The sequence below is a fragment of the Adiantum capillus-veneris genome, chromosome 1 (genome assembly GCF_014529385.1).
Source record: "Adiantum capillus-veneris isolate H3 chromosome 1, ASM1452938v2, whole genome shotgun sequence".
In the NCBI taxonomy this organism is placed as follows: Eukaryota; Viridiplantae; Streptophyta; class Polypodiopsida; order Polypodiales; family Pteridaceae; genus Adiantum; species Adiantum capillus-veneris.
The window spans coordinates 12,394,939-12,467,027 of record NC_140931.1 but is presented as its reverse complement, the minus strand read 5'-3'; the positions used below and the strand labels follow the sequence as shown (position 1 = coordinate 12,467,027).

General features: G+C 40.7%; 2 protein-coding genes across 3 annotated transcripts; one reads left to right on the top strand and one right to left on the bottom strand.

Moving 5' to 3' along the window:
• The first annotated feature begins 51,616 nt into the window (after positions 1-51,616).
• Positions 51,617-56,652, top strand: LOC147464336 (pentatricopeptide repeat-containing protein At5g27110-like). 2 transcript variants are annotated; one of them, XM_086514188.1, is made up of 2 exons: positions 51,617-51,963; positions 52,051-56,652. In XM_086514188.1, the coding sequence occupies exon 2, from the start codon at positions 52,129-52,131 to the stop codon at positions 54,934-54,936; it is 2,808 nt and encodes a 935-aa protein (XP_086370314.1). In that variant the 5' UTR covers positions 51,617-51,963; positions 52,051-52,128; the 3' UTR covers positions 54,937-56,652. The 2 variants fall into 2 exon arrangements, with proteins under 2 accessions (XP_086370314.1, XP_086370324.1); XM_086514198.1 differs by lacking the exon at positions 51,617-51,963 and having other exon boundaries at positions 52,345-52,482; positions 52,634-56,652.
• Positions 56,653-58,497: 1,845 nt separating this feature from the next.
• On the bottom strand, positions 58,498-61,979 carry LOC147464335 (uncharacterized protein YML079W-like). The gene is made up of 3 exons (XM_086514179.1): positions 61,792-61,979; positions 61,567-61,688; positions 58,498-59,039 (listed from the first exon to the last, which is right to left on the bottom strand). Exons 1-3 carry the CDS (start codon positions 61,910-61,912, stop codon positions 58,707-58,709), a joined length of 576 nt encoding a protein of 191 aa, XP_086370305.1. The 5' UTR covers positions 61,913-61,979; the 3' UTR covers positions 58,498-58,706.
• Between the last annotated feature and the right edge of the window lie 10,110 nt (positions 61,980-72,089).

The following is a 72,089-nucleotide window of genomic DNA, read 5'->3' as shown; positions in this document are numbered from 1 at the left end:
TCAACACACAACAAGTAACTCTTAATTTAACTATTTAACTAAAGTTACTTCTAAGTGTGAACATAGTTCAACACAAAGCAAATAACCGCTAACTTTAACTACCTTGAATCACCTCCAAGTGTGAGTTTCCTCTACACAAGGCAAGTAATCATTAACAATCTTACTTAACTTACCTCTCAGTGTAAGATATACTTCACACAAAGCAGGTAACACAAACTCCAAAGCCTATAAAAATAAATATATACAAGCTCTAAATTTTCATTAGGAAAAATATGGATATTTAAACTAACATTTATAGATTTTTCTTCGTTTTGTAAGGCTCACCTATAGGTGAGATGTGAGAAGAGAGATCAATGGAATAACAAAACAGTCCGTTTTAGCGTATATAAACAAATTTATTTCGATCTAATTAATATTTCGATCGAAGTAATATTTCAATCGTAATAATATTTTGATCGAATTGCTGAGAAATTATACGATACGATGTTTTTGTTGATGTGGCACCGTATAATACGATCGAATAAAAATGGGTGTCGTATAATATGCCCGTTTAAGGCGTATTATACGTACACCGTATAATGTACGGTGCAACTTAGGGTGCCACAACTCATTGCACTGCTTTGTAATCTCATTGTTTACTAGTAGTGTCAAATGGCCAGGAGCATCAACAAAACAAATGAATGAACCCTTTGGCTCAAAGTACCCCTCTGTCAAGAATGCTTCTGTGAGAGGCTGCAATCTCTTGGGATCCCAACTAACCTGCCTTGCCTTCTCCAATTTCAAGAGACGACAAAGTGGCACCCAAGGCAACTACTGTTCTCGCTCATCCTTCTCAAGATTATATAAGGATAAAGGTTAGAATAAATTTTTAAAAAGATAATCCAGTTGTAGATTTGAAGAATAATTTACTATTAATTTTGTGAGATTCTTTGGTAGCATGTCTTGACGAAGAGTAACGTCCTTATTTATGGGAAATTCTCCCCTAGCATTAGCTCCCTCTTCAATATATGCTTCAATCTCTTTATCATGAAGCTCTTCTTCAGATTCTTCTCTCTTGACTGTGTATGTTATTGATTCATCTTGGATGTGTTCTTTAGCAGGCTTTTCTTTCTTACTCTTTCGCTTTCAATCATATGTACTAACAGATCCAACTCTAGTACCCGGAACTGTAGTCTCACTCTCTGTGCCTAGATGTAATTGGGGTGGCATATCCATCGGAGTCTTTGTCGATTCAACCTCTTGTCCAATATCATTGAAATTTTTTTTAAATGAATGGAAAGAGAGGACCTTATCAAAGTGTAAAATACATTGGAGATTTTAAACTAGCTAAAATTCAAGCTCTCACCAATTTTTCTTTGGGTCAGGTAACAATGGTATTCACAGCACAGTGCAAAGTTTTTGTATCCTCATCCATTGGATTGAGATGACGCAAAGGTGCATCCTTTTCGGCATAAACTTGAACCACAAATACATCATAACATCCACTAGGCATTCTTGAGCCATGCAGAACGTCCAAATTTGATACCTTTGTAATCTTCCCTCTCCCAATAGCTTCTCCACTGTTGAGAATTTCAACAAGAGTCCACTATTTTTTTACCTCTCGCCAAGGGAGAAACTTTTTTCGCTTTTGTGGGAGACATGTCTTTTGGAGTACTGCAAAAATGTGAAAGTACTTTGAATATAGTTTTCAAACAGATATAGACAAACATGGCATATAGACAATTTAATGTGTATAGTAATATGATGATACCAAGGATAGTATTACTACGCATACGAACAAGAAAATAAGAAAAACCTAATGATGTTCACAAAGAAAAGTACTCTTCAATCAAACCCTCTTGCAAACAATCATCTTGGAATCTACATTTTTTGAGATCCTAACGTGTTGTAGAGGAAAAGTAAGCAATCATTATGAAATCTAGATGAATCCCCATTACTTTGATGAATCCTACTCACATTCCATCCTGGTACCCTAAGGTCTCTCCAAAAAAGGACCTCAATTTTTACTTGAAGTTGGGGAGCCTAGAGCCCTAGGATACTAGCTTAATCTAAAAGCTTGTTCAAAATGTCTAGAGAAAATAGAGGAATGGACCGGTTCAATTTTTTAGCTTATCTCCTATACAAGTGTCAAATGGTGATCTTTAGTAACGCAATAACCATTTGGATTTAATTGAACACAGCAGTAAAATTCACAAATAAGCTGGGATGCATAGCGTTGCGGAAAACCTTCATGTTTTTGGGGCACACCATCATCCTTACATTCCATCCTGCCACCGTAAGGTCTCATGAAAAGAAGCCTTAAATTTTACTTGAAGCTGGGGAGCCTAGCGCCCCAAGATAGCAGCTTTATCTAAAAGTTTGTTTAGAACGTAGCCCAATGAAATTTCAGCCTATATTGAATGTAGCCTAATGAGATTTATGGAAGTTAACCTCTGGGTGCAAGGAAGTTAAGCTCTGTGCATCCTTTATCTTTTTATCAACATAATGCAGTTTTCAACAGAGAGCTTTTTAAGAGAGCAATTGAACCAAACAAAATCCCCCATTGAATTCATCAATTCTCTGGGGCACATAGCGCTCTGGAAAACATTTCGCAAGGACGCTACAAGAGTTAGATAATAACTCTTAGGAATATGCAAGGAGTTGGATTAAGAGATGCTAATTGATCCATCAGTACTCTGGGGTGTATAGCGCTCTGGAAGAACTTCAACAGAACAATAAAATACGGTGCAAGGGATCAAAAAGAGCCGGAGTATGATAAATTTAACAAATCAAATTAACATCTGGGGCACATCAGAAAGCTTGAGGAAGCTAAGCTTGATGGTCAGCTTCAGTCTGGGGTGCATAGCGCCTTGGGGATCCTTTAACACTAGTTTGGTACCAAAATAGGACACTTTAAGTGTCCTTTTTTAACAAATTTAAATTAAATGCTACTTGCATTAGACGGTTTATTTTAAGAAAACCCTCTTGATATGCTTAAATATGTTAGCTAGAGAGTCTTTTAAAAATATAGCCTTGCATTTTAGAATCTATCATGATCAAGAACTATACTCATCAAGTTGACCCTCGTAAGACTGTGATTGACGCTTCGAAGAAATTTCCTTTATAAGCTCAAGAAAAAATGAAGCGACCTTGTAGAAAATTTTAGATGACTCTTCCACAATTTTGCTATAAATAATTGAAAGTTTCATGTGCAAAAAAATTGCCTTTGAAGTATATAAAATGATGGAAATTTCCATGTGTTTGATATGGTCATTTCAAGCATATCGTTGTATACAAAGAAAAATATGTTTTTGATGTATTTGTGAGTTTTAGAAAGTGATAAATTGCTTGCCCTTTCCATTGAGCACTCAAGGTGGCAAGTAGAAGGGCTTTGGTATGCAACAAGTATTGGATCATTTTAAATATTCAAAACTGCATAAGAGAAAACTTTCATATTTTCATTCTTGAGACATAAGCATTCAAAACCACAAATAATATCAAACTTTCCATGTAGATCAACTATATGTATCAAAGTATGTGGTACATACACAATTGGGGTGCCTAAAACCTTGGTTTCAATGTTATTATGGAGAACTCAAGATTTTTAAGAGTTTTTGCACGATAAAAAATTCAAGATAGAATTCAAGCAACGAGATTTACTTGAGTTAGGGAGCCCAAAAACTATTTAGTTTCTTGGTTTAAACATATAAAGTCATTTGTAGTTGTCAAATTGTACTAGAATAGTACCAATTTCATGAGGGGACCTTTGGAAGACCAAAATTATGCTCTTATTCAGCACGTGCTCAAGTATGAAATTATGTCTATAGCTTACATGTGACTTGAAAACTTATCTTTGAAGTGCATTCCATTTTTTTGTAACACTAAATGCTAACACTTGGATTTTATAAACATTAAAAAGGCCATCTCTAAAAAAAGATATAATAATTTTATGATTTTTTTGGTAAAACAACTTGAAATTTTACTAAAATTTATGTCTTAGAACTTACGAGAATTCTCTCCATACAGATTGTATTTTGATATGGATAAAAATCTAGTGTTTTCTTTCCCTCATAGCAAGTCTATGGTAGAAGCACGGTGTAAGAAACTTCTTTCTAGCTTGACAAACAAATTGCCAAAACATGGTAGAAAAACATGACACTTTAGTGTCTCAGGACACTTTAGTGTCCAATTACAGAACTAGTGTTAATACTTTATCAACACAATGCAATTTTCAGCAAAGAGATGGTTTAGGAGAGAATTTTCTCAAGGACGCTACAAGAGTTAAATGATAACTCACACGAATATGCAGCAAGGAGCTAGATTAAGAGACGCCAATTGAACCCGCCAGTATTCCGGGGCGCCTAGCGCTTTGGAAGACCTTCAACGGAACAATAATCGTTTGGATTTAATTAGATGCACCATCAAAATTCACCTATAATATGGGACGCATTGCTCTCTAGAAAACCTTTAGAATGTCAAATACGAAATTGAATTTCTATACTACACTACTATGGGTGCATAACGCTCTGGAAAACCCACAACTCATAGCAAGGTGATAAACAATTGTAGAAAATATTAAATACAATTGTTATACACCTTGCTCTATAGGTAATTCCAAAAAAAATTTGTTGATTTTATTCAATTAGGTTTAATAAAATGTCAAATACCAAATTGAATTTTTATAATAGACTACTCTGAAGCATATCGCTCTGAAAAACCATACAACTCGTAGCAAAGTGATAAACAATTGTAATTTTATTAAATACAATTGTTTATCACCTTGCTCTTTTGGTAAAATCTTGATTTTATTAAACCTATAGGATAAAATCTAGTGCAAGGGGTCAAAAAGAGCTGGAGTATGATAAATTTTTCCAATACAATTTATGAAAAATGAATTTTCTACAACACTTTGGGGTGCAAAGCACCCTAGTGTGCCTTGAACTGGTGTGGCACGGATGTGGAGAATGAGAAAAACCACCATTCAAGAAAATACAAGAAAATTTAAAAACATTGCAAGTTATTTGGATTCTTTTATGTTTATGAAATTGATTTTTCTTGAGCAACGATGAAACACACCTGTAAAAGAACACTCTTTGGTGTCTTGCACCTTATTATGGTTAGAGATTCAAATGCGATAATATGGCTAACCCATCGCCCTGATATGCTTAGAGATTCAAATCCTTAGAGTTTTAACGTTAAATAAGAATCAAATTCTTATATACTTACGAGAATTCAAGATGCATTATTAGTAAGCTCACATAGATGCAAATACACTGACCATATGGAGAAACTTATATGCACATAAATGCAAATACGCTCACCTAAGTTTAGTGCATAGAAAGCACTAAGAAGATAGTGCTCTATAGGTAATTCCAAAGAAAAAGGTCATATCATTCTACGTTTTTTGAGGTTTTAACATAGAAGGCTAGCCAAAACGTCCCATGTTTAGCATGTTAAAGCCTAGGTATTCAAACCTGGCAAGAATATTTTGAGGGAGCCTATTAGATACATAGCATGAAAGTCAAGTTGTTTTGGTATGAAAGCACCACTAGGAGAGACACTATATTCTTCATCAATTTTGAAATAGAAACAAGAGTCCAATAAGTAAAAAAAGTGCTTATTATCTCCCACGTATAAGAAAAGTTTAAGAATGAATAGCTTTAACCGGCTTCAAAAGAACATTTCTAGTTTATATAGTAAATAGACAACATTTCTAGTTACTCTCAAGAGGGGACAAGATTATAGAGTTCACCGCCACCTCATTGGACAAGGTCTTCCCTCTTGCTCTATCACTCTCACCGGCATGGATTTTTTTATGCTCTATCTCAATCTCTCGCTCTATCATTCTATCTCTCTCTCTCTCTCTGGAATATATTTTTCCACGCTCTTGAACCCATGTTCTTCAATTGAATAATCCTGGTTCGAAACATTCATTTGCCAGTATGACATAAAACGCATAGCACATAGATTGTCTTTAGCACCATACTAAGATGGTTGATAGAAAGCCTTGTGTTGTCTGTTAATAGGCAACCTATTCATCTATAAATATAGCATTAATCTAACAAAAAAATCACTAGGTTATCAACAAGCCTCGTCTCATGGATTCTCTCAAATGGTGAGTTTGTTTTTGGGTTCTGCTACATCGCAACCTATTGCTATTGATTATCCACAGAGATATTGTATGCTCAATCCAAAAGATCATGGAGGATCAAGCAACTTTGAGGTGTTTTCTCTTGTGCCTACTCCGGAGGGTGAGATTCAAACTCGTGTGAGGGAGGTGTCATGATAGGGGGTGAATTCCACTTCATTTTGGATTTGACTTTTGCAAAGAAGTTCTTGATCATTCAAAATGAAGGATCCTCAACTAATATGACTTTTTCTATGTTTCAGAACAAGAACAAAGAGCCTATGATCGATATATCATCAAGTTCTTCGGATGCGCTTGTTGAAAAACCTATGCCCCCATTCTTTGAATATGAGGTGCTTAGTGAGACAGTTGCAATGAAGAGGCTAAAAATGACTTTGGATTTCTTGGTGGCCTTGAAAACCATGACATAGATAAGAAAATGGAGAATTTTAAGAGTATTACACCTGCTTTTGTTGGTGCAAAAATCACTTTGAAGTGAATTATTTTATCTATGCACAAGTATCACAGATTAAGTATAATTATTTAAGCTGTGAAATTATTGAACAAGTTGATGAGATTTTACAGCACTACAATGGCAATTGTGTATACAAATTGCACCCTGTTCGTTATGGTGGCTCAACTATGGTGGGGATGGAACAGAAATATGATGGTCATTGTTGGGTGAAGCCGGTGCAAACTAGGATGAAGTTTCCTTATGTGGTGAGGAGAAGCAAATATGGCGGACATCTAATGTGCAATAACCTTATGTGTCCCATTAGGTCACATAGTGGTGTACCAAATGAGACAGCATGGACTGTAAAACTTTTACATGTTATCCCATCAGCTGGTATGAAAAGCAATGAAAATGGTTCTCTCACTTGCTTCCATTGCGGTGAAGCACCGATGTTACCATATACATGTGGTAGTGATGTGTGTGAACACACTTAGGATTGCCAAGGCATATTTTCCCTCACTAGGAGGTTTTATCCCCCGTGCATTGTATATACGCCCATGATACTAGGGCTATCTATCTTTCTATTGCACGCCAAGTAATACACTCTCTCTTGTGTGCCTTGAGCTTCCTTCGTCTTCTCCAAGCTATGTGTGTTTTCTTGCAACCCTAATTCCAACAATTGGTATCAGAGCAGATTACGTCCTCCCGGGCTTAGTCGCCAGCAGCTCTAGCACACGCCTGCTCACTTTCTCGGATTGTAGTGAGCTTTGGCAAGCGTTTGTAGGTCGACAAAAATTTTGAGAAGACTCATAGAGCTTAGTCTACTCAGATTTTTGATTCGGGCTCATTTTGGCCGCTAATTCCACTACAAGCAATACTGCACAGGCTATTTTGTCATTTTGTGCAAAATTTTTGTCAGTGCTGTTTTTTGCATAAGAGGTCCCTTACAGTCTTCTACGGTTTATGCTATGTAGCACGTGTTGTTCCCACTTCGTATCTCCTCTTTTCGAGCAGTTTTCACATCAGGTGCAGCATTTACCATGGCTGACAACAACACAGATGTGTTGAAGATGTTTGCTGCTGAGGACACATTGGATGGGAACAATTACCCTATGTGGGCTTACAGGATGCAACATGTTCTTGTGTCAAAGGGCGTCTGGAATATTGTGCAGGGGATTCTAAGGATGTAGGCGATGTTGGATGTTGCAGGTCTTGGTTGTTGGAATTAGGGTTGCAGAGAAACACACACAGCTTGGAGAAGACGAAGGAAGCTCAAGGCACACAATAGAGAGTGTGTTACTTAGTGTGCAATGGAAAGATAGATAGCCCTAGAGTGATGGGCGTATATACAATGCACGGGGGGGAAAACCTCCTAGTGAGGAAAAAATGCCCCGACAATCCTAAGTGTGTTCACACACATCGCTACCACATGTATATGGTAACAAATCCCCCCTGGAGTGATGCGGTGAACGAGAGCTGGCACATGAGTAAAGGGAAGTGCCATGCCCTAAGGACATGATCAATCCACAAAGGGGAGTAAGCCCAAAGGTTTACGGACAGCTTCAAGCTTTTCACGAGACAATGCCTTTGTGAAAAGATCTGCAAGGTTGTCCTGTGTTGGCACATAACCCAAGCTGATCTCTCCTGCTGAGAGCCTCTCCCTGACATAGTGGTAATGCACCTCAATGTCCTGTCCAACACCCAAATCAGCCATAAGGCGTCTGAGCCATACACACTCAATCGTAGCTGTGAAGACTGCCCTGTACTCAGCCTCACAACTCGAAGTGGCCACAGTAGGTTGCTTCTTGCTCAACCATGATATACATGAACTGCCAAGCATGAAACAAAAACCACTTGTGGACACTCGCGTGTCAAAACAACCAGCCCAATCTGAGTCCGAAAAAGAATGTAAGTCTGGCGGCAATGATCCCCCCTTGGGATAAAACAAGCCAAGATGTAAAGTGCCACTAAGGTAGCGGAAAATCTTCTTGACAGCCTGCCAATGCTTAGACCCTGGGCTATGCATAAATCTGCTGAGATGTGAGACTGCAAACTGAATATCCGGCCTTGTGTTGCATACATAAATGAGGCAGCCAACAACAATTTGATAAAGAGTGACATCAACAGGATCGCCAGCATCATGTAGACTCAACTTCAAACCTGTTTCCATGGAGTGGCAATAGGTTTGCAATCCTCAAGTCCAAACTTACATAGCAATGTCTCTATGTAACTTTTCTGACACAAGGCAATACCACCATCACACTGCTTAAACTGTATACCCAAGTAATGATGCAACAACCCCAAATCTTTCATCTTGAAAGTAGCATTCAAATCAGCCTTAAATTCAGCAATATGTCTCTCATTTGGTCCAGTGATCAACAAATCATCAACATAAAGAACCACAATGAGAAGTACATCACCCTCACGCTGTACATACAATGTACTTTCTGTTAAACTATTACAAAAGCCTTGTTTGACCAAATGAGTGTCAGCTTTCTCATACCAAGCACGAGGAGATTGCTTCAACCCATACAAACCCTTGTTATATTTGCACACTTTGTCCTCTTGTCCTTTTATGACAAAACCGCGAGGCTGCGTTACATAAACTTCCTCAAATATGTCACCATTCAAGAAAGCAGTAACAATGTCTGATTGATGTACATCCCAACCCATTAGGAAAAATGTGGACTCTCCTTGGGCCATATAGGATTAAGGTTAATTAGGCTCCAACCAATAGGAAGAGAGCAATGTATATAAGTCTAGAGCCTAAGAAAGTAGAGAGAATAATAGGGTTGTCCACTCATTTATTGCTTTGTATCCTAGAGGGAGGTGGATAGGTAAAAGAGGGAGGGGGGAAAAGGGGGGGGGGGGGGGGGGGGGGGGGGGGGGGGGGGGGGTGTGGTGGGTCCACAGATACGTTTTTGCAAAAACCCTAAAATTTCAAAATTTTCAAAAAAAATAAATTCAAAATATTCCATCCAAAACTCCCCCTAAACCTGCCCTATGATCAAAAAGTCATTTTCTCACTCTAGAACCTTTTTCCCAATACTCCCTTCCTCCATAGCCCTTTTCCATAACACAAATCTCTCACTCTCTCTCTAAACTCTTACACCTTCCTCCTTCTTCAAGCTCTCCATTGCAACTTTAAGCTCCCACTCTCTCTCTCTCTAAACTCTGTCTCCCTCCTCCTTCCTCAAGCTCTCCATTGCAACTTTAAGCTCCCACTCTCTCTCTAAACTCTGTCTCCCTCCTCCTTTCCCAAGCTCTCCATTGCAATTTCAGGCTCCAACTTAAGCATCCATGGCAAACAATGGTCAAAATAGACGCCCCAAACCCATCATTCAAAGTATGGTTCTCCACAACTCGAAGAATGAGGAGCAGCAATGGGAACCTCAGGTTTTTCAAGAAGGTGTGTGGGTCTACATGCAGCCTTCCGCAATCGGTCCCCATCGTGTTCGTGAAAGAACAAACGTTGATATCCATTGGAAGGGAAGACTAATAGGCTTCAAGCAAGTAAGAGACAAGGGTACGGTGGCAATCGTTCAACATGTCTTCATGTTTAGACACATGCGTCTACGAGGGATCACCAACCCAAGGGATTTTCTTTATAATTGTATGTCCCTTGCAATTCAATGGTTTTGGTGGTAACAAAAAAATGGACTTTTTACATCTCACGGACTGTTTTGTTTCTATGTAGATGTTTTCCCTTCTAGCCTTGTGGAGGAGCAACCACTCTCGTGCCTTTCAGGCACATTTACGGCCATGCATGCAAGTCTTGGGGATATGCTCTTCTCCAACACAACTTCATCAAACCTTGCACGACAAAGGGTGTTCTTCTACACCCACAAGTACATTGTACCTACAGATGAGGAAGGCTATAGAGAGTTACAACCTTTGGAGGCTACAACCTTGCGTAGCATGGAGTGGCCAAAGCTAGATGCATTCACTGTAATGTCTTTGAAAGCCAAGATTGTAGCTAATGTGAGAGCATCATTAAAATTTGGAAAAGCCTCGCGTTCCGTTGGGCTTGGATGGTGTTGTCCTGCTCATGTCTTCGCTAGCATCTTTGAATCTTTGCCTTTCCATCATACAAATACTATGTATGTTTGCAAAGATCTACAATACGATACATTGGAGGCCATCCTTGGCGAGAAGTGGGGGTATCTTGAAGGACTTCACAACGGAGATCACTTTCGGTGTCAGGTTGGAAGTTTCGGCATTGCTATCCGTTTCATCAAGGTGCGCTCCACCCTTTACGTGCGGTACTTCTATGAAAGATGGATGTGCAAGCTTGGTGAATGGATTCCATTGCAATCCATCGATGCTACAATTGAAGTATTTGATATTGCAATCAAATTGTCGAGTGGTGCCGTTGAGACCGTCCAAGTGAACAAGCATTGGACATTGGCCAATGTGCGGGAGCACTTAGTAATAATGGGTTTAGAGCATGGAGAAGATACAAAATTTTGCATCGGACGACATAAGGTAAATGATTTTTCTCTCTTAATTATGTTATATTTATGTTCTTTGGATTATTCCCTGCTCTAAGGTGGGTATGCTATTTTTATTTTTATTTTGGCTAGATTGGTAGCCGCATGGAGAGCACGATTCAAATTGAAAAGGCGTGGATGACAGAAGAGAATTTGATTTTATCATTAGAGTAGTTATGTTTTGTACTTAAATTTCTTATAATATCACAATTGTAAGTTCAAGCAGATGGTTGTATCAAATTTTGGCAATGCACATTATCTTAAAGTTGTAGTGATGTGTTTTTAGAGTTAAATGATTGTAATTTAATTTGAAAGTTTTTTATAACTTCTTGTTATTTGTGTTACTTTATGAAAATTGTTTAATATTTTAATTATTGCTATTAAATTTTTTTTGGGGGGGAGGGGCGCGCTCTATATAAAGCCTCCTAAACCCTACCATTTTCACAATTCACCTACATAACCTGTTCACACTCTCATTTGAGCTCTAGCACTCTTTGCATTCCTACCTTAAGAGCTAGCATTATGGCATCCTCCTCCACCCCTCCCGAAGCCACGGCGTTACAGAGCTTCCAAGTGTTTTTACAAACAACCGAGTGGCAAGATCGTGACGATCTTCACAATTTCTTCACCCAATTCCCTGATGTGAACGCAACTATTCACCTAAACAACCAATCTTTCCAGCCTATCTTGGAATTTTTTGAATTCTACATCGACAAGTATGCTGTACCAATTGTCGGACAAGGGGAATTGTGGATTCCATCCGATTTGCTTCGCTACATACACAAAGGCGATCGGCCTTTCACTCAATGGCTTCAACGATTTTGTGTAATTGTGGGTGAGGCAGGTCAGTACATTGAAGATTCACGTTTGAAAAGGAAGAAGGTCGGCACCCAGTTTCTAAGTCGCTTGGCGACTTTTGTGTTTCTTCTTGCGGAGGAGCCTGAAAGATCTGAGGTGAGTTTGCCTCATTTGCGCCTTAGGGGTGTCTTCAAGGACACAAAGGAACCCATTACAGCGCCCTGGGATGCAAGGAAAGAGGGCAATATTCTTGCCCTAACCTACCCAGGAGGTGTCATGGATGCCGCCAAATCCATGGGTGATGAGGGTGCAGAAGCATCCTTTAAGCCCGTTGCAGATGCGCCGGAGGAGACATTAACTCCGGAGGTTTTTTTTTAACACCTCTCCCCAATTGTCATAAATGGGGAGGAATATTTGTTTTTAAATGATCTTGAAAAGACTTTTGACATCCGCATGGATGAGTGTCTGTCCATCCTCTGTGCCACTGTAGAGTCCTCTGCCATTGACCCCTCCTCCGATCCTTTGGATAAAAGCCTCCTTCCCTTTGGAGAGAGTGTGGTAGATACAGTGGAGTTGGCAATGGTGGCGGTGACAGATGCACCGCACTCATCTGTGTCGGAGGATGAGTTTGTAGCTACACGCGCATTGCTTGAAGCCCAACGCACTCCTATGCCTGTTCATATAGATGAACTTGAGAGTGTGGCTATGGCTCCCAATTCATCTATTTCTCTTGACAGAAAAGGAATAAACGATGAGGATGACGAAAAACAAGAGGTATTAATTATTTTTTGTTTTGTGATTACGTTAATTTTCATTGTTGCATTTTGAAATCTTATTTACCTATTGATTTCTTTGTGGAATGTTGTGGATCTGGATGAGCATGCAGGTCGGGGAGGAGATGGTAGGCGCCAAGATTTTGGATGGCAGTTGTCTCTTGCGCATTACCTTGGCAAGCTCCCCCAGGACGGCTTTCGATAATCCACAAGGAGTATACTCCTTGTGGTCAATTTTGGGTGTCAATGATGAAAGCAATGAGCCGCATCCTATGCCTGTCAACCATATCTCAAGCCTCCCAAGTTATATATCTTGTAAATAAATCTCTGGCCAGTGCTGCATTTGCGACACACATTCGTGGTCGTGTGCTTTGTAACGTGGCCTTAAGCCAAGCTGTAGGTCTAAGCAATGTGGAACAAATTGCTTGGGATGTGTTGCACAAACAGCTTCCCTGCACCCAAGAGCGTTGAGAAAACATTGCTCGCCATATCTTAGATGGCTCAAGCACTCAATAGCTGCATAAATCTTGTAATTAACTCCTTCAAATTTGTAATAAAATATATCACATCTTTTTACTTTGTTATTTCAAATTTCGAATGGGAATTTATTTTAACTGGTACTTTACATCTTCTGTATTGAGTTTATGGTACGATAGACAGTACGTGATTGGTTCTATCTTATGATACGATTGTGCAATTCTCTGAATCAAAATAAAGAGTTTTTTTCATATAAATAACACCAAAAAAAACATAATATCATTATATTCTTGTAAACTTAACCTAAAGAAAGTTTAAAAAGGCCGTCTAGGGGCCTACCGCAGAGGCGTGCGAGAAGGAAAAAGTAACTTTTACTTTTGCCTTCTCGCGCGCCTCTGCGGCAGGCCCCTAGACAACCTTTTTAAACCTTCTTTAGGCTAAATTTATAAGAATACAATGATATTATGCCTTGTTTGGTTATTCAATCAACCACACTTGGTTGACAGCTCTTCTATCCACATCTCTCTCTCTCTCTCTCTCTCTCTCTCTCTCTCTCTCTCTCTCTCTCTCTCTCTCTCTCTCTCTCTCTCTCTCTCTCTCTCTCTCTCTCTCTACTTAGTTTTACTTATATCAATTAAAACACAAATGTACACGACTCGTTATATTTGAAAAAGCCACGACTCGTTATATTTCAAAAAGATATCTTTACATTGCCAAAATTTCATAAAAGTCAAATTCAATCTTTGTCTCCTCTGATTCGACGCGCAAGAGCTAAATCCTTGGGCATTATTGTTACCCGTTTTGCATGAATAGAACACAAGTTGGTGTCTTCAAAAAGAGAAATTAGATGATATTCTGCCGCTTCTTGCAGAGCTTCTACGGCGATACCTTGAACTCGAAACGCCGTTCGATAACTTTGCATGATCTCTTTCACCAAACGTGCGAATGGTGCCTTGCGGATGAGAAGGTCTGAAGTTTTTTGATAGTGACAAATCTCTTGCAACGCCTTTGGAATGCATCGCTTCACAGCAGGAGCCCGTTGTTGAGGGATGGTAGGATCTGGGACATGGGCCTTGCGAGGGCGAACCTTGAAAACCTTTTTCTTTCTACGAGAGGACTTGCGAGGAGGAGCTTGCGCATCTTCAAGGCCACCATGTGCTCCGACTGGCTCTTCAACTCCACCCTGCGCTCCAACTGGCTCGTCTTCTACATCCTCAAAATCCTCTTCATTTAGTAACCCATGATCACCTCTAGGCTGATGTGACGGCAGAGCGCCGAAGCCACGTGGCAATGTCTTCCCAGCCGAAACTCGATGATTGCTTGGGATCTCCTGTCCGCTCCATGGTGGGCTTTGTGCTTCGTTGTCCGTTTCGGTTTCTGTGTCTGATGTCACTACCCGTTTCTTCTTGCGTGAAGGTTGTCCATCTTGTTGCTCTTCACCTGACCATTCCCTCTCCATCTCTTCTAAGAGCTCTTGTTCATGTATCCAAGGTGGTTTTTGAGCATCTTGGACAGATGAGTGAGGGTGAGCAAAAAAAGGTTGATCTTTTCTTGCTGTTTGCTTTGTGTAAGAAGGGGCAAGATTGAAAATGAGACTCCCTCTTCTCTAAAAGCCCTCTATTTTTTTTTTTAAAGGTCTCTTCACACTTGACCAGGCCACTTAAAAAAACTCGTAATATCATCAAAATATAAAAAACAAAAAATGGATAAATGGAGAAGTATTATATGCAACTCAACAAAGACATCTACAAACATAAACATTACATTGCATAGCATCATTTGTTTTACATGTTGGGTAACCAACGTTTTCCCACTCTATGGAAATTTTCACGCCACCTAGCATGATTAAGGGGTCCGGTGGAGTTTCTCCATTTCTCTTTAGCAGTAAGTCAAGATTGTCTCCTAACCTCCTTGGCAAGACTTGACTTTCGCGCTCGCTCTATGGCATGACATCTCCCCAAAGAACAACGAAAGAACCAATCAAACATCTCCTTCATGTAGTTGGATCTCGTAGTTCCACCACCGTGACGTGTATTTTTAAAGTAAACACCTTTGGCTCGATAATGTGATTTTTCCATTCCTTGAGTGCTCCACATGTATAATGAACCATATTTTGACATAAAGAATGCTCCATACACATACAAAATATGATGCATCAAGAAAAAATGCTTAGATCAAATAAATATTTATGTATACCATCAAAATTTGAACTGAACAAAGTAACTTACCATGTCGTGTGTGATATTGCTCTCTCCCCATGCTTGCACAAATGCTTTAGTGAAATTTGAAATGTGATCTTTGAACAAATTTTATTGCTCGCTCGTGATTTGGGGTTTCCACATGATTTGAAGCACTAACTCCAAGTGGTGCCACACTTGCCTACGCAGATTTACAAGCACGGAATTTGAATCTTGATCGGTCGTACACTTGCAAAGCGCTTTCCATAGCTCCCATGGAGCATCCTCCTCACCCCTCTCCTTTCGCATCTTTGGTTTCTTAAAAAACCTACGTGATTTCACACCATTCATAGATACTTTTTGTGGCACTTCATGAATAGTTTCCACCTCATCGATGATAGAAACATTGCCACCATGACATCCAATCGAATTTAAAATTGCTTCAACTATTCCAATGGCTTCCACGGATCTGGAAAGTGGTTTCATTGTGAAAGCTTACTCTATGTGAAGCTTTAACAAGCGATCAAATATACGCATAAAGGCATGCAAAGTGCAAAAGTGTACATTTGTAAGTGGAAAATTGATAATGGGATGCCATGTTTTATCTTTTGTCGACCAATTGGGGACCTCCATGATAGGACACTTTAACACCGACCACACCCAATCCCTTGCATCATCATCCATTGACCCTGTTGCCTGACTTTCCTTGACATTTTTCTTTGAAGACGTGGAGCCACGAATACTCTCCTTGTATCCTCGTACACAATATGGACAAGGAAGAAGTGATGAAGCACCTTGTTTACACCCAAGTATACATTTGATTGTTTTTAGATCACCTCCTAAGTGCCACTCAACATCAAATGTACCTACTCCATCTACTTCTAGCTTTTCTCCCTCTAGTTGTGCCTTAATAACCTCTGTGATCCACGGGATCATAGAGAAGACCCATGCCAACACCTCATGAGTCTCTTTCGGAACTTCAAAAGCTCCTAACAACCATATTTTTTTTTTCGAATGTACACTAAATGATGGTTTCTGAGAATGATCACCGATAGCATCGACTTTTGCAAAAAACATTGCCTCATTCATGAGTGTCACACTCATACGTTCCAATCTTCGTCCTTTGACAATTTGACATTCATCTAGCTTAAGAATAAATATGAGCTTCTCTCCAAGTACTGAAACAACACAGGAATTGAATTGTTATACTAAATGATACTCAATACAAATAAAAAATGACATTACAATTTGTATTACCTTGTGGAGACAAAGCATAAAATTTAACCATAGCTCGTTGTAGTCGTTTCAAGTCAACAAAAATATTGTTGGATTGATGATAACTAAAAGACTTTGCCCCATTAGGAATAGTATTGCCTCCCTTTATATTACCACGTGACTTGGCACTCGTGGAAGAGTACACCATGGATCCTTCAATGTGTTTGTATTCGCCAAGGGATTCTCGAACGAGATCATTGTTTGCTTTTTGTGCAAGTCGGACCCTATGTGGAATAGGAAATAAATTCTCGGTGATGCCTTGCTCTCGTAATGCATCTTTCATCAATCCATGAAGTGCATGGTATGCATTTTTGTTGATCCCAACATCATCACAAGCTCTCTGGACATCATCCTCAGACACAAGGTTAGAGATCTTTTTTAGGATCTCCTTTGTGATGGCATCTTTCATGTGTTTGGCCTTTTCACAACCTATGATGTAAAGTATATCTTCCTTTGAGATGCATCCTAGGAGAAGATTGCAACGGTCCTCTTGTCTAAAACTTCCACACACATCTTGTATATATGTCCTATTTCAAAAGGTGAACCGAGTTACAAATTGATGGAAATTATTTGAGAGTTATGAACACTGTGAATTAAAAAAAATACCTGGTTGCCGTGATCCGCTTCTTACGTGCCCCTCCATTAAAGGCTAAGTTTTCAATGAAAAAGAACTCCCTCTTACATTCACGCATGCCAAATGGAGTGGCTTTTAGGTGCATCATTGCAATCTGTAGCTTAGTTACCTCTATTTCTGTAGATTTCATCTCCTCTTTAAGATCTTTGAGTTGTTTCTCTATGGAATGTAGTTGTTGTTGGAAATTTGTGGAATGAATGTGTAACACTTGTGGAAATTTGTGGAATGAATGTGTAACACTTGACATTGTTGTCGAAAATATGCCGACTCACCTGCGTGATTGGAGTCCAATCTCTTACAATACCCAAGAAGACCACGTTCTCCTTCTCCCACATATTTGATTAAGCTTGCGAGTGTACGGAATGTTGGATGACAGCCCACGAGCGGATCTTTTGGATACAACCCTCCATCAAGCCACAAGTCAACATTGGTTTCTCCTCGAAACCGTCGTACGGATGCCGGTTGAGATACTTTCTCGTCTTTTTTTTTTGTGGGAGCAAATTCGATCGGTAGACGCAGACTTACATTAGTTGACCTAGTAGATGACGGTGAAGAGGATCGGGGAGCACCACAGACAGAGAGTGAGAGAGAGAGAGAAGGAGACACACGAGACAGATATGGGTGGGGAGACTGTGAAGTGGCAGCTCCCCCTATACAGTATACTCACTATAAGTATAGGGTAACAGTGGGCGGGCGCCCATGACCTGGGCGACCGGTCAAGGCACATAGGCCTTAACCCCAACAACCTCCCACTTAAAGGCCAATGTGCCTTTAAGCAAGATCTACTAGTGTACAACTAATAGAAGGTGAGAGATTCTCTCAACCTATGCCCACTGACTCTCGATGAGCTAGTGCATCCGGCTCTACTGATAGACAAACATCCTGCTGCGGAAGCCACACAGAGCTAGCTCCAAGCTCTGCAAATAGTCTACAAGAGCTCATGCACTCCTGCAAGTATCGGTCCAATACCTGCAAACCTTCCCTATGCTCTATGCCGAGATCAGTCATCGAACAACTAATCAACCCTGCTACAAATGCTCCCACTGCAGCTGCTATGTCGGGCCTCGAGATCAGCATCTCGTACATGAGGACACCGAACGTTGATACAACCCTGGCAACCTCTGCCACCTCCAACTCAGAACTCAACTCATGGCAATCCTGTCCCCTATCATAGAGACCATGGCACTCTGACTCCGAGCTCTGGAGTGACTCCTCGTGCCCACCACATATCACATGTGTACCAAGAGTATCCATCTGTCCTGAATCTGCATCAAGCTCTGGCATAAGCATATCAAGAAATGGCTCCACAATAGCCGACATCTCAGCATCCATGTGAGTCATCTATGTCATCACCTCTGATGACTCATCCTGCTGTGACTCACTAGAGCTATGCCGCTCTACCTGTGCATCCGTAGCCGCAACCTGCACAACAAGGTCACTGCTCTGCACTCCATGCAAAGCATCCTGCAACCCACAAGCAAAAGAGACTCGCCTGCTCTCTCGCTCTCTACTTGGCTGCATGATCATAGAGACAACACCGTCTCTCTCGTGATCCACATACAATGGGTAACCTGTACCACTCCTGGCACCTCTCGCAATCACTAGCGAACCCAAATGCATCACAAAATCTCGCTCTCGTAGCGAAATCTGACATCCACAATCTCTAAGCTGACCAATCGAGATCAAACTCACTGTCAAATCTAGTACATAGCGCACATGTCGTAACAAGTAAGATGCACCACTCGGTAATGACAGTCTCACATCTCCTGCACCTGCTATCGCATGCACCGATCCATCGGTCAAACGTACACTGCCAAGCATCCTGCTAGAATAGCTACAAAACCATGCATGATGCGGCGTGACATGAAACATAGCATCTGCGTCTAGCAACCACTGCGAAGGGAGTGCACTATCCACATGTATAGCATCTCGTGCATAGGTCGAGATAAAAGTGACATCCCCGTCACTAGTATACTCCGACACTACATCTGCCTCAACTGTCAAAGCAACTGAGTCCATGGCATCACTACATACATCTCTGAGACTGCCATGTCTCCTACGATGTCGCATACGATGAAAACAACGCCGTCTAACGTGTCCAGAATGACCACAATACCAACATGTCACCTGTCGGCGTACTCGTGAATGTACATGTCTCACACGAGTCCTTGATGACTCAGATCTATCATACATATCATGTAATCTGCGCCAAAGTGCTCTCGAAGTAGTCTCATACATAACAAGAGCATATACAGATTTCGCAAGGTGCAAAGAGAGTGTAGATAGTGCCATCTCCGCTAGCTCCTACCACTGATCGTCAGACATGTTTGAAGGTCTACCTGCATCACCACTCAATGGTCGATGCAACCCTCGCTGTGTCAGTGCATCAAGCATACAATCTCTCCATGCCGCAAAGTCTGACCCATCAAACACGCGCATCTGTCACAGGTCACAATTTGATCGATCACCTGTCTCTGCCATGAGCACAAGTAGCAAGCTAGATAGCAAAACCACCTCACCAACAACACCTGGAAATTGTCTACAAATATGACCAGAAACACAATGTAAAACCTGTGAGACACACTCCAAAATAGAGCTCCTGCAATGTCAATACAAGCCTCGCATGCTCTAGTATCACACTGCAATCTGTGAGCTAATCACCAAGCCCACACTGCGCGGTATCGATGCATACATACGCACAAATCTCCCACCTGCAGAGAACACCGCACGCAAATGCTGAGTGCAACCTGCAATCTCTACCTAGATCGCATAAATGATACGCATAAAACTCCTGGGAAAATTTTGCCAGAGTTTCGACGCACAATGGCTATCAACACAAAATAACCATTGTCCTGCAAGCTCAATACAATGAGCAATCAATGCGCATCAAACTACACTCAACATACATCAACGGAGTGACCGCGCATAAGCAAACGCCAAAAGATTTGCAATCCGGAAACTTGATCAATGCGAAAACAATGCTCTCAAGAGAGCTCACCGGCACGTGAAAGTGCTCGTCAAAATGCATGTATAATGGGCATCAACCATGCGCCATAACCATATGCAAACCATCCGCAAATACCATGAATCCAAGCACAAAATCACTGCCAAAGTATCCTGTGAAAACCAGTGAAAGAAGCTCCACCTGTGTGCTCCAAAAAACTGCGTCTCTCAAGAGACCGCCTCGATGGTGTGTAAACGCCTCCGTACTTCGTTGCCTAAGTCTACCCAAAAACCCTCAAACCACAAGCTTAACACAAGCTGCAATTGCATCTTCAGCTCCGAATTTATGCACTCAACATCAAGCATCTCCCGTGCTTCCAAAAGTGCATCAAACTCGCACACAATGCGACAACAGAAAATCTGGAATTTTTGTATACAGTCAGTCTGAGCTGAATATCAGCAAAACGGTGAGGAATTTGCAAAAATTTTCTTATGCAAAGTTGTAGACCACGTCGAAACGGATGGGCAGGTTGGACAGAGTTCTCAGATCTGCATTCTACAAGGAGAAAAACGAATCTGAAAACTGTGCTGCTGCGCACACAGTTTTAGGGCAGCACCTTCACTTACACACAATCTTCCACACTCCTTTATGAGATTCCACAAGAGCATACATCACTCTCAACTGAGCTCACAAGCTCCCATTTCATTCTCACAGCAAGTCTTCTGCTTTCTTAATCTCTCTACCGTCGAGAGAGAGCGAGCTATCGCCTCGAAGCTCTCAAAGCCGTCGTGCTCTCCGCGGTCACCATAGCTCTGATACCAATTGAAGGGGATCGGGGAGCACCACAGACAGAGAGTGAGAGAGAGAGAAGGAGACACACGAGACAGATATGGGTGGGGAGACTGTGAAGTGGCAGCTCCCCCTATACAGTATACTCACTATAAGTATAGGGTAACAGTTGGCGGGCACCCATGACCTGGGCGACCGGTCAAGGCACATAGGCCTTAACCCCAACAGACGGCGCAGGTGATTCATTGGTTATGTCGCGAAGAGACATGGTGAAAAGTTATGATGGGGAAAAAATTTGATAAGATATACTTTTTGGGATAAACAGACAATTTTTGGGATAAAATGACTTAAAAATATATTTTTTCATACATAGGTTCAATTTTTGAGCTCAATTTTAGATTTGGAGCTTATAAAAGCTAGATTCTTCTAAAAAAATATTGTTATATATATATATATATATAGGGACCTTTTGAAAGCTTAAAAGATCCATTTTGAAGATTTTATAAAAAAATTCATTTTTTTGGGGTGAATTGATGCACGAATTGAAAAGTGGATTTTGTCATAACTACTTACTCTCTTTGTTTGGTGATAGGTAGAGAGAGAATGGTTCTTCTCTCTACTTTTACTCCTCTCTCTCTCTTTCTACTCCCCTCTCTCTCCTACTTTATCCCCCCTCTTCGTCCTACTTTACCACCCTCATTCCCTACTTTCCCCCCCTCTCCTATCTAGAGAGAAGAAGAGAGAGCTACAAAAGTAGCCCTATTTATTGTCTTTGTTCCCTCCATCCCCTGCAAAATTAGCTTTAATCCCTTAAAATTAGGAATCCTTACATGGCCCCAAGGGGGTCCAATTTTTTCCTAATGCAAAATGAACTGCCAATGCACATAGAAAACGCACAGTAGTCATACGACAAGTGGGAGAAAAAGTCTCTTCATAATCTATGCCTTTTTGCTGTGCATAACCCTTTGCAACAAGTCGAGCCTTATGGCGATCAATCTCACCATCCGACTTGAGTTTCAACTTGTAAACCCACTTACAACTTACATTATTGTCTCTAGTACATGACAGCAAGGGCTAAACAGAATCTTCCACAAACACTACATCCCGTGAAACCAGAATACGTTTTGTTTGCGGATGATACAATCTGTAACCTTTGCTTTCAGCACTATAACCAACAAAAATACATTTGACAGCCTTATCATCCAATTTTCTACGCTGCACTTGTGGCACCAAAGCATATGCCAAACAACCAAAAACACGCATGTGCTCAATAGAAGGCTTTCTATCATGCCATGTTTCATATGGAGTAATAGACTACAAAGCTTTCGTAGGACACCTGTTAAGTACATAAGTGGCACACATGATGGCCTCAAGCCAAAAAGAATGCGGAAAAGCTTGACATTTGACCATACATCGTGCCATTTCCGTCAGTGACCTGTTTTTCCTCTCAGCAACACCATTTTGCTGAGGTGTATAAGGCACTGTACATTGGTGTTTTATCCCACGACGAGCCAAAAATGCATTAAATTCATGAGACATATACTTCCCCCCTCGATCGGAACGAAGGGTGCCCATAGTACATTTCGAGACATTTTCAGCCATAGCCAGAAATTGTTTGAAGCACATAAAACTTCAAACTTCGCTTTAAGCGGAAATACCCATGCATGCCTGGAGTAATCATCAATGAAAGTCACGAAGTACAGGTAATTGCCCAAGGACGGAGTTTACATGGGCCCACAAACATCACTATGCACAAGCTGCAACCTGCATGTGGCCCGAACTGAACCATCCTTTGGAAATTTAGAACACTGCATCTTACCCAAAATATAGCCTTCACAAACATGTTTGACAGGTGCTTCAAGAGGCGGCAAAGAAGCAACCATATCAGATTTCTGCAAACGCAGCAAACTAGCAAAATTCAGATGACCAAAACGTGCATGCCAAAGTTTTGCATTGAAATAGCCCTTGAATCTGCAACAGCATTTGCAAAATTGTGTCCACACTTGTCATACAAAGTGAGCTTATACAGCCCACGGCACAAAAGGCCAGATACAACAATTTCATCACCAAAACTAAGATCATGAAATGTACATCTGTTATCCAAAAATTTGACTACAAGTCCAAGTCTAGCAAGTGCGGATACAGACAAGAGATTCTTTTTTATCCCAGGTACATAAAGTGCATCAACAAGTGTGAAGGAACTGCCATTAGCAGCAGTAAGCACAATCTTTCCAACACCCTGAACTAGATAAGAGGCATTGTTGGCACAAGTGACTGAATTCCCATGAGGGACAGACTCGAGAGAGGTAAACAATTCACGATGTGAGGTAATGTGCTTTGTAGCACCACTATCGAAATACCACACATGTGAATCTGCAGCAAACTGATAAGCATGCATCATGGACAGTAGGATTGTAAGTGCACTCTGCGCTAAAAGCCCATTCTGCATCAACTTCAGCAACACAGTCTCCTTTCACAAAAGACTCAACAATGGCTGCATTTGTAGTGGAACCAGCATTTGCAGTGGAACCACCCTCTTTCTTCTTAGCCTCTTTGGCCTTCAACTTAGGACACGACTTGATCAAGTGATCATTGGCTTTACAATAATGGCAACGCATTTTCTTTTTGCCTTTATCACCAGAATTTCCAAATGAATTGCTGCCAACAGAAGCATTAGGAACATAATTTTTGCCACTCGTAGCAGAACCATAAGAAGTGGCTGCATTGCTGTTACCACCCTTTCTTTGAGAAGCAATAATAGCCTGTTCAACTGCACGTTGTATGGTCCTGTTTTTTCTCGAAAGTGACTCTTGCAACAGCAATGTGCATAATGCATCAAACTTGACAACTTCTGGATTTCCTTGGGTCATAAGTCTCCAAGTACTAGCAAAAGTCTGGTAAGAATCTGGTGAGGCATCAAGAACAGTCTGCACAAGGGAACTGTCTGAAATAACTTCACCTGCAAAAATAAGTTGCTCATTGATATCCTTGACACTAGCAAGGAAAGTGTCCATATCATCTTCCTCATGCATAATCTTCGACTCCAGCTCTTTACGCAGCAAAGCAATTTTAGCCTCATTGCAGCTTGCATAAAGACCTGCTATAATATCCCAAGCCTGTTTTGCAGATTTTGTTGAACGGATGTGAGGAACAATGGTGCGCTTCATAGACAACGCAATCAATGCATGAGCCTGCGCATCCTTAACATCCCAACGAGCTTGTTCTGCCGTAGGCAAAACAACTCTAACAGCTGCAATCCTTGCAGCAAGACCTGCAACATCCTCAACATCGCCTACATCCTCAAAACCAGGACGTACATCAATGCCCTGCACAATGTTCCAGACACCCTTTGACACAAGAACATGTTGCATCATATAAGCCCACATAGGGTAGTTGTCCCCATCCAACCTATCCTCAGCAACAAACATCTTGAACACATGTGTGTTGTTGTTGTCAGCCATGGTAAATGATGCACCTGATGTGAAAACTGCCTGAAAAGAGGAGAAACGGAGCAGGAACAACCTGTGCTATATAGCACAAACCGTAGAAGACTATAAGGCACTTATTATGCAGAAAACGGCACCGACAGAAATTCTGCACAAAATGATGAAATAGCCTTTGCAATACTGCCTGTAGTGGAAAGGGAGGCCGAAATGAGCCCAAATCAAAATTCTGAGCAGACCGAGCTCTACGAGATCTCCCAAAATATTTGTCGACCTGTGAACGCTCTCCAAAGCTCACTGAAATCGGAGAAAGTGAGCAGGCGTGTGCTGGAGCAGCTGGCGACTAAGCCCGGGAGGACGTGACCTGCTCTGATACCAATTGTTGGAATTAGGGTTGCAAAGAAACACACACGGCTTGGAGAAGACGAAGGAAGCTCAAGGCACACAATAGAGAGTGTGTTACTTAGTGTGCAATGGAAAGATAGATAGCCCTAGAGTGATGGGCGTATATACAATGCACGGGGGAAAAAACCTCCTAAAGAGGGAAAAAATGCCCCGACGGTCCTAATGTGTTCACACACATCACTACCACATGTATATGGTAACATTGGTGCAAGGATATTTGTTGTTAGAGTTGTTTTGCCTACAGCAAAACAAGCTCGTTGGGATGTAAAGGACGCACAGGCTCATGCGTTGATTGTGTTGTCTGTGAAGCGCACCATTACTCCTCACATTCGTTCAACAAAATTTGCAAAACGGGCTTGGGACATTCTGCCTGGTCTTTATGCAAGCTGCAATGAGACAAAAATTGCATTGCTGCGTAAAGAGCTGGAGTCAAAGGTTATGCATGAGGAAGATGATATGAACACTTTCCTTGCTCGTGTCAAGGATATCAATGAGCAAATTATTTCTCCTGGTGAAGTCAATTCAGACAGTTTTCTTGTGCAGACTGTTCTTGATGCCTTGCCAGACTCTTACTAGACTTTTGCTAGTACTTGGAGACTTATGACCCAAGGAAATCCTGAAGTTGTCAAGTTTGATGCATTGTGCACATTATTGTTGCAAGAGTCACTTTCCAAAAAAAACAGGACTAGACAGTGTGCAGTTGAACAGGCTTTTATTGCTACTCAAAGAAAGGGTGGTAACAGCCATGCAACCACTTCTTATGGTTCTTCTGCGAGTGGAAAATTACATGTTCCTAATGCTTCTGTCGGCAACAATTCTTTTGGAAATTCTTGTGATAAGGGAAAAAAGAAGATGTGTTGCCATTAGTGTAAAGCTAATGATCACTTGATGAAGCAGTGCCCTAAGTTGAAGGCCAAAGAGGCTAAGAAGAAAGACGGTGGTTCCACTACAAATGCAATTATTGTTGAGTCTTCTGTGAAAGGAGACTGTGATGTTGATGTTAATGCAGAATGGGCTTTTAGTGCAGAGTGTACCTATAAGCCTATTGTCCATGATGCATGCATGTTAGTTGCTGCAGATTCACATGGGTGGTATTTTGACAATGGTGCTACAAACCACATTACCTCACCTCGTGATTTTTTCACCTCTCTTGAGTCTATCCCTCATGAGAATTCAGTTACTTGTACTAACAATGCCTCTTATTCATTTCAAGGAGTTGAAAAGATTGTGCTTACTGCTGCAAATGGAAATTCTTCCACACTTGTTGATGCACTTTATGTATCTCGGATCAAGAACCTTTTATGTGTATCTGCACCTACTAGACTTGGTCATGTAGTCAAAGTTGTGGATGACATATGTACAATACATGATCTCAGTTTTGAGATGAACTAGCATTTTATGATGTGGGTTGTATAAGCTCACTTTGTATGACAAGTGTGGGCAAAATTTTGTAAATGCAGTTTTGGATTCAAAGGCTATTTCAGATGCAAAACTTTGGCATGCACGTTTTGATCATCTCAATTTTGCCAGTTTGCTGTGTTTGCAAAAATCTCATATCGTTGCTTCTTTGCCGCCTCTTGAAGGACTTGTCAAACATGTTTGTGAAGACTGTATTTTTGGTAAGATGCAGTGTTCTAAGTTTCCAAAGAATGGTTCAGTTGGGGCCACATGCAGGTTGCACCTTGTGCATAGTGATGTTTGTGGGCCTATGTAAACTCCGTCCTTGGGCAATTACCTTTACTTCATGACTTTCATTGATGATTAGTCCAGGTATGCATGGGTATTTCCGCTTAACGCAAAGTTCAAAATATTTATGTGCTTCAAACAATTTTTGGCTATGGTTGAAAATGTCTTGAAATGTACTATGGGCACCCTCCGTTCCGATTGAGGGGGGGAGTATATGTCTCATGAATTTAATTCATTTCTGGCTAGTCATGGGATAAAACACCACTGTACAGTGCCTTATACACGCCTCAGCAAAATGATGGTGTTGAGAGGAAAAACAATTCACTTACAAAAATGGCACGATGTATGGTCAAAAGTCAAGCTTTGCGCATTCTTTTTGTCTTGAGGCCATCATGTGTGTCACTTATGTACTAAATAGGTGTCCTACAAAAGCTTTGCAGTCTATTACTCCGCATGATAGAAAGCCATCTATTGAGCACATGCGTGATTTTGGCTATTTGGCATATGCTTTGCTGCCACAAACACAATGCAAAAAATTGGATGATAAGGTTGTCAAATGTATTTTTGTTGGTTATAGTGTTGAAAGCTTACAAGTTGTATCATCCACAAACAAAGCGTATTCTGGTTTTCATGGGATGTTGTGTTTGTGGAAGATTCTGTTCAGCCCTTGCTATCATGTACTAGAGACAGTAATGTAAGCTCACAAGACATTTATGACACTTTGTTGTCTCTTTTCAGTGGTGGAAGTACGAATGTAAATTCCAATGAGGCAAATGTACAGCCTATGGGGGGTTTCCAAAAATGTTACAGATCAGTCTATTACTGATGTAGATGTACATGATGAGAAAAGGGTTGAAAATGAGCAGGCAAGAGGTATGCCAAAATGGCTGGTGTATACATTGCGTGACAGTAAATTGGATACACCTTTGTCTAGTTGTACTCGTTCAAGCTCTCACCATGCATCTTATGCATCAGATTGTTATGATTTGGCCATGTCTAGCTTACATGATGTTGAGGAACCTCTATCTTTTGATGAAGCACATAATTCAAAAAATTGGATGGCTGCCATGCAATCAGAATATGATGCACTTATAGAAAATGACACATGGGCTTTATGTGATTTGCCTCCTGGCAAAAAGGCCATTGGTACAAAGTGGGTTTACAAGTTGAAGCGCAAGCCGGATGGTGAGATTGATTGCTATAAGGCTCGACTTGTTGCAAAGGGTTATGCACAACAAAAAGGCGTAGATTATGAAGACACTTTTTTCCCACTTTCCGTATGACTATTGTGTGTTTTCTATGTGCATTGTCAACTCATTTTGGTTGGGATGTACATCAATCAGACATTGTTACTGCTTTCTTGAATGGTGACATATTTGAGAAAATTTATGTGATATAGCCTCGCGGTTTTGTCAAGAAAGGACAAGAGGATAAGGTGTGAAAATGTACCTTTTGTATGGGTAGAAGCATCTCCTCGTGCTTGGTATGAAAAGGCTGACACTCATTTGGTCAAACAAGGCTTTCGTACTAGTCCAACAGAAAGCACATTGTATGCAAAGAGTGAGGGTGACGTACTTCTCATTGTGGTTCTATATGTGGACAATTTGCTAATCACTGAACCAAATGAGATACATATTGTTGAATTTAAGGATGATTTGAATGCTACTTTCAGGATAAATGATTTGGGGTTGTTGAATCATTACTTGGGTATATAGTTTAAGCAGTGTGATGGTGGTATTTCCTTGTGTCAAAAAAGTTACATAGAGACATTTGCTATGTAAGTTTGGACTTGAGGATTGCAAACCTATTGCCACTCCCATGGAAACAAGTTTGAAATTGAGTCTTCATGATGTTGGTAATCCTACGGATGTCACTCTTTACCAAACTGCTGTTGGATTGCCTCATTTATGTATTCAACACAAGGCCGGATATTCAATTTGCAGTCTCACAGGTCAATAGATTTATGCATAGCCTGGGGTCTAAGAATTGGCAGGCTGTCAAGAGGATTTTTCACTACTTGAGTGGCACTCTACACCTTGGCTTGTTTTATACCAAGGGGATTCATTGCCGCCAGACTTACATGCATTTTCGGACTCAGATTGGGCTGGTTATTTTGACACGTGAGTGTCCACAAGTGGATTTTGTTTCATGCTTGGTAGTTCATTAATACCATGGTTGAGCAAGAAGCAAACTATTGTGGCCACTTCTAGTCGTGAGGTTGAGTACAGGGCAATCTTCACAACTACGATTGAGTGTATATGAGTCAGACACCTTATGGCTGATTTGGGTGTTGGACAGGACACTGCCAACAATATCTACACTGCAGTTAGAGCGCATTGGTAGTTGCGAGGAACCCAGTTTTTCATGCTTGCACAAAGCACATTGAGGTGCATTACCACTATATCAGGGATAGGCTCTCAGCAGGAGAGATCAGCTTGGCTTATGTGCCAACACAGGACAACCTTGCATATCTTTTCACAAAGGCATTGTCTCGTGAGAAGTTTGAAGCTTTCTGCAAAGCTTTGGGCTTACTCCCCTTTGTGGACTGATCATGTTCTCAGGGCATGGCACTTCCCTTTACTCTATGTGCCAACTCTCGTTCACCGCATCACTCCAGGGGGGATTTGTTACCATATACATGTGGTAGTGATGTGTGTGAACACACTTAGGATTGTCGGGGCATTTTTTCCTCACTAGGAGGTTTTTCCCCCGTGCATTGTATATACGCCCATGATACTAGGGCTATCTATCTTTCTATTGCACACTAAGTGATACACTCTCTCTTGTGTGCCTTGAGCTTCCTTTGTCTTCTCCAAGCTGTGTGTGTTTTTTTGCAACCCTAATTCCAACAACCGATAATGTTACAAGATTGCCCATGCTACGTATATTATGTGTTGACAAATAGCAATAAGACTTGTTTGTTCATTCAACAAGGTACATACAATCATCTAGTGGCCAAAGGAGTGTTGAGATATACTATCATGAGAACACGTGAACTTGTGTCTCGTGTAGTTTTAGAGGTACCAACGGCAGCACCGAGGCGAATTCAATTGGATCTTGCTAAACAAATGGTGATGGGAGTTGTCATACGACAAGATGGCGGCGGCGGTGAAGTAAACAACAATGAGCTCTTGTCAGTTTTGGAAAAGATGAGACCTTTGGTGCATATGCACAAGTTTATTGTGTAACTTTGATAGGAAGTGTATTTTTTTGTTTATTTTTAGGCACTTACACATTTTGTTTTATGTAGATTCAAACAAATGATGAAGGAGGCAAGTGGTAGCAAAATTGGTGCTGGTATCCAAACACAAATACTAAAATCAAAAGGCACTTGTGGATATCCTTTTTTCCATGGCATCTTATTTCCTAGTCAAAGTAGTGACCCAGATAAAAGATGTTAAGTTTTCAAAATGCCAACCGTTGGACCTCGATTTGGAATTGAGCTAGTTGATAAATCGCGTCAGGATGGATCCGCTGATCTACATAGAAGTTGGGTTTGCTTTGATCATGTTTGACAAGTGTCCAGCTGGACAACCATGGAGCACATGTGTATGATCCAAAGTACGTTTGTGTGAATACAATTGGTCAAGTCATTGCTTTTGAAAATGAGTTTGTCTTATATCGTATTGCAGGATCCAAGAGATGCAAACTATAGTAATATGCGAAATGAAAGAGGAGGATACAAAATCCCAAGTCATGTTCTGGGAGATGATGAATGCAATGATGTTGGATAATGGGCATCCGCCCCATCAGATTTTCGAGGGTTCATGGTTGACGAAACCGCTAGGAACTGGAGAGCACTTCGAATTGTTTTTAATGGAGGACCGCAAAAATGTGATGGATGGAAGAGAATACTCGTGTTTGTTTCACTAGGAACAAAGCCTAAATATTCACACTAAGCAATTGTGCACAAGAACTTTCAAAACTAACACAAGAGGCTTCGTGAAATGTGGCGTTGAGCTCGGAGTGAGGAAGAAGCTACAACCATATATAGACGGATCCGTGGTTGGTGGTCATTTGGTCAAACGAGGCTTTCGTAATAGCCCAACAAAAAGCACATTATATGTAAAGCATGAGGGTGATGTACTTCTTATTGTGGTTCTCTATGTGGATGATTTGTTGATCACTAGACCAAATTAGAGACATATCGCTAAATTTAGCTGATTTGAATGCTCAAGATGAAATATTTGGGGTTCTTGCATCATTACTTGGGTATACAATTTAAGCAGTGTGATGGTGGTATTGCCTTGTGTCATCCAAGTTACATAAAGACATTGCTATGTAAGTTTGGACTTGACGATTGCAAACCTATTGCCACTCCCATGGAAACAAGTTTGAAGTTGAGTCTTCATGATACTGGTGATCCTGCTGATGTTACTCTTTACCAAATTTCTATTGGATGCTTTATTTATGTATGCAACATGAGGCCGGATATTCAGTTTGTAGTCTCACATGTCATCAAATTTATGCATAGCCCAGGGTCTAAGCATTGGCACGCTATCAAGAGGATTTTTTGCTTCTTGAGTGGCACTTTACATCTTGGCTTGTTTTATCCCAAGGAGGGATCATTGCCACCAGATTTACATGATTTTTCATACTCAGATTGTGCTGGTTGTTTTGACATACGAGTGTCCATGAGTGGTTTTTGTTTCATGCTCAACAATTCATGTATCTCATGGTTGAGCAAGAAACAACCTATTGTGGCCACTTCCAATTGTGAGGCTGAGTACATGGCACTCTTCACAGCCACAGTTGAGTGTGTATGGCTCAAACGCCTCATGACTGATTTGAGTGTTGGATAGGATACTGCCAACACTATCTACACTGATAGTCAGAGCGCATTGGTAGTTGCAAGGAGCCGAGTTTTTCATGCTCACACAAAGCACATTGAGGTGCATTACCAACATGTCAAGGAGAGGCTGTCAACAGGAGAGATCATCTTGGCTTATGTGCCAACACAGTACAACCTTGCATATCTATTCACAAAGGCATTATCGCATGATAAATTTGAAGATTTCCGCAAAGCTTTGGGCTTACTCCCCTTTGTGGACTGATCATGTCCTCACAGGGCATGGCATTTCCCTATACTCTATGTGCTCTCGTTTGCCGCATCACTCCCAAGGGGATTTGTTACCATATACATTTGGTAGTGATGTGTGTGAACACACTTAGAACTGTCCGGGCATATTCTCCCTCACTAAGACATGTTTTCCCCCATGCATTGTATATAAGCCCATCCTTCTAGGGCTATCTTATCTTTCCATTGCACACTAAGTAATACACTCTCTATCATGTGCCTTGAGATTCCTTTGTCTTCTCCAAGTTGTGTGTGTTTTCTTGCAACCCTAATTCCAACACTTTACTTTTATGTTCAAGCACATGAAGCATCAAATAATCAAAACATGTCTTGCTAACTCAATTTAGAATACATCCTTGAAGTATAAAAATTGCACGGATGATAAAATAGGCTTCCATAATGTGGCATTTTGTATGGCATATAAACCAATCAAGTTGTCACCAAATTGTGCTTGTACACCTATATTTGGGCCTAAGCTTAAAATATACCATATTTGTTGTGTAAGATCTAGCAACTTGAAGAGAACATAGTATTAGCTCAAAATGAGTACGATTCTAGTAAACTGAAAATCACCCTTGCCTTTGTGTTGTGTGCTATTTAGGGTATTAGGTGATCCAAAACTCAAGGAAGAAGAGTTATATAGTGGTAACTTCAAAAATACACTCAAAATTGCTATCTAATTACAAAGAAACTCCAAAACATTCATTAAAATGTGATTTTTTAAAACCAAATCAACACATAGATTTTTTAATAAATGGGCCATAACTTCCAATACATAGGCTCCATCTTGTAGAAGCATAAAAACACCGTTAGAACTACCTATATAACACTTTAAAGGTCACTAAGCTATGTTTTAGGGCGATCTAGTGAAAATTTTATGAAACTGACCAGAAAAAACACACGTTTTTTTGACTCGAGTTGGGTTTAAAATTGTTATTCAAACCCAACTCTAAAAGTGGAATCAATAGCCCAAAAAAAATCCAAGTTTTTTTCAGGTCATAAGCTAGCTTTGTGGATATAGAGCATTTTAGAACCTCCTTGGCATCTCAAGTAATAATTCTAGAAAGTTGCTAAGTTAAGAGACAAAAAAGTGTCCAAGGACATATAAGTGTCCTATGATGAATCTAGTGTTAAAATTTTTTTTGACAAAGCTTATGGCAAGATGGAGTGGGACTTCATCTTCCATTGACATTGGTTTTGGCAAAATGTTTTATTAAGTTTGTACATATCTTGTTTGGGAATGCTTTTGCAAGGGTTGCCCTAAATGGTGAGCTCACAAATGCCTTTCCTCTGAGAAGATTAGTCAAGCAAGGATTGCTCATTGGCCCCATGATATTTGCTATTTGTTATTATGCATTAGGTTGACTGGTTCAAAATGCTATGTTTAGAGGTATAGTATAAGGAATTGAAATCCCAACGTTTGAAAAAGACGTGCTTGTAACAATTCATTGATGACACTAATGCTTTGATGTGTAATGAGATTCAGATTGTGAGAACATTTTGGGAATGCCTTAACTCTTTTTGCATGGCAAGTCGAGTAGTTATTAACCATCAAAAAATTGGATAGAAATTTCTATAGACTTTATTTCTCAGATTGTGATTGATGCAGGATGTAAAAACATTGAGGATGGTCAAGTTTTTAGACTCTTGGGGATCCCCATGGGATTTAAGGTTTAGGCAAAAAATATTCAGATTGTAGAGCTCCTAGTCCTCCCTCTTAGCTAGAGCTTTTGTATCAAATCACTACATTCTGTTGTCACTCAGTGTACTTCCTTACTTGTTGCCAACCATCCAAGTAGCATACGAACAATAACAAGATCCTAAAATCTTCCTTTGTTTCCTCTCTTCCCTTTTGAAGTGACGAGGAGAAGGACTATGGGTTGACCGTTTCCTCTTGTGAGGAGTTGACGTTAGTCTAGACCGCCGTCTTCATGGAGCCACATCTTTAGAGGAACTTAGGGATTCACTTCTTTCTCGTTGTTTGGATTCCTCCTCCCAAAACTTACTCTTCCATGAGACTAAACATTGGAATGGTATGACTTTAGATAACGGAATTCATAAAAATAAGGGGTAAAGAATGGTCATTTACTGACCATTCCCCATAATATTGATGACCCCATTGCGATCGGCGGAGGCCGGGAGCCATGGTGGGAGTCAATATTATGGGAATGATCAGTCCGCCGGTCGCCATGGAGTCATCAATATTATGGGGAATGGTCAGTAAATGACCATTCTCGACCGTCAAGAGTCGGGCGGAGGGGGCCAGATAACAATGCAGCCTGCAACTCTCCATTGTTGCACCAAGATAGTGTTGAATTTCGTGTGCTGACCTCAAGGGGTATGGTTGGCTTGCAGGCACCAACCTTCCTGATGTTGAGGTGTCTACAGTTTGTAGAGTTCCGTGCACTTAGCTAGAGTGAAATGATTGGTTGTAGAGTACAAACGTTACGCATGCTGAGGTGGTGGCCATCCAATGGGTGTAGGTTGAGATTCTGATTCAGGAGAGACAACGAACGGGGGGCTAGGATGCGCTGCCCCTAACGCCCAACCTTAACGGGAAGAGGAAAAGTTCTTATCATAAATGCATCTATCATTAATGTATGATATCAACAAAATAAAAATACAAATACAAAATAAACAAATATGAAAAGAAATCCCACGATGCTTTCCTTTTCGAGAAACAAGAGGATGCAATTAACTCATGTAACAAGTCAAGCTAAAAAGTTGAAAATGGCCTTCCAAGTTTACATTGTAAAGAGAAAGAAAATTGAAATATAAGACATAAAAGCTCATCATTTATACCAAAAAAGATCCCCCCCCCCCCCCGTCTCTCTCTCTCTCTCTCTCTCTCTCTCTCTATCTATCTATCTATCTATCTCACACACACACACACACATACACATACACGCCGTCTGTTCTCTGAATGAAATCACTTATCTTGTTAGTACCTGGCTTGTCCTACTTCTCTCTTTTTTCAAACCATTTATTACTACCAGCTAGAAGACTACCTATACGGTCACGTGCTATGGTATTTGTTCAACTTTAAACAACAACTGCTAGCCTAAGAAATCCTATATCTAAAATCCACACATGCGCATGTGCGCACGTGCACACACACAGATGAATTGTTTTACCCTTGAAATAATCACCATCGTTCTTGAACTCTCAAGGTGCAACTATTTTATACTTACTACTTCAATCCTGCAACTCAACCAATTCAGTTATAACCTCTTAGTTATTTTGTTTAAACTAAGCGGCCCACTACATGCATCAAACATCAATTCCAAAAAGAAGAAACTAACTTTGGCATTAATCTTAAATACAAATAATCCCCGCCCCACCCTACATGCAAAAAAGGAACTAGTTCTAGATACGCGTACTATAAAGCATTTTTTTTGTGTTTGAGTTTTGGCTGGGTTAAACAATACCAAACTAGCTATGACCTAGATAAGGCCTACAATACAATCTTGTGGTCTTACATTGGGGATGTCATGCAGGCTTTGCACTTTCGACCCAAAATGTATGCGATAGTTCGCACACTCGGGGAAGGAAGCTACTCTCAGATAGTGGGAGGGTTTGAAGTCAAGCGTTTGATCAAGCAAGCTTGCCCCACTGCTATTTGCAATCCTCTCTCACCCTCTGGTGACCGCACTCAAGGAAAATGCAAGGAAAGGGGAAATTCAAGGTCTTTCACTTCTTGGAGGAAAACAATTGCTTGCTAAGTTGTTTGCAGACAACTCTTTGTTCTTTTGTAAAGCCAACTCAGAAATGCTAAGAAGAGCCCTCGACATTGTTCAACGGTTTGCTTCTGCTTTTGGATCAATGTGCAATTGAGAAATCAAGATTGATTTCTCTCTCAGAAAGCGACTCGTTTGACCACACGGAATGGTCAAGGGAAGTTATAGGTAAGGGCACTGTGTTCATGCACCTAGGCGCTCCACTTGGGGTGAGCATTATGGATAACCAAAAGTTTGACTATTTCTTTACCAAAATAAACTGCAAAATGAGAAGGTGGAAGTTTGTGCTCCTCCCCTTCCATAGCAGAGTCACGGTGCTTAATGCTTTCATGATCTCATACATCTTATTGTATCGTCGTTGCTAAAACTGAGCAAATCCAATTGGAAAGAACTTATGAATCCTATCAAACAATTCCTGTGGAAAAACAACACAAAAACCTCAACCCCTTGCCAATGGGGGAGATGCAAATGGGCAGCGAGACCAAAGAATCAAGGCAGAATTGGGATTATTGACCCCATGGTTCATGCAAAAGCTTTGTGTGCCAAACTGGTGATCTCATTGATGGATCAAAAGGAGGAATGGGCGATTATGGCTTGAGATATGATTAAAGAAGCAAAGTTGGGCACTTGGAAGAATGCCACAGTGCATGACAAGATTTTGGCACCCTGTTGGACACTCCTGAAGCTTGGAGGTTGCGCAAGGGGCTAGCACGAAAGTGCAACAAAGCAGCTTCAACCTTGGAATGGGGGAAAATTTCAGATACTTCAGGGATTCCTCTCTCAATTAATCCCCCAGGCTCTCCAAACTTGGAAAGGGTTCCTTAGACCCCTTCTGGAGGGAAGTTGCATGCTAGATAAACAACAAAAAGGAATCTCTAAACTCTCTCATCTTTGGGATGACAGAAGCTTCTACTGGAAGGCTGTGGAGCTCGTAGTGATGCAACATAACTTGGGTATGTACGAAAGGCTTCTGATCAGTAGACTCTTAGAAGTTCTTGTAGCTTCACCTCCACCTGTCAATGGATCATAAAATGATTGGAGAGCCTGACATTGACCGAAAGACAGATTTTTCTCGCTTCCCAAGACCCAGAGTACCCATAATATGCTGATATACAAAGCGGATTGGTTTGACCCACTCACTAGAATCTAGAAAAAAACTGGTCAGAAGAGCGTTGGGAAAATAGTGTTAAGGCTAAAGGGCCGAAATACATGAAGTAATTCATCTGGAAGGTGCTTTTGGGAGCCTTGCCTATTGGGATCAAGGTGTGTACTAGAGGGCTCGACTTTGACACTTTCTTAGGTTGTAGGTCATCCTCTGAAGACCCCCTTCATCTATTCTTCAAGTGCCCTACCTCACGGGGACTGGCCGCCAAGGTTTGCAAATGGGTGCGGAGGACTTGGAAGATCATCTTCTTTACATATCATTTGATCTTGGGAGGGTGTGGATTCCAAAGCCATACCATTTTGGTGTGCACCCACATTACTAGGTTTTGCTACATGAACCATGTCTTGACGTCTAGGAACCTTCGGGTATGTGAGGCCAAACTGACTGTAGCCCGTTTTGATGATATTGTGTGCATGAGCACTGAGCTCATCCATGGTGTGGAGCAAGAAGAACATCATCGGACAAGGATGTAGAATGGATTCATGCATTGAGATGCTTAAAACACGCAAGAGGATAGGTTTGTCACTGTTGGTTTTGTATCCTCTGTGTTTGTTTACAAGCCTCTGTTGACCTTAGCCCCCCCAAGGCACATGTAGTGCTTGAGGGCAATTGTATTCTTTTCGACTTACTATGATTTTTGTCAACTCACAATTGTGAGTATGGTCCAGAAAAAAAACCCATACCAAAGTAGCTTTATTTTTTCAACCATACAATCTAACCTTTAATGTTGGAAAAAAAAATCCTAAATCTCTACAAAATTTTCCTAAGGGTTTGAAAGGTTACCTGCTACGAGACCACACATATCTACTTGAAGTGATTCACAATATAAATTGGAAACCACCTTTAGGCTTTGCTTCCTCAATCAAACAAAGAAAAAATAAATTTCTAGTTTCACTGCCATGCCGTTTCCAAAAAAAATTTGGGTAACACTGGATTCTCCTTCAATTCCTGAAGGTGGGCTTTTATACACTCATGGAGAACGAATTGTCTATAAAGGGGAATTTCAAAAGCACTGCCTCCTCCTCCTCCCAGGTTGGCTCACTTAATGAAATTTTTTTGGACTATAAATCATGCCCTCTCAAAATATTGAGATGCTTCCTATTTTACTCATAACCTTTATGACTTATAATATGCTACTTCATGTTATTCTTCTTTGGAAACATTATGAAGATATAATCTTACTTGCATGCTCCTATGCCTGGGAGTAAGACTCTTTGTATGTTTTCATCCTTTGGATGTCTCACAATTCACTTAGCACTAGGTTGGTAATGAGACATTTACATGTCCTATGACACTTTTATGTCTTGCTGAGTAACCATTTCCTTGTATTATTTGAGGAGTTTCAAAAAGAAGCTTTTAGTGTTATATATCCAAAAAGGTGGCTTATGAGTTGAATGAAGGTTTTTTTTTTTGGCTACTAATTTCACCTTTAACCTTATACTTGCAAAGCATTCCTCAACCTAAATTCTATAAAAACTATGCATTGTTTTTTACCTTTTTTTCAAAGAATTACACCTACAACACATGAAAACTCATCTTTGTGATATCTATAGTGCTAGAGAATTAGTCTTAGTAGTTCTCAACATCTTTTTGTGCTTCTAAGGAGAATCAAACGCTTATTGTGAGAGTTATGATCTAAATATAATCTAAACTAAAGAAGTCTATATCACACTTATGGCATCAACAGATTGGTTCCTTCTCCTGAACAAATAGCGGGGAATCAACTGGCCAAAAAAGAAGATGGACGACAGTTACCAAGAACATTTGGGGCCCACAGTTGCCTCAGGATATGAAGGTTTTCCTTTCGAAGGTAGTGTGGGGATCCCTGCCGACCAGGGTGAAGGTTCTGGCTAGGGGAGTCAGCTCAAACACATGCTCTCAATGCAAAACAGCTAGTAAAGTCCTCTCCCATCTATTCTAGAAATGTCCAACAATCTGTGGTCTGAAAGGAAGGATATGCAAGTGGGTCCAAAGGACTTGGAAGATACGTTTCTATAAAAATGATCTCTTTCTAGGAGGAAAGGCTTTTAAGAATCAGGAGATGCTAATTGCAACACAAATTGTCAGACACTGCTACCTCAAACAGATCTGGAAGACCGGGAACAATCGAGTGTTCAATAACACCGTGGATATAGCCAAGTTTATGGAAATAGTTCAAGAAAGCGGGATGATGATTATAGCCTTAGGTAAATGGAAGAACTCGGACGAGTGGATCAAGCTAAAGAACATTGTGGTAACTGGCTTGCAAGGTTAAAGAAGTGGTCCTTCCGGGGTGGCTCCCTTGTCAGCCAATGTATCTATGGTCTCCTTGTGATGTCATGGCTCGACGCGAGCATGACAAAAATTTGTATTTTTTTGGGTTGATCAATATAATCCACTCACAATTGTGAGTTGTGAAAAAAATAAAAGATTCATAATCTTGATTTTTACATTTTCATGATATTTTTAGTGACATTAATAAAATCCAAAGATGGCTTTAGTTATGCACATGGGTTTCATAACATGAAACTATTCTTCCTTGAGTTTTGGGGCACCCAATACCCAATTAGCAAACAATACAAGCATGGTGGAGTTTTTAGATTCAATAAGAATTAGAGCCAGTCTACATTAACAACTTTAATCTTCATAGTGTTGCTAATTTTAGCAGCTAGCTACTTTGTAGCTTATATCCATATCTAGACATGATCTTTAAGTTTTCTTATATATTGAGCATTCTCTAGGGGATTGAAAAGATCAAAGCGTGGAGCCCAATTTTTTCATGTTTGTTATTTTAGTACTTTTGTATTACGCACAAAATTGTCAATGGTGGTGAAAGCTTTTTAAATGTTTTTGAAGTGGTCCATGGATACTTATGAATGTAAAGGCCCATGGGACCTAAGAAAACATGCACTTAATAGCACCAATGAGTGTGACTGTATAATCTTGATGAGATGTCAGCAAAATGGAAACAATAGCAACTTTTTTGAAGCTTAGTCTTTGTCCCAAAGCAAAATTGATGAGGCTAAAAGAATGACATGGTATGATCACTAACTCATTGAAGTTTATGAAGAAAATTATGAAATGGTCTAGAAAAATCCTCAGCTTTCTTAGTATGCAATCGATTGCAAAAAATTGTTGTTTTGAGTAAAATCTTATGGTACATCGACTTTGGAGGCTTACCATGACCAAATAGTGAGGAATTTTCAAAGTTTTTTATTTTCCCCATAAGTAGTGGTATCTTAACTTCAAGCACAAGAAAGATTTTTAAAAAATAATGGATTTTGTATGAGTTTGAAGGGTTTTTCCAAAACCCTAAAAGGATACTTTCATGTCTCATTAGGTTACCAACCTACTGTATCTTTATTTTACTATGAATTGGTTGTATAAATAGCAAAAATGCTACCTTCAAGTTTTTTTGTTTCTCATTTGTAGATGCTAGCTTCTATGGCATCCATTGGCAACTTGTCTAACAAGCTCTTTTTAGTAGGACCATATGTTTTGAACCAAGTTTTGGTCATCATGGTGTACATCTTGGGGGGGGGGGGGGGGGGGGGGGGGGGGGGGAATTGGGCTATAGTTAAGAAGCTAGATTCTAGAATTCCTAACAAGCTCAATCTATTTGTGGATATTCTATATATGCAAACTAAAATCGAGATGACAATAGCTTAGTTGTGCATATAAAATTGGGATTTAATGAGTGGTTCTCATGTTTACTTTTCATGTTTTCAAGAAGAACATTGAGTCATACACACATACATATAACAATCTAATGATGCCCTTTTCATCCACAAAATTCTTTGTCTAGTATGAGGCTTGCTTTTGTCAAAATGAAGATGCTTCTATATTTTTTTTCTTGACTAGCAATAAATTATAGTCCAATATTGGCCTGATTGTTCTCTAGAAGTCTCCTTTCTATCTTGCACAATTTGATTTCTCACTGCTTGCTCCTTGATAAGAGACATCTCTTACACAATGGCCATTAAACTGTGTTTTTACTTCATTAAAATAACTGCCTTTTTGTGCTTTTGCTTCTGCATACACACATATTGGCATAATTTGAATTGTGCTTCTAAGTAGGTGATGGGGTTTTGTTACAACAATTTTTTTGTTGTTGTCTCTCTCTCCAGAAGTTAGACCGTGCTTCCTTAAAATTAGAGGTCTAATCTAAGTCCATAATATGGGACAAATCATTTCTAATGTCCATAAGGACCTTCCTTTTAAAAGTTGATAAGATACTAATAAAGCTTGTCACATATAAAGAACATAAACAACCTCTTCTAAAAATAGGTTTTTACTATGATCACTCATCATTATATGGTAGGAGTTACTACTCATTTTCTTTTAATATACTCGAATGTTGGGAAAATGGGACATGGATGACAATTGTTGGATCCATTCTAAACTTGCATTCCATGTTTAAACAAGAAATCTGATGATTTTTTTGTTTACATGATGGTTGCAGATAAGGATTCCAACTTCTTTCATCTTTGGATTCAATGGCCTTTTGCTTTATTAATGTAGATACCACTTACTGCAACTACAATAACTCTTTTATTTTTTAGATATTAATAAAAACCAAAAGTAATTTTCATATGTGCAAATGTTTACATAAAAATATATGTACCTATTTATACTAGCCTCTATCAATTCTTTTGTTGAATTTTTGGTCCAAGTTGTGGATAATGTATATAAATTAAAACTCTCTTTTTTCAAACCATTTATTATTTCCAGCTAGGCAACTACCTATTGTGGCCGTGTGCTATGGTGTTTGTTCAACTTTGAACACTAACTGCTAAGAAATCCTATAATCGGAAGCAACACACACACACTTACTAGTGCTATTTTTTGAGCCCATTTTTTGAATGAATTCAAAAAACCTTGATCAGTTTCCAAAAAGGGGGTGAATGCCTTGTTGCCTTTTCTACTGCCATTACATTTCTAACCACGTGGAACACTCTCTCTCAACTCCTAATCTCTCATTGAAACTTGTAGCAGTGCATGTAATGTTGTTGTGCTTGACTATGGTTCTCCGTCTATCTCTATACCTTGCCTTGCTTGTCTTAGTGGGTTTTCCCTCTTAATACATCTCGGATTTATTTGATGGTACTTGAAGCCCCTTCATCCCTTAGCTATGCTTCCTTCAAAATTTCTACTTTTTTCAAACCAATATTAAGTTGGATAAGGCCATCGTAGATTAAAATTTTATTCCTATGATCTATTGCATTTTATTCTAACAATACACCTCAACCCCTCTCCTACAATCTTCTTGACATTTTATTCCTATGATCTATTGCATTTTATTCTAACAATACACCTCAACCCCTCTCCTACAATCTTCTTGACAATGGATACTCTACAGTTTCATTTTGATGCCCCAATCCTATGAGAGTCTTACCATAAATGCCACTTCTCTAGTTTGGGAATACCTTTTTGGGTTTTCTAATAACCCTAATTCTCACTTGGAGCCCCCTCCTCAATAATCCTACCTACTGATTTTACTTACAAAGTAGCATGATAAACGACCCTCTTATGTGGCCTCTCACTGAATCGAGTCCTAACATGTTTAATTGATTAAGAAGTGCTTACAAAATTTGGGAACCTCCCCTTGTCTTCACCTTCCTACCTTATGGAAGAATGGGAAGGTATTTATTTTTTCCTTCCACATCCTAGTACCAAGTTCAAGTCTATCTCCTATTCTTGACTCTGTCATGCTCTGCACATTTGACTCCCCCATACTATTGCTCTATGCAGGAATTAGTCTTTACACATTATTTTTTTGCTGCCAATGGGCTTGAGCTCCCTTGAAAGGGTTTGTTCAATAGACAAAGGGCTCAATTTGGCATCATGTAGTTATTGGATCCTCCCTCTCTTGTGCCGTGTAAGTACTATATAGGCACCCTCTTGATATCCTACCTACAGGTTTGCCCTCCAATGTGCCGACAGGTGCCTAACTACCCCTTTGTTTCCTTGCCTACCCTTGGTTGCTTTACTCAAGGGCATTGTCTTCTTTCTCTCAAGGTATGGCATGTACAATCATTGCTATCACTTCATTGATTTACAATCCTTACTAGGAGTATTCATGCATCATCCTCTGCATTTGGATCACAATATTTTGAAGGAATTTACCTTGCCAGGTTGTAAGCGCTAATTGTTTCCTCCCCTTAAATTATTGATACTTGGACTAGATAGCCTCGGACTTATCTTGGTGGATGATGGCTGCCAACAAACTATAGAGATCCCAAAACAGTTACTTAAGGTGAGGGAGTTTGTGTCCCTCAGTTAGCCTTGATGTTATATTTAACTTGCTCTTAAGTATCTTTCATGCTAGAGACTGTGTGTAAGAAAGTATGCAATTATTGTGATGATATCTTGCCGATCACTGAAAGTATCATGGCTGATCAATGGCTTTTACTTGCCTTTGCCTACCTACAAGTACATGTTGATGCGAATGGGAATATTCCCTTGGCTTGACTTTCTCAGACACTAGCTAATTGAAAGTACCATGGCTGATCAATGGATTTTACTTGCCTTTGCCTACGTGCAGGTACATGTTGATGCTAATGGCAATATTCCCTTGGCTTGACTTGCTCAGACACTAGCTACTATGAAAGATGGTTGATGACCTAGCACATTGCCCCTTGTTTATTTAAAGGTGAGGGATTTCTACAGTTAGCCTTGTGAATTATTATTTTCTGTCTGTAAAGAAAGTGAGTGTGAGAGGATGTGGTGTGCTTATGGGACAAACTCTTTTTGTGGCTTACATGTTGGTTGCTGACTTTTGGGATCTATGATTGTCATGAATATTATGGAAGGATCTTTCTCATAGGTCTATACTTGATGCAGAAGTTGTTGGCTTGCTTTTAGTTTTTTTTAAAAAGAAAAAATACCCTAGCAATAGTCTAGTGCTATGATATGGGGAATACTAAGCTTATGCTGCATAAAATGCTTGCACTTATTATGTCAACTTGATTTTCTTTGGTTAAAATTAATATGTGACCAAGTTTAGTTGTGATGCAATTTTCACTAGTGATTGGCTTGTTTCCTTTCTTACTCCTAGTTTTGACTAGATTATGTACATACTTTCTTACTTTTGGCTTGTTTCCTTTCTAATGCTTGTTTCCTTTCTTACTTTTGGCTTGTTTCTTTTCTAATGCTTGGTTTTGACTAGATTATGCAAATACGTTAGCATGTAGGCATAATTGGTAGGTAGTGAAACTGTGTAATCAAGTTTTACTAAGTGTGAGTGCGGGCAGAGTGTGTGCACTGAGTGCAAGAAGGAGAAGACACACAACATGGGGTGGAGAGGTGGGTGAGAAGAATACTCATCCACTCCTTACTGTTCTATTAAGCCATAATGAGAGAAACGCACACAGCTTGGAGAAGATAAAGGAAGCTCAAGGCACACAATTGAGAGTGTGTTTCTTAGTGTGCAATGGAAAGATGGATAGCCCTAGAGTGATGGGCGTATATACAATGCACGGGGGGGAAAACCCTCCTAAAGAGGGAAAAAATGCCCCGGCGGCTCCTAGTGTGTTCACACACATCACTACCACATGTACATGGTAACAAATCCCCCCTGAAGTGATAAGCTTGAATTTCTTGAGTGTATAAGCTAATCATTAATTGGCATCAGGTTTAAATTGAGTCCTCAAGCTCTATAATTTGTGGAGATTAAGGCATTTAAGTGTGTCTATTATGTGTGTACCGATTATTCTTTTGTGGAGGAAGCCATTCCCTTGAAAAGTTCAATTGAGCCTTTGCCTAGATCTTTTAAGGAATCAATTGAAGAGAAATAAGGCAAGTTGGATAGATCGAGTTAAATCCAAGCTTTTACACACTTTTCTTAGCATCAAAGTTGGGATGAGTTGAATTTTGGCGACCAATAACTTAACATAGCATAAGACATTATCAACATTACACCATACGTGGCCTTTTTTCTTTGAAGACCTTTAGAGGAGTCCATCCATTGGTTTTTTTCCTCTACACCCAATCCTAGAGAGCATCTAAGGAGAAAAAATTCAGTTGGAGCTTGGCAATTCTATACCCTCTTGCACACCCCACCGTGTGCTTACATGCAAGCTCTTGGACAACTCTTTTGCCTTGCACTTGTGGCTCTCCTTCCAGCTTAGCAATGCACGGTGCATCCTTTCCCAAAACAATAAGCAGACATAATATTGCAAGAGTAGTTATTTAAGCACAAGAAAAGGTGAAATATGCTAAATAGCTTGAAACCTTGAATGCGACAACCTTAAGCGAGCCCCTTTTAGAAGCAACACTATGGAGTCACGACCCCACCCAGATCACTATCCAGGACTTAAGTATCAATAGCACTGTGTGTAGCTTTCTTCAACAATCTTCCAGTATTGCATACTTGGAAATAGTAAACAAATTGAATTTTGTGCACTAGAAGGTGTTCTCATGGAGCTGAAAGCTTCAATTGCAAACTAAATACTTCCTTAAAACTACCTTTAAGAGGATATTTTTCAAGAGTCTTCTATCGGCTAAATTAAAAATTATGAAAAAATAGATCTCGTGCGCTTTATGCATTGCTATAAATGGAAAGATTGCAAAAAATACACATTGGCATGCATGGTTATGCAGCCTTTCGGATTAAAATGCTTGCAAAATCAAATTCCAAATTTAATGGAGGTTCATTTGAAGTCATGTATGCCAAATTTATTTCCAAGAGTGAATACAAGCACACCTTTGAACCACTTTGGCTTGTCACACATAAATGGAATGTATGTATACATATATGATATTGCAATTATGCCCGCCATTGTGCAAGGAACTAGATACTACCATCTCACAATTGATAATACCTTCCTCATGGGCCCAACTTGTGTGCGCCATTGAAATATATGCCATGCATATACAAGTATCACACTTATGACAAACCACATGCGACTAGGCAACTGCCAAGCAAACAATAAAAAGGATTCAAACAACAAGACGTTTGAGCAATCAATGAGATGAATCTAAGATTGACGTATAACCAATCACAAGTAACAAACAACAACAAAATATATGACAACAAACAACAACATATTTGAAGATTTGTGTGAAGGAGAAGATACTTCAGTCTACAACCAAGAATAAACCGTTGTGATTGTGAAAAGAACACTTTTGTGCTCCAAACCTCTATGTGTAGGGGAGAATTATGATTCCCTAAACCTACTTGTTTTTAGGGGAGGCTTGGTGTTTCCTTATCATCTATTTGTGTTTAAGGGGAGGCTTGTGTATTGTGTGCCCCACCCTTTGTGAGTATTGAGGGAAATAGTGTGAGAGTGCAAAAAAACCTCACAAGGTGAAGATTGTAGGATGCGAGAGTTCTATTGCAATTATGTGAATCTCCTCTCCTCCTCATGCCCTTGTGTGTAAGCATAATCAGCTTAGTCATGTGACTCATCCTATGTGGAAGATGAGTTGGAAAATCTAGTCAACCGTAATGTGTAAGCCTTAGACAAAGCCACCTATAGTGTTGGGTTGTATGAAAACTTAACTACCTTTTCTAGCTCTACAAAAGAGGCTATGCTCTGCAATTTTTATTCATAATAATCGAATAACCTTTTCCAACATGTATTAGCATGGAATGCATCATTGGCCTATCCACCCTAATTCCTAGCACCTACATCAAGTAAATTTCAATGTGGTTGCCTTGTCCTTTTTTCACTATAGGCCTTGATATTAGTGGACTGTAGAACCACTTATACCAATGATCAAGGAGCCGCATAGCAGCAATCTTTCTCGTAAGCAAAAACAAGACTATTTTTCAACAAAGTGTAGGATTTTTGGATGCTATATCAAGGTGGCAAGGGTAACAGTTGCATCAACAAGGTCACCCCTAAACTTTACCCAAGAAAAGCATGCACTTGATGTCCTTTAAAAGCAACCCCTACTCATGCAAAAAGTTGACTCTCGACCACAAACATGTATCCCACTTACTTATGTGGTAGATACAGCTCCAATATTTGGAGTCCTTATTACGAATAACAAAGTTTCAGTGATCACAACACACTTTAGAAGGCTTTACCAATGAGGAAAACGAAGATTTCTTGAAAGCTAATCAGGACTTGTCGTCTGTGTGCTTGGTGGATGCAATCAATCAAGTAGCAATACCAAGAAAAACCATTTTGGTATGTAGCCATCAATACAACTAAATAGATGGAGAAAAAAGCATCTCAAAATCTGAAGCAATAGAGGAAGGCATTGCAAAAGAATCTACATGTGTAATACCAATGGATCTAAAGGAAATTTTAAACGATAGAGAAAAAAAAATGGACAAGAGCAAAAGAAGATGAGGTCCAAACAATTGATCAGGGATCTAAAGAGAAATCAAAACCAGGTAAGATCTATTCGAAATTGCAATTCACATTTCAGAAGGGGACTCATCCTACTCTTGAAGGAGTTTGCAGATGTTTTTTGGTGGGATACTATGAAATGTATGGTCTAGATTTGCAATTATATTAGCATTGCATCAATTTGAATAAGGATGTTGTGCCAACTAAGCAACAATCCTATTGAATGAATCCGCATGTTGCAAAGCAAGTAAAGGAAGAGTTAGAGAGATTGCCAAAAGTTGTCTTCATTGTCCAAATTGGAAACGCGAAATAGATTTCACCCATGCTAATAGTTGTGGATTTGTGTCGATTATCAAAAGCTAAATACGGCTACGATCCTTGACCCTTTCCCATTTCCATTTTTGGATTCTATTGTAGATGATATAGAAGGAAAAGACATATACTCCTTTCTGGATGGCTACATTGGTTAAAAATGAGTGTGGATGGCTATAGTGAATCAAGCAAAGACGTCATTTATTATAGCTTGGGGAGTATTTTTATGCTTAGTAATGTGGTTTGGATTGCGAGTGGCAGCATTCCTTGCGTTTGTTCCCGTGAAAAGATCACATTGCATCACTTTGCATCCCGACTACATGTCCATGTCTACTAAATTTAAAAGGATATGCAAGAAATAATCGCCCTTACAAGAGATATTTTATGTTTTTGGATGATTTTAGTGTTCTCAAAGACATGATTAAGTATTTACATCATGTTGTGAGAAAGGTTGAGAAGCTCACCTCAGTTTGCTATGAAAAGTTTCTTTGAGGTGAGTTACAAAATTCTATAAGGGAAAATTATTTCAAAAGATGGAATTATGCTGCATATATCACTAGCCCCTGCTCTGGATTTACAAATGGCTACATTTTAGTGCTTGGATCAAGTGTGTTGGCATGGTTGGCACTTGTAGTTTTTGTGATTCTCGTGAATAAACTAGCACATATGGGCAAGAAGGATTTTTATTGGACTGCTAAGAGCAATCTAACATACCGTAGATTAAAGATCATGCTAATAAAGGCCCCAGTGCAACTACCACCCAATTGGGGAAAGGATTTGCATGTGTTTCTTGATGCTTTGGATCAAAATCAACAGTGTGCTAATGCAAGAGACATGCCCATGTTGGTTTTTTCTCTTTTTTGTATAAAGAAAACGGCTATATAGAAATATATATGCTCAGTATGCATAGTTAATGAGAAAATAAGGAAAATAACAAAATAATTTGTACTTAGCTCAACGGTCGGTGATGATGTCCATTTCAGATGTGGAGTACCTAGGCATGATTGAGAATCTGCGTCTAGTTGAGTAGGCCCACATGCGAGACATTGGATGTGGAGTACCCAAGCATGATTGAGAATCTGCGTCTAGTTGAGTAGGCCCACGTGCGAGACATTGGACGTTTTCACTCCCAAGCTCCCTTCCACAGTTTGTAAGGATTCCCAATTTGCTTGATGAACCTTAAAAAGTAGGGTCGGCTTCAGGTCCTCGACTTTGGAATAACTGTTCGAATCTTACGGCATGGTCATAAGGCTTTAAAATGGATGATCAAGAATTTGAGTCGCCCATATATATATATATATATATATATACCTTTAAATTTTTATATATATCTTGTGAAGCTGTGATCGAACAATTTGGATGCTCTCGAAACGAAATCGAGATGGGTAGTCGGAAAAGAATTTGTGAAAGTGGGGTGGTCACAGAGAATTAGAGTGGGTAATCAAAGAAAATTTGAAATTGGGCAATCCGATGTGAGTCAAGTGGCTTGTCGAAGTTTGGGGGCCGACAAGGGTCGACCACGATCGAGAGGGCTTAATCCACTAAAGGAGACGAGTGAATAGGTCCTTGTTGCCATTTGGGTGTGGCCTACTTTCTAATTCAATAGAGGCCTCACCTTTTTGTGTAAAAAAAAGGTCGAAAGAGTTATGAAAACTCTCAGTTGGCGAGCAGCAACAGCGTCGATTGCATCAGAGGTTGATGGCGACCAATCTGTGTTTCCTCGGCCCGCGAACATGAAGGCAAAAACTCTCCCAAGGCATGGGTGCCCAGCTTGATGCGAGTTTTGCAGAATTCTGTGATGATCGACTTCCAAGCAAAGGTGTGTGTAAGCTGTGGTTCGCACAACTTGGAACCCGTGCCTGTCTACTTGGCAATCTTCATGAAAAATTGGCGATGCTATGGTAACTTAGTCCACAGTTTTCAACTTGAAGACTTGGGGGCATGAAGAATTGAACTTAATCTTTGCTTCAGGTGCAAGTTACTGTGGACTCTACTTTGATTTTTTAGCGTAAGAAGTTTTATTCTTATTCCAAATGGACCTCACAGCTATGCTCGTTCTCATCTTCTCTAAACTCCTCCTTCGTATCTTGAAATCTGCCTTCATAACTCCCTTGCTTAAGCTGAAACCAACTCTTTTCCAAACTTATTTTACCATTTCAATGCCCAATTCGTGATCACCTCCTCTTCAAGATCTTCGAGTCCTTTTGCTTCTTTGACTCTCGCTATTTTGTCTTCACAATTTGTCTTCACAATCCACAAGAGTTAGCCATCAATTGATTTTTTTAAGATTTTTCATTACTAAATCTCGATCGTCCAATAAGCAAAAATTAATTGTTCAATTTGCAGATTAATCCTCAATTAGCCTCAATTTGCAAAATTGATGTTGCCAATTTGCAAATTTCTCCTTAAAGAATTTGATTGTCAATTCCATCGAACCAAAAGCTCTAATACCACTGTTGAGAGTAGAGGGGGAGAACGGTTGCTTTACAATTCCAATTTGCTTGCACACTTACCTGTCAACCTCTCACCATCTCTCCCAATTCCCATGTACACATACCTAGACTATGACACCACACACACACACACACACACAAGCATAGAGTTGATAATGAAAGATTGCAAGGGAAAGATGATGTAGACAAAATTAGAGAGTACACATCATAGCATAACATAGCATAAGAGAGAGAGATAGAGGAATCTTGCAAATCAATGGCTTAAATATTGTAGAGTCCAAAGTCCACGGTATCTCTTATGGAGTTTGGTATTTAATATTTGATATTGTTTATTGGTGCCAAAAATTGGAGGCCCCTCTTTTACACTTGTTCCACTTTAGTTTATGAGTGAAGCATATCACTAATTGCATGACCCTCTTAGGGTGAGTTCTCACTATCCTATTTACAAAGCAGCCATAGTGGCTTATTGATAAAAAGAACTAAAACACTGTGCAAATATAAAATGGCCGAAAGATTTATTAATTGCCGATGCTTTCTGCCCAGAATTCCAATCTACAAGTTATCAACTCACTATTATAAAAATATAAAGACAACATAGTAATTAACCGTACGCTCCAGCTATCCCAATTGTAGTTAACGACATACAACAGAAGGGTGTCCAGTCTCGTAACATCGATCTCTAGATGGATGAAACCAAGGTTGAGCATAATTTGAAGTGGCCTTCTCCCACCAATTTAGAGGAAGTACAAGTTTTCCTTGGGGTGGCTAGCTACTATCATGGATTTATTGAGGAATATGTTGAGAGAGTAGTTCCTTTGACAAACTAATTAGACACACAAGGACATGCTTTCAAATAGGGTGAGGAGAAGCAATGTAGCTTTAATAAGCTCAAAGTAGCTTTAGCTACTACTATTGTGCTAGCAATTGGGGAACCTCACAAACCTTTTGTGTTGAAAACATATGCTATTTTGTGTTGAAAACATATGCTAATGATAGAGCAAGTGGTGCAATTTTACTATAGGATGGTAGCTTTGAGAATAAAAAGCTAGATAGAGGTCAATAAAATTACATTGTGTATTAGAAAGAACTCTATGCTATTATTCACACTCTTGTGAAGCAATGGTGACACTATTTACATGGTGTGCAATTTAAGAAATTTAAGATAGTATGTGATCAATCACAAAAGTATCAAATGGTTTACATCAAGAACTGATATGAAATGAAAAAATGCGAGATGGGTAGAAAATCTTCAGGAGTATGACTTTAAGCTACGCTATCGTAGGGGACACTATAATGTAGTAGCGGATGCTCTCAATAGAGTACTAGAGATTAATAATCTTAGCTTCACAGAGCTATGAAGTGAGTTATTGGAATCTCGTAAGGGTAAGCGTGAGCATGATCCAACATACTTTACAGTGTGGAGTTAGTAAGAAGGAGGGATCTCTCTCGAAATAACGTGAAATCCAAACACAGCTTTCCTTAGGCCAATCTTGAACTGAATTGTTCAAAACATTTCTCCATTGACAATGGGTATTTGTTGCATAAACAAAGCTATATGCCTATGCAGGAACTGAGACACTAGGTGTGAAATTCGATAGTCCAAGTGCAAGTCATTCATAGTACGTGTTACACTGTCAAAAGTGCCATAGCATCCCAAAAGATTTCTCTTTGATATGTTATGCAAATTAGTATGCTAGACAAGCAAAAGGTGCATGTTGAAAATGCATAGTCTACAAAGAGTCTAAACCTCCTTCTCTTGAGCTCCCTCCACCTTCACTGGTCCAACACGACAAAAAGTGCGTACAACTAGGCAGCATGAATACATGTAGTTTGCACCATTTTGCATACAAGTTTTGTTTGGATCGAATGGTTGCCACTTACGAGAATGCCTCACTCTAGCTGCCACATCGTTACAAAACAGTGTTCGGGAAATAACATTTTTCCAAACATACAAAATTCCTTTTCTTGAATTTGTCACGAGGAAGCTTTTATCAAATTTTTACACTATTTTTTCCTTTTTTAGGGGGAAATTTCTCCTTTTGAGCTTTCCCTCAACCGGCATTTTTGAAATAAAAAACGGCACGATATTAAGCTATGACACATTTTTCCCGAACACTGTTACAAAAGGTAAAATGCTGTCAAAAGGTACCTACCTTGCTATACCTTAGGAGTATACAAGCTCAGCAAACACAAGCCATGTTTTCTTCAGTCGTCCCACGAAGTTTTTGTTTTTCTTGTCGATGCTAGAACCATACAGCAGGCGGCGTACCATGTCGCTTTTTCGGATCATGAGCTTCTTGGTTGAAACAGGATAGGCTAGATGGTGGAGCTCGCATGGCCATCAACCCAAGAGTACGTGTAGAAGCGTGAACAGCCCCTGGTAACATGGGTTTGCTATGCAGCCCATTTCCATGTTGTGCTCTCGTTCTTGTGTAGGCTTCATGGACATCTCACCTCATAGTCATCAGCTCATTGTGAATTCATTGAGGTATGTTTGGTGTCAAGTAAGAAACTTCCGAAGTCTGCATTATGAGATAGAGGTTCAAAGATAAGATCTTTTGTCTCTCTTGTTTAGGTTGATGGCCATAGCTACATTACGTGGATGCTTGGAGTATTGTAAGTTGAGTCTGAAGAGAAGAATTTTCATATCGTCATGTTCTGCACAAGATTTTGTAAGGCCACCAGAAAGGCTGAGTTTTCCCTGAGGTACCCATTGATTGGTGCAATGCCTTGGGTAGCTTTGCATGCTCTTGTGAACATCTATGAGAGGAAATTGTCTGGACAGTTTAGCAATTATGCCTTCACGAGGTCATTGTCCCAGTGTTACAGTGTGAAGGTTGACCACAGCAGTGAGCTGATCAAGAGTCTGCAAACGCTTTGCGAGGATGGTCGTCTTCATGAAGCCCTTGAGCTCATAGACTCTGAAGTACCGGATGTTACTCCTGATGCGTATCGATGCCTTTTGCAGACTTGCATCAACCGTAAAGACCTAGCGATAGGCCACAAGGTACAAACCCTCATACGAAGGAGTGGTTATGGAATAAATCCCTTGTTGGGAAGCCATCTGGTTCGCTTGTTTGATGCATGTGGGAGTCTGCTTGAAGCAAAGGAAGCATTTTCCTATATGCCTAACCCAAATGTGTTTGCATGGAGTGCAGTCATTTCAGCTTGTACAAAACATGGGCAAGGAGAGCAAGCTCTTGAATTTTACCTGAGGATGCAAGGGTCTGATGTACGACCAGATGCACACACTTTTGTTGCTGGACTGAAAGCATGCACAATGCAAGGAGCCTTGATTCTGGGTATGCTAGTCCATGCACAGATTCTTGACAAGGGCTTTGATTCAGTTGTTTATGTAAGAAATGCACTGATTGACATGTATTGCAAATGTGGAAATCTCCAGGAAGCTCGCAGAGTTTTCAACAGTCACATGGAGCGAGATACTGTCACATGGAACACAATGCTTTCAGGGTATGCCCTTAACCTGAAAGCACGTGATGCATTTGAAATGTTTATATGCATGTATCAGGAAGGTATGGCCGATACAATCACCTATGTCAACCTCTTGAAGCTTTGCTCTGATATCGGGTCAGCATGTGATGGCAATCTGACTTTCTTTCTCATTATTGAGAAAAGTTTAGAGCAGGAAGAGTTCGTAGTTAGCACAGGTATAGATGTGTATGCCAAGTGTTGTTGCCCTGATGATGCATTTTGTTTGTTTGAAAAGATGGTAAGTGATGATGTTGTGACATGGAATGCATTGATAGTGGGGATATGTCACTATGATGAAGTGGAGCATGGTTACAAGACATTACAAGTTTATCAAAAGATGTTGTGTCACAGCTGCATACTTCCAGATAGCACTACATATGCATGCATTTTACGAGCATGCTCTAGCATAGGATCTTTGGCTCAAGCTAAGTTCATCTTGACCTGCATTATTGAGAGGGGATTCGCAACCGATAAATTGGTTTTGAATGCTTTGATTACTACGTATGCAAGGTGTGGATGTCCTTTTGATGCTTACAAAACATTTCGCAACATGTCCAAGCGAGATGCAGTAACATGGAATGCTATGATAGCCGCGTATGCACAACACGGACTTTTGCACGAGGCTTTTCAGCTTTTGCAGGAGTTACGGCAAGTTGGTGGAGCACCTAACATTGGATCATGGAACTCATTAATTGCAGGATATTCACAGCATGGCTGTGGGTGGAAGGCTCTCGCAAATTTCAAGCAAATGCAACAGGAGGGTCTTTTACCAGATAGGTACACATTTGTCAGCATTTTCAATGCATGTGCCAGTGTAGGGGCCTTGCCACTTGGTATGCTTTTTCATGTGCAAATGCTTGAATGCGACTTGGCATCAGACACCTATGTGATGAACTCTCTCATTGACATGTATGCAAAATGTGGGAGCCTCAAAATGGCACACAATGTCTTTGATCTTTCATCCAAACAGCAAGTAGTTACATGGAACACTCTTATAGCAGGATATGCGCAACATGGCCAGCACAGTGTGGCTTATGAACTAGTTCAACGCATGAAGAGACAAGCATGCAATCCTGATATCATAACATGGAATGCAATGTTTGCAGGGCTTGTCTTGAATGAGAATGTCAATGAAGCTTTCTGCCTATTTAGTAAAATGGTCTCTTGTGGCATGCAGCCCGACAATGCTACTTTTGTGAGCATGGTGAAAGGGTGCTCTTTAACAGGGGCTCTGAGCTTGGGTGAATTATTCTATGCCTACGCAGCTGCTAACAGTTTCGAATCAAACACTGCCCTATGCAATGCTTGCATTGAAATGTATTCAATGTGTGGGAGCTTAAGGGAGGCTATTCTAGTTTTTGAAAGACTGCAAAAGCGAGACCGTATTACCTGGAACTCGATGATTGCTGCCTTTGCGCATCACAATAGCGCGAAGCTGTCTTCTATTTATTTTGGGAATATGCAAAGGGAAGGTGTCAAGCCTGACAATGTAACATTTACCAGCCTTCTGTCTGCATGTGGTCACCTAGGCCTTCCTAATGAAGCTAACCTGTCGATCGAAAGCATTAACCAGATTTACATGGTCTCACCCACAATGGAGCAAGTTAATTGTGTGGTGGATGTTTTGGGACGTTCAGGCCATTTGGCTGAAGCAGAAAGCATGTTGACATCATTGCTACCGTACACAAACCTTGCTGGATGGACTGCACTGCTTAATAGTTGTAGATTATATGGCAATGTGGACATTGGAAGCCGCTGTTTTCGCCACATGGTAGGGGTGGATGACAGTTTACGCTCCGTGCTTACATTCATGTCAAATGTTCTTGGTGATGCAGAGTTTTTGGATGAAGGTGGCAGCAATAAGCACGTAACATTCAGAATTGGAGGCAGATACCTTCCGGCGTCATTTAGAAAAGCTGATAGACTCGGTCTACGGTTGAAACAATCTGATTCTGGCAAGGCAACATGAAGACCAGTGGTGATGATGAGTTCTTATAACTTATACTTGAAGACTTGTGACTAGTACAATTCGATCGCATGTCTATACATAGGGTTATAGGTGGCCCAAAGCTGTCATTGCTGTCAGGTTATGCTGTAAGACAGTTGTGACGCAGACAAAGGCTAAAATCTTGTAAGAACGCTTAATTTGGAGGCTTTTTAAGTACTTTGTGATTGGAAACTTCCGAGAAGACTCTGATACCAAGCAACAACAATACAAATGTAATACCAACCTCCAAGATGAGGGGACGGAAATGATGATAACTGCCCACCTCCTACCTGATTTGCCCTTTTCCAAGAACTTTAAAGGGGTTTTTCCATTCTCAATTTGTCCCTTATTCTAATATTGGCATTACCCTCTGTTCCCATGGGTGATCAAGGCTATCGCATCACCTCCGTTAGAGTTGTATGCATCACAACTTGGGACAGTCTCAAGGTAAACCTCACAACTCCTCAAAATTTTCAGAGGCAATTTTCAATCTCTTATGCCTAAGTGAGTTCATTTGTGGGTATCGTTGTGTTGAAAGTGCAATGGTTACATTCTGGCGTTTTTCTTGGGTGCTTGCACCTAGATCCGTTTTATCGAAGCAGACTATTGCATTTTATTTTTATGGGGCAATTTTGTCTTCTACTTGAGAAACGTACGTGTAGGTATCAGGTAGCTAGCATGTATGTTGATAAAGCCTTGTTCTATTTGCCTAATGGTGCGACTGGGCAGGTATGTATTTGTTGGCTGGGTTGTTGTCCTAGGTACTTAGTTAGTGCATTTACAAGGGTACGTCCTCTTGGCCCTGGTCCTTAAAATGCATCACTTAGTAGGGGAATCCCCCCCCACCCCACCAAAAAAAAAAAGAATGCAGGGGATGCCTATATTTGGCTGCATACATTACACAGGATATTGAATGCTTTATAATCACAGCAATGTGGAGCAGCTTGCCATGTAATGGTGCAGTTAGGTGGATGGCAGCAGCTTGTCATAATGATGCGGCAGGGCTTGTTGTAGTTGTAGGTTGTGATTGTGCATCTGATGCCCTTCACCCATCTTCTATAGAGGCCTTGGAAGAGTGATTGAGAGTGGATTTATCATGGTGCTTGGAGCCACCAGTGCTTTTAAGCTAACCTTGCTTCCAATGCAAAGGTAAATTGAGTAGAGGAGGCTGTCTGATGCCACGCCTACAATATTGTGGCATGGAGTACATGAGCTCGCACATGGAAAATAAGATACAAAGACAACAGCAAGCTCTCAAGAGACCATGCTAGAGGAAGTGTTGGTAACAGCTATTGCTATCAAGGACAGAGGAATAGATAAGAGAGATGATGAGGGAACAAGAAAGATAGTTGAAGCCTGCAACCTTTCCAACCTCGTTACATGCCCTACTGTCATAGGGGACGATCAAGAGGGTGTGGCAACGTGACATATCCTCAAAGGCAACTCCCTCCCACTAAAGAAAAGAAAGTGACACTTTTAAGGACTAACCTTCAAGATGGAGCAATGTGATACCTCAATTTTACGAAGGGTACAAACTCGACAATGATTTCTTCATCGACAATTGTTACTTTGCAGAGAATCCTTCCCTAAAATTTGTGAAATCCTTTTATTAGAAGCCTAGGATTGTAGCCAGAGATGGATCCATCACCTCAATCCCACCTCTTGTACTCATCAATTTGTTAATGGTCCCTTTCCATACATAATGTCTAGCCAAGTATGAGCTGTACATGAGGATTTTATGCATGTATAAAAGTGGAATTAGGGTTCTGCTTAGTCATTTAGGTGCAAATGTTAAAGAAAGATGGGATCACTTGAGATGGATCTTCATCTTCTCTACACAATTACCAAGAGCTTCTTTGTAATCATGTCCTCCAATTCTGACTTCTACTGCAAGGTCTATTTCTTATTTTCTTTGTTCTCTCTATCTTATCTCGTTGAGAATGCATGCTTGATGGTTGAATGAAAAGCTTCGACTGTGTGGTGGAAATGCTAATCTTTTTGCTCAGTGCTTTGACCTAATGATTTGTGATGTGTATATTGTTATTGTGTTTAGCATGTAGAGATTGAGGGAGGAGGATGACGACCAAGAACCAAAAGGAGATGTTGAGTGATGGGAGCCGAGTTGAGGAGCAAAGCCACAACTGCATCAACATCTGGACATGTGAATAATAATAAATTCAAATATATAAATTGCTATTTGTCATCCACTCAGCGAAACCAAATTTGGCAATTTCAAAATGTGATAGTAGAGCAGCATATACCAATCATACAAGATGATGGCCTATGTGAATTATAACTGTGTAGAGCACCATTTGTGCTAATATGAGAGCGTGCCAAGAGAACTATTTTAGAGTGGAAAACAAACCAACAAATTTCTTGAATGCTTAAACATTGGGGATCTCTCACCTAGGGGAAAACATTTTGCTATATCAATTCATTTCAAATCTATCAGAATGGTTTGTAATGGCCAAAATCAAACACAAAACAATTTCTAAGCTCAGTGCTCCGCCAGCTGCATTCTGTTACTTACCCTAAGTACAAAACCCATCAACAAGGTTCAAATCACCAAATTGAGCCAAATCCAAGCTCCTAGCCACTAACATTACTTCAACCATGATGTGTGATTTTTGTGAAGTTCAAGACTTAGATACATGGTATCAAAATAGACATCCCCCCTCTCCCCCTCCTGCGAAAAAAAAATCAAAGTTATCTAATCCATACATTTTTATCTTCCTTTCCATTTGATGCTTGAAACAACTTGAATCTGGTGAGCATAGTTGGATGCATTAAACTATGGATCCCATCATTCAACATATGCACTGCAATGCAAGTACCTATGTTTGCAAAGAATGTGGCTTTTAAAAAAAAATAAAAGACTCTCACCATCTTTAGTATATAGAGAAGAGATAGAAAGATGAGTGACCAAGCAATCTATTTGAAGCGGATCCATCTCTGCACCTAGATGGGATCTAGAGAAGTTGCAAGCCTGGATCAAAATATATTAGAACCAACATCAAAGATTTTGCCATGCATGCGTTATCTTCTTTTGTGTTATGTATTTCGTAAAGGATTCTTGACATTCAACCTGCACTTCACTAAAATTCGTTGATTAGTTCTTTCTGCTCGTTAATTCTAAGGTGCTTGGCACCGAGACCTTTCTCTTGTCCTGCTGATTATTTCTTTGTATGACGCGCATAGCGACGAGTTTTGGACATCACATGCTATGATCTGCTTGCACACATGGCTACCAAGAGAGATGACCTCTGTGAGAGAGAGAGGGAGATTTGACTATCATCCTCGGAGGTCAAATATGATCTATGGGAGAAAACACAAAGAGGAAATGACTCTATGGGGGATATTGTGGGTAGGTCAACCTCCATGGCTGGCTTTACCCCTACCATTTTTGATGCAGAACAATTAATAGTTAATAAAGCCTATACTGACTACTAAATACTAATTCTAACATGAATAAATTGTGGAGCATCCACATATGGATGGTTAAGCAAGATGGGTTAGTCCAATTGTTGTGACAACACGGCAAACTTCTTGGGAAGAATATTCAACTATCATAAAGTTTGCATATGAACTTATCATGTACTCTTTTCACGAGATATAGTCCATTTATCAAGGGACGATTACCTCACTTACAGTTAGACCCTTCCCGAGATGTTTTTGAACACAAAAACATTCTTAAAGAGGGTGTGAAATGTGACATATCCCAATCACCTTAATACACATGAAGGATAGTAAAATCAGTCCTCATCTGCTGCAGTCAGGAATCTAATGCATTCTTTTGCATGAGGGAAAAGAGTGCAAAGGACTGAGCGCTTGGCCATCTCAGAATCCTCAAACTGGAAAGCAGGAGATACAGTGCACCCAACAAGCGAGAAGTGGTGTTCTGAATCTCTGCTCATTTCAGCTTTGACTAAACAACAGCCACCATCTTTAACCAATTGCACATCCTTGGTAGGATATGCTCCGAACCACACAAGTGGTGGCACAGTGTGCTGCAAAACTTGGCCCGCTTCGAGATCTTGCCCTAGAACCGTATGTTTGACGTGGCCATCATCACTGATCTCCATCACCTGCACCATGCTACACCTTCACTGTCAGCATCAGCCAAAGCAGATGGTAAGTTGAATCTTTACTCTGCGAGTTTAAAACTTCGAGGTATTTTTTAATAATTTTTCACCTTCAAAATGAAGACAAACCTACAACGCAAGCTTCTGGCTAATCACACCATCTATCAACATCTCCCCCATCAAATGCTGCTGGCCTGAGCAGTGAGATTTCTTGGGCAGCTAGTGTCACATGAAAATGTGTTTCATCCCCTCGAAACGTAACAAAACACCAAATGCTCGAAAAGTTTCGACACAAACTAAGCCAAAACATATTTCTCAGGTTCAAAAAAAAATTTGTTCTGATTTCAAAATTTAAAATTAGGCATATAATGTGTGATGTGCAACATATTTACCACTTGTGTGACCATGTATGTAGGATGTATCTACCTACTAGACTCCTAAATCTCATGTTTTTTATAACCTGTAGAAACATATGTGTTTTGTCTTGGCAGTTTCGAAACGAAACACCTCAAAACAATGAAACACACACGAAACGTTTCTTGCTACACGTGTTTCGTCTTGGCAATTTCAAAACAAAACGCCTCAAAACGATGAAACACACGAAACGTTTGTTGTTACGCTGGGAAACTAGAGAAACATATTTTTGGAAAACTTGGTTCGGTAGCTAGCAGTGGAGTGTCCTTGGAGACACTTAAATTTCCTATTATCCAACCATCTTTTCACATGTAGTTAGCAGTGATAGAAGACTTATTTTGTCTTGTCCCTGGTATGGAATACAAATTGTATGCCAAGTAAGAACTTAATTGAGTTGGGAGTTGTAAGTTTTTCATCAATTTACCCATTCTCATAAGACACAAAAGCAAGATTTGTGGCCCACTGTTTTGGCAAAATTAAATAACTGCAACTTGTGAAGAGCTCTAAACACCAAGAGCTCCCAAAGGCTACAAATTCAGCTCAGATTCCCCTCTCAAAAGGTATAGTAAGACTGCAACAAAATAAAGACAAAATCACAACCTAAGTTTCCAGCAAATCACACCACCTATCGACAACATCTCCTCCATTGAATCCTGCCGCTTGAAATTTCTTCGGCAATAAGAGAAAACATATGTTTGACATTCATTATCAACCTGGCACTATAGTGTCCTGATCACACTTAAAATGTTGTATCCCAAAGGATGGATTTGTAAGCTTTGTATCACTTTCACACAAAAGCCAGGAATTTCATCCTTAGTCTTGGCAAGACTATGACATCTACGACTTAATGGAGAGTTGCTGAACGTCAAGAACTCTCAAAGGAGAACTCAGCTCCAACTGAAACAGGCTGGACACTCCAAGCGAGAAAATCAATAGCAAGACTATGACATCTACAACTTCATGGAGAGTTGTTGAACGTCAAGAACTCTCAGAGGAAAACTCGGCTCCAACTGAAACAGGCTGGACACTCCAAGCGAGAAAATCAATAGCAAGACACGTGAGAAACTACAACAACTGTTACAAGCTTGGACAGTCCAAGCGGGAAATCAAGAAACAAGAACAAAATCTGCAAATAATTGAACTTGAATAGAGAGAGAAGAGGAGAGTCGACACGGCACAGCGGGGTTCCGAGCCAAGACACACTGGCCTCAAAGACCAGCGTCCCTTTTGGTATTTCTTTATTATTATGCTTCGCAAAGTACAACTCCCAGGTGTCCTCTTCTTCGAGACTCTACCTCCGGACTTTGGAGACTCTCCAGAGTGAGGCTCCAAGGGTCCTTATAAACAGTACAAGGGATGCCCAAAAGCAGAGCTCCAAAAGCATCAGAGCACTTGATACCATAAGCATCTGGTCTAAAAATCATGCACAAAAACTGCTCTGCCTCAACAAGCGCAAAACAGGAATCCGTACAGCCTACTACTACAACATGTCAATGCAATTTACGGAAATCTGCAACCAGCTTTTGCTTTGGAAATCGCCAGTTCTCCGGCCTCAATTATCTACGTATCCATGTGGGGCAACATTCTAGCGACAGCCTGTAGCTGGCAGAACCACCTTACTGATACAAGGGCAGATCAGCAGAATAGTATGCTGACTGACAGAGAGACCCAATTTGCTTGGGCTTACAAACAGTGTGTCATGATTGGCACATGTCAAAGAGCTTCTAAGCCCGTAAGCTTTGCTAGATTGGAGATAAGAATCTGATTTTCCCAGACAAAACGAGCAAACCAGTAAGTCTGTAACTTTTAGCACAAATATTCACATGAGGTCTTGGAAAAAAGCTATTCCACATCCAAGGTCTTAGAAATCAATGAAGACTGTGTACTGCTCAGAATGAATAACCTACAACGGATATGCGCAGCTAGAACCACGACACACAAGTATTACTCACATATCAGATAGCCACCCCCATCCCCGTTACTCAAGCAGCATGATTCAATGTAGTCAGATTAGAACAAAATTTAAAACACCTTTGTAAGTTCTTAATTATCATGCAGCAATGCTAGTCTAGATCTACAATCAGCATACTTCAGAACCAAAGGATTCAAAAGTTACCGTTAAAGGCTCGCCCAAATAGAAATGCCAGACTTCTGCAGCTGGCAATCTGTGAAGCTTGGAGACGTTGCCAGCGGGCAGCAAATAGTAAATGGCAGTGCTCACAGGCCGATCTACCTTGTCTACAAGACAAAAACACGCACTTCACACGTTTACACGAGAGAGAGAGAGAGAGAGAGAGAGAGAGAAGGGGGGGGGGGGGGGGGGGGGGGGGGGGGGGCATACACTGTGGAGGAAGTGAAGATGTAGCAAGATGAACGGAGTCATCGCGGAACGTTTCCTTGTAGAAGCCGCCCTCCGGATGAGGCAGCAGCTGCAGCGACTGTACTAACCTGCTCACCTGCATGGTATCGTCGCTCCAAGTTTAATCCGACCCAAGTTTTGCACCTTTCCCAGGCTATATATTTTGACGAAGAGGGAGCAGGTCATCAAGTGGCATTTTTCGGAAATAGGTTTTCTTTCCGCAATTCGAAACTGATTGGAGGAAGCTTGGAAAATTCAAGAAAATAGAGTTAGAGTAGCTCACGCAACTCGCCTCTATCGGCGGGTCTCGTTGGCTCTTACCAACGTTATGTGTGTGTGTGTGTGTGTGCGCGCCAAAGAAATATATAAAGAGAAACACACACACACACACAAGATCGACACTATCAGCAATAACCCACGGATACTTGTTTACCCATGTTCAAATGCCAGTTTGTCCCACTTTGTCTTCGAGGAGGGAGAGAGAGAGAGAGAGAAGAGGTGGGGAGGAGAAAGTAATGTATACATTTTTCTTTTTTGTTATCATGCAGTTGTGTAGATACAAACACACTTGATACAAATTGTCTTTTTCTTATTACATAGATCTTTGAGGTCCCTTAAGACTACTTTTGCTACATTTAACCCTTTTTGCTTCTTTCTCTTCTCCTTCCCCTTTTTGCAAAGAGAGAGAGAGAGAGAGAGAGAGAGAGAGAGAGAGATTGCACAAAAGAAGATCACTAAAGAGACACATTTCAAACAAAAAAAGATTTTGTTTACATTATTGCCAAAAAAAGCTCTAGAATATATCTATATAGAACTCTTAGTCGTGCTATTTCAACATGATCAAGATATTGAGTTGGAGCTCTACACATTTCTCTTAAATCTATTTTTTGAACCCAACTCAAATAAGTCTTGTAATGATGAATCAGCCCAAGCTCTTCCATTCCCTCTTTGCCTCTCTTGCTCAATGTTTCTCTTGCTCTTTCATCATTAATTATTTGCTTGTATCAACGTCTTGAGTGGTGGCACACGCCTTCAAGATGCCAGTGTAAGTGATTGCATCTAGAGTGATGCCCTCGCTTTTCATCCACTGAAGAGCCCAGAGCTTCCTGGCCTTGCCTCCATTCAACATATCCTGCAAAAATCGATGAATTCCAAGCGACATGATTTGAGATAGGTAACTCCTTAAACACTTTTGTGCTTTCTGAAGGATACCACATTTGGCATACATATCAACCAAGGCATTGCCAAGCGCGACATTTTCTTCCAATAGCCCCTGAGTAACAATCTTATCTTAAATTCTTCTGCCCATACCAACATCTTGAGTGGTGACATATGCCTTCAAGATGCAAGCATAAGTGATTGCAATTGGAGAGATGCCCTTTTTAGCATCTTGAGTGATCCCTAACTTTCTTCTAGGCCTTAAGTGTGGGATTATCTCAATTGAATCTTTAGTAGCATGTCTGGAGTTTTGAAAATGAGCTTGAAAGCATTGGCATGGACTGATATCACCAAGTTGGAGGTTATCATTCGCAATTGCCATTGGTTTTTGAGAGCTCTTTCCTCACCTAATGGGTCCTTTTTTTGTCCAAAGCCTTTGGCTCACAGCTCACAACACATGGCAAGGCTCCTTCTTCCGCCATAACATTAAACACTTCGTTCATTTAGTACTCACACAGTCTCTCTATCACGCAAATGTGGTAGTCTGATTGATCTCCTTTCCTCTTGAATGTGAGGCCTTTCTTGAAATTAAAATCCACCAAATAAAAGTATGAGATTTCTCAAGATAAGCATGACCTCTAACTTCCTTCTAGGCCCTAAGTGTGGAATATCTCAATTGACTCTTAAGTAGCATTCCTTGTGTTTGACTATTAATTTGGATATCCGAGTTCCCTCTCAAATAACAGGTTGAGTTCAAGACTCAAAGGATAGATGTGCAAGGTCTCTTGGGACTGTTTCTATGATGCTAACATCATCTCCTCGTGAACTTGAAACTCTCTTCATGAAGTAAAAATTATCAAACCCAATACGACTTTTAGTTTTGTTGGATTGTTTTAGGCTTTTAAGTTGAAAATCCCAAGTGGAATGATGTACAGAACACCCAGGTGTGGTAGGTTATTGTGAAGAATAGGAGGTTGATTATTGCAATTTCCTCTTGAGTATCATGCCTTCATTTCAAGACTCATCAGAGTGCTTCATGACTAATGGAATTAGTCCTAGCATCATGGCACTTACACCCTTGGGGTCTTTTGAAACTATCCGATGACACTAACAACCATATCTCTCATGTTCGAGTGAGTGTGTATGTGTGGTGTGTATTTTCTGTCTCTCTCTCTCTCTCTCTCTCTCTCTCTCTCTATGACTGTGTACTATGTGTTCGTGTATAAGTGCCTTTCAAATTTATTTCATTTTCATATGTGTGTGTGTGAGTGTGTGTTATTTTCTATGTATATACACATGTTAGCCTTCTAGTAAATTTTTTGGTTCATTTTTCAGAAAGAATTATGTGTGTGTGTGTGTGTGTGTGTGTGTGTGTGTGTGTGTGTGTGTGTGTTAACCCTCACGGCTCACGGACACCCCATCACCTACGACGGACGTGTATTATGTATTTGGTAGAGTCAGGTACCGGGCTTGTCGGACCAATAGGAAAAGGGTAAGAGTGATCGCCGATGAGAGGCGCACTCTAACTGGGACATTCAAGGGATTAGTTGGCTAAGCATGGGCGCCCAAGTGTGAATGGGGTGAGCTCATATAAAAGCCAACTAAACCTAAAATTCACTCATTCTCTCATTTGTGCAATAGAAGAGTGCTCTTGCTCCATCTCCATCTCCATCTTCTTCTTATTCACCTCCTTGTGTGTGTGTATGTGAGAGAGAGAGAGAGAGAGAGAGAGAGAGAGAGAGAGAGAGTGCGATCGAGCATTGGGGCGGCACGACGGCGGTGAAGCGGTTGAGCGCGACGTAGCGGCGTCTCCTTCTTCTTCGCGGCGAGGAATCCTCCACGGCAGGAGCATAGAGCAGTGAGTGACACACCATTGCCCTCTTTTGAGCTTACTAGTTAAGCTAGTTGTGTGCTTGGAGCCGTCTATGGCTCGCACACGGTGTAACGGCAAGTCCCTTGCTTCGACAGTGCAACAAGGAGCGCACATTTTTGGTGCCGCTGCCGGGGAATCGCCTTGAACTAAGCCCAAGGGGCACTTTGTGCTTCTCCTATGAGTTGTTTGTAGTAGGAAAGAAGAGGAAGAGGAAGAGGAATGAGTTGTTTTTCTGCAAGTTGTTAATTTCTGTGTTGTCTGCAAGTTCTGTGATTTCAGCACAATGTTGTGTTTTCTGTTTGCACACAGTCTTTGCACAATTAGTAGTCGTTAGCTTGTTTGCAGTGAATGAATAAGTAGGAAGGCAGTTAGCAATTTCTGCTTGCACACAGTCTGCACACAGTTTTCTGTCAAGGTTTGCCTGCACACAGTCTTTGCACAGTAAGGTAGTGAGAGAGGAAGTAGGTGGACAGGTAGCTCACTGTCAGTAAGCAGTTAACAGATTAGTTAGTAGATTAGTTAGTGGTCAGCAGCACTGTTAGTAAGTAGATAAGGTAGTGAGTTGTCTGTGAGCTGTGAGCCTGTTGACTGGGAGGTTAGGTAGGTGACAGTGTGTGTGGCCAAGAAAGGGTCACCAAAACCGCGCGGGGTCGTCGCTTTATAAATTATTTATTTATTTATTTTTTTTAAAAAAACGAAAATATCCGAAAATATTTAAGCGTGAGTGACTGGGGGACTACACTAAAATTTTGATCGGGATCGCGATTATTTTCCCAAGCCCAAGCCTAGTCTTATGATATATTCTAGACTCACTCTTATATATATACCCTTCCCCTCAAGAGGGAATGAGAGCATGTGGGGCAAGTCCTCCACTCTCCTCCCTTCTCTTCCCACTTGCACCCTTAGATTTTCTAATTTGGGCCTAGTTCCCTACTAGAAATTGACGGTTTTAGGGATTCCGAGGGCATAAAGTGACCAAACGGAGGGCTGTAAAGCACGGCATGTCCCTTTGACCGAGACGCTCGTTTTGAGCTATCATATGTTCTATTCTATAGCTAGGTCAGAAAAAAAGGACCAAAAAATCAAAAAATAAATAAATAAGAAAAGACTTGGGTCGCAAAACACCCAAAATTACTAGGTGAGCAGCTTTCACGGGCCCTCACTGACACTTCTAGGGGATCCAAGTCATATTAACCTACGCTCTGGACGAGTGTTAGAGCACGAGCATATTGGTAGTTCCTCCATTTACGCGGGCACCCATTATTCCTCCACCCTAGGTTCTGGACCTTCGGCCGGGACTCAAGGTAGCGCGACCCAAGATCCTCATATCGCGTCTAGTGATTCTTCCTCTGACTACGAAGTCATGGAGGGGTATCCTACACCAAACCCTGATAGGTCAAGTCAAGACATGCATGCCATGGGCCCACGGCCCGGGTCCAGCGTGTTTAGCCGCTTAAAAGAGACCCTTAGTAGAGCTACTCGCTCCGAACATGCGGTTAATGAAATAAATGAAGGGAGTGGGGAAGTAAATTCGTCATTCATGCCTAAAATGGACCCTATGCTTCTTGAGAGTGTGCATGTGAATGTTCCATCCACTGCACCTCCTGATCCTTTAGGACTATCTCCCTCTGAGGTTTTACTACCCAATGGTAGGAGTCTTGCCGAAGTGCAAGAGATCGAACGCTATATGCAAGCAACAAGGGAGAGGGAAATTGAGAACCTACGAGGGCTAGAAAAAAGTCGAGCCCTGAAAGCAAAGGCTCCTATGACAACAATCATGCCAGCCGAGCAACCGAGTGCTCCCAAGGTAGCAGTCACGGAGGGGCAAGCTATGGGGAGCAATAATGCTTCCACTTCAAGGGAAACCTCCAGCACGCCAGGCCTAGATGGGATATTCCTAAACGAAAATTGGGAGTATGACCTACAAGAAGAAGCTTTAACTGATCGGTACACATGACACACCTATCATGTGGGTTGGTTAGATGTTCTACAATCCACATCGGATGCTACTAGCATAGATGAGCAACAACAGAAAGTCTGTGATGTCCTCCATAGGATTGTCGAGTTAGAAAGACAGAACACAGGGATCAACATGCCTTCAACAGGCCTAATGATATTCTTGGATACCGGAAAGGCCGACCAACCAACCCTGTCACAAATGGAGACTCCCTCAGTGAGCCCCATTGATCCTCCATATGTTGTTTCGCCAGGAGCCTCAGTACAATCTGAGCCCACAAGTGGCAGCTTTACCTTCCCAGATCTAGCTCATCTTTCTCTTAATGACACTACGGCTACCATGCATATCCCAATGGTGAGCATGACAAGAAGTACACCATGGAGTTCATTTGTTAACACTGCGCCGATGCCTAGTAGCACAGTGCCCCCAACTATACCTACATGTATGTATCAATCATGTGCACCTGTCGTACCTCAGCCTCATGTAGCTCCTACACCTCCGATTATTCCAAGAGCTTACAATCCACAATGGAATTATCCAAGCTCTTATACAAGTGGAGCCATGCCATTTAATAATAACATGCCATATCAGGCACCCCCTATGCCTAGGGCCACGCCTGTAAACTTTGGACCACCGTCTAGTACACCACCATACAAAATTTGGGACCCAAGAGCCGCGCGTATGCCAAGGCCAAGGCCAACTCCCATCTCACATGTGGTTCCAGGAGCACATATACCCATTATCCCTGCTCAAATAGGAGATTTGGCAGCATTTGCTCAAACTATCGGTCGCTCTATTGCGGAAAACATGCGTAGTGCACTTGATAGAGAGCCTAGGAGCAAGGCAGTTCAAGTAGCTAAGCTCACACAGAAATTCAGTGGAGACGGAGATGCTAGAAAGCATATGGAAGTCTTTGAACATGTGTGCGATTCCTTGGAAGAGCACAATGAGCTACATAAGTGTAAGGCTTTGAGTTTGACCCTAAGCAGAAAGGCTGGAGATTGGTATAGAACCTTAAGAGTAGAAGAGAAAACGATCTACTCTACTCTTAGGAGACTGTTCTTAAAAGAATACATACGAGAGGGAGTACTTTGGGGTGTAGCCTCTCAGCTCCAGAAAGCCCAACGAGAAGAAGGTGAATCCGTGAGAGACTTCATTAGTCGCCTAAAGAATTTGAATTCTCGATGCAATCCAAACGAGCGATTCAACAACAACCAATTGCTCGATAGATTCATTAGGGGACTACGACATGAAAGTATCTATAATGGCCTAGTCATTAGAGGTATCACTACTTGGGAAGCAGTCACCATGAATGCAATCCAATTGGAGGATAATTTAATGATTGCAGGAGAAAGAGTGTCTGCCGAGCCGAAGTCAAGTAGCTCGCAAGCATCAGGGCATGAGCCAATGAAGATAAAGCCAATCGTGAAAGAGCAAACGATATCTGAGATGACTTTGGCAGATCTCACCAAGGCCATCCAAGAAAGCCTTAGGGGTAATCGTGCTCCACAAAACACTCATATGTATCCAAGAAGGGAGCAACAATGGTGCTCAATTTGCTTGGGCCCACATACTACGAGTGAATGCCCTACTTTCAGAGTAAAGTTTAACGGGACTTGTAACGCGTGTGGTAGGTATGGCCATCAAGCGAAGGATTGCCTAATGCTTAAACGCATCATGGAAAATAGACCGCCTATAGCTTGGGCAGACTCACCTCGAGTTCCTGCATTGATGCCTACCCCACCCATGGAGCAACAGTTGCCATTACAGCACATGGTCCCTAGAACCCAAAATGTGGTCCAAACCACACCGTTGCCACCTCCAGTGCTAGGACCGCAACCCCCTCATCCAAGAGTTACACCTATGAACCAAATAGGTTGCGAGTCATCTAGTACTTATGTAGATTGCGAAGAGGACATAGACTCTAGTATCACCTATGGAGTCGACATGCTTGAGGAGTGTCCCATGTACTATATGGAAGACCATTGGGGACAAATCAAACCGGTATATCAAGCTACTGCGCTAGCAGCAAGAGGCCAAAACATTAATAGTTTTGCCAGGAGACCACCTCTTCAGTGCTACGAATGTGGTGGACCACATCGAGTAGCTGAGTGCCCCATTAGAATACAAAAGAATGCCGCACTAATGCAAACAAGTCAAGGGAGTGCATTGGCAATGCCAATACTCATTTGTAATCGTTGTGGCATAGATCATTTGATCGCACAGTGTCCTAACAATCCAAACGCACCGAAAATCACACCATTGAACATAATAGAGATTGTTGATGGGACACCACCAACTATAAACATAGCACCAGTGAATGCACTCACACGGTCGATGCTCCAAAAGCAAAATTACATCCTCGAAGAGAGAGATGCTGCATCCATTGGCCAAGCGAGAAAGAAGAAAACACGAAGAAAGAAATCCCTTAATGCTTCTAGCTCAAAACCTAGTTCAAAGACTAACATAGGGACAGGAGAGGATCCCGTGTATATGAATGACCCTGAGGATGACTCAGATTCGATAGAGACCACGGAGACCAAAACTGTTACTACAAAGGAAAAAGCCAGTGAGGAGGATCACGAGAGGGAATTACGACGAACACCAAAAGAGTATTCAAAGTTAAACTACCCAGTTGCGAACCCCCAAGATAAGCCACGAGAGACAAAAAATGAGGATTGCAAGAGAAAGATTGGAACCTATCCAAACCCAACAGTGGAAATTGAACGAGTCCAACAACTGAGGGGTTTGGTGGAAGAAACTCAACGAACATTAGAACCTGAACCCAAACATATCCAGATGTCGGACACAGTGTTTCCCACACAAGTTCAACCTCACAAGAACTACAGGCCGTTAGCTATACCAGTATCATTCGGGAAGAGAGTGAGGGTAGGACATCTGAAAGTGGACACACACCTTTCCTACTAGAGAGAATGTTTGGTGAGGGAATGCCCGACCCCCTTGAGGAAGTGGAGATTCCATCTTCACCATTCTCTTGTCAGGGTCCTACGTCCCACAAGATGCCATTAAATGTTGCCAAATTGATGGATTTCATGTCTTCAGAAGTTAGAACCACCATCATGTCCAAACTATATAAAGACCCCGAGCTAGTCTCAGCTCTTCGAGCCTTCCTCAATGGAGAATTACAGGCCGGATTACCACAGTTTGCACATATGAACAAACCTGACTCGGTAATGAATGATGAGGAACATTTAGCACCCCCATCTGACCTAGCGGGACATGAATCTGTAATTGAAGTAGCCGTTAACAAGTTGGGGCAATACTTTGAAGGTGATGAATCTAATGCTACTCTACCAATCACTACTAAAGGATTAACTGTAAAGGGGGTCCTTGACGGTGGTGCGGGAGTCAGCATGGTGAAAAAGAGTTGTTGGGAGTCTATGGGGCGACCTCACCTTGAAGCCACAAGCGTAGTGGTAAAAATGGCTAATGGGTCTATTGTTACACCTATTGGAATGCTAAAGGATCTTAGAATCAAGGTCTTGGGACACAAGGTAAGGCAAAATTTCATTGTTATGGATTTTTCCAAGCATCCTATGTCATTTGAGATGATCTTAGGGCGTCCATTCATGAGGGAAGCAAAAATGGTGCATGACTGGTCCAAAAACCACGTCTACTTATAGTTCCAAGACTCTGTCATTCGAGTTGATCTTTTAAGTGGTCGAAAGCATCCTCTAGGAAATAAGTTCATCATTGATAATCGATCAGACACAACAATTCACTCAGCTCCATTACAGTATTGTTACACGTGTAACGAAGACACGGATATTGGGAAGAACTCTCCTTATATGGATATCCTACCCGGAATGGCTGAGTCAGACAATGTCGATTGGGTACACCTAGCGGCAACTATAGATACATGGGGAGCTAGAGGAACAACTTGGGTAACACCAGATGGGGAAGAGATACCACACATTGCACCAATAAACATGTTAGGTGTAGCGCATGTAACATCCGATGATAAGAAAGAGGCACACCTACCTGAGAGTGAAACCGATGATTCCTCAAAGGCTTTAGGCTAATACACATCAGAAACGGAATCTCAGGGAGAAATGGATTCAGAACCTGAGGAACCATCGAGTGAGCCAAGTATAGAAACTGAACACTCAAGGTCTAGTACAACCATCTATGGTAATTTATATGAGAGTGAAGAAGATACAAGCGAAGACCTATCAAGCGAGTCGAGTTCAAACATTTACCAAAATCAAAACCTTAACAAGAAACAAAGGTCATATAAGAGACGACGATATCGAGCAAATGTGAGAGCTAGGATAAACAAGGAAAGATCTACTGTAGAATGGCTTAGCTATCTAGGGGCATGTGATGCTCATCGAAAGCTAGTAGACAATTGGGGTGAACATCTCCAAAGTGTCATGTGGTGCAGCCCGCAACCCATTGACCTCGCTCAATTGGAGGTTACAGAGCCGAAATTGAGTCGAACTATAAGAAGACGTCAAAACCGAGAGTTAGCACAACAACAAAAGGAGGCAGAACTAAAAGAAAGGTCTCCGTCAGGACAAGAGCCTGCTGACTTACATACGTCTCCTGAACATTTTAAATCTTATACCACGGGGGAGCGAAAGGTTGTGTATGCCAAAGCCCAACGAATACCTACCAATGGAAGTAGTGGAGTCTATGATGGTCCAGCGGTAGTTAAAGAGATAGAATTAGCAGAACCAGGTGAGGAGTCTAAACCAGTCTTTATTGCTCAAGACCTTACCAAAACTGAAGAGGCTATACTTAAGGAGCTCCTCAAGGAATACAAGGATATCTTTGCTTGGACATATCATGACATGAAGGGCGTTCCACCTTCTGTGGTGCAACATACAATTCCCATGATCAACATCGCTAAACCCGTCCAGCAACGACCCTATCCAATGAATCCTAAGTACGCCAAAATTGTACAAGAGAAGATTGAAAAACTTATCCAATGTGGATTCATATACCCTATTGAGCACTCAGAATGGGTTTCTCCAATAGTCATTGTGCCAAAAAAGAATGGGAAACTAAGAGTGTGCGTGGACCTCAAGAAAGTTAATGCAGCCACTAGGAGAGATCATTATCCCTTGCCATATTCAGAACATGTGCTTGAAAGAGTTGCGGGCAAGGAAGCTTATAGCTTTTTAGATGGGTACTCTGGTTACAATCAAATCACAATTGCATTAGAGGACCAAGCTAAAACTGCTTTTATCACAGAGTTTGGAGTGTTTTCATTTCGTGTTATGGCTTTTGGCTTAACAAATGCCCCTGCTACATTCCAACGATTAATAA

Bases quoted from the DNA above. Each gene is read 5' to 3' on its own strand.
- LOC147464336 (XM_086514188.1), top strand. From the start codon at position 52,129: ATGTTCTGCACAAGATTTTGTAAGGCCACCAGAAAGGCTGAGTTTTCC.
- LOC147464335 (XM_086514179.1), bottom strand. From the start codon at position 61,912: ATGCAGGTGAGCAGGTTAGTACAGTCGCTGCAGCTGCTGCCTCATCCG. The intron at 61,689-61,791 runs GTATGCCCCCCC...TTTGTCTTGTAG, and splicing joins ATCTTCACTTCCTCCACAGT to ACAAGGTAGATCGGCCTGTG. The intron at 59,040-61,566 runs GTAACTTTTGAA...AGCATGGTGCAG, and splicing joins ATTTGGGCGAGCCTTTAACG to GTGATGGAGATCAGTGATGA.